The sequence below is a fragment of the Canis lupus genome, chromosome 3 (genome assembly GCF_011100685.1).
Source record: "Canis lupus familiaris isolate Mischka breed German Shepherd chromosome 3, alternate assembly UU_Cfam_GSD_1.0, whole genome shotgun sequence".
In the NCBI taxonomy this organism is placed as follows: Eukaryota; Metazoa; Chordata; class Mammalia; order Carnivora; family Canidae; genus Canis; species Canis lupus.
Genome location: NC_049224.1, coordinates 70,650,763 through 70,722,851, shown reverse-complemented (window position 1 = coordinate 70,722,851; position 72,089 = coordinate 70,650,763). Strand labels below are relative to the sequence as shown.

Sequence of the window (72,089 nt, the reverse complement as noted above, 5' to 3'; positions counted from 1 at the left end):
CGGGCGTGGGCAGAGCTGGTAGCAATTTTCCCACAATGTGTAAATTAGTCAATCTCCGAGTCTGTAAACGGGGGGCCTTTGAAGCGACCTTTAATGAAGCACTCCATTAGAGCTTAATGATGACTGCCTCCAGCATTACTGGACCGAGTGCCTTTTGATGTCTCGGGGCCACGGGTTGGAGGCTCGACTTATCTCCGTGCCCCGGCAGGCTTAAAAAAAAAAAAAAAAAGAATAAGAAAAAAAAAAAGGCAAAAGCCCCCTTAGAGAAGTTGAAAAATTTTTAATGAAAAAAGTTAGTCCTGGCCTCACTGATGTTGGCACTTCAAAGCCAGTGCACACTAAATTGCCTGTAGACTGCTTAATTCAAAAGTGCTCCCCGGCCGGTGACAGCCCAATGGTGACAAAATACAATTGGCAACAGGAGCCAGGCAAGATCAAAGGCTGGCTATTGTAACAGTTTTGTTCCATGAAGAATTGCTCATTGTCAGGAGTTTTTAAGCCTTTTTCTCTTCTCTTCTCTTTCTTTTCTTTTCTTTTTTTCTTTCTTTTCCTCCCCCTGGTTCCAGCATCATCTCAGGATCCTCTGGTGCAGAATCGGTGTGCACAAATGCTTGTAATCACACCCTCGGATGCTACATCTCAGCTCACAGGGGCCGTGGCTGCCTGTCCGTCCCTCTGGAGGCTCGAGGGCCCGTGCGCTCAGTGGCACTGTAAAACCGTTTCTGTGTTTTTGTTACAAAAGATCCTACAAGGCACCGGAGGGCAAAGCAGAGCTGGGACCCTCTCCTTGGCCTGGGAAACTACTTTAGGATTGATTTCGGATGAAACTGCTGCCCGCCTGAGCCCGGTGGGGTGCAGGGGTGATGGTGGCATCAGAGGACTCTGCCGTGATGTCCCTCTTGCTTACATCTAGCTTCTCCTAAGCTCAGTTTCCCCAAATGTGAGCCTGGGGTCTCCTTTTCTCACGCAAGTATTTATTGGGCTCTGACTTCGGAATGAATACCGCCTTGTAGGGCCATTGAAGCGACCAGAGACCGTGAGTCTAAGAGCACTTTGTATCTGGAAATGGCTCCCCTCCTGCCTGCTCTGCACCCCTCACCCCTACTTTTGGAGGCTCTGTTCTCAGACTCCCGGCTGCACCTGGCTCCTTAGGCCATGGTCACTCTCAAGAAACCAGAACCACGAATGAGATGGTCTGGTGAGTTATTTTTGAGTGACAGGTGGAGGGACAGCGTTTCTAGGCCTGGGTGTGGGTCCCCTGTCTCTTCTCAGCGGGATGACCCAACCCAACCACTTTACCCCCACCCCACCCTCAGACCCTTAATTTCTTTCTCTGTAAAAGAGGGATAATCCTCTCCACCCTGCCAAATCTCATGGTTTTGTTCTGACCTGACCCAAGACTCAGACAAGGAAAAGGATGCAAATTACTCTATAAATGGACAGAAGGCCATAAACATCCCCAGTTGGTCCATGCTATTTTCCAAAACAAGCTGGAGGGGGCTAGGACTGTTTTGAGCTGGGTCAAGGCCGGGAATGACTGGGGACGATTAGGAAGCAAGAATGCTCCGGTTCCTTTTATTGCTTCAAATATTAGCCACCAGGAAGCCGCCCCATGAAGCATACGAGCCTCGTATCATTTACTCGTCTTGAATTAATTAAGAAGACTGGTATGGGGACAATTAGAGAAACCTTAGGCTGATGACATCTCCTTGGGATGGAATTTGCTTCTGCATCCACTTTGCCTCTCTCACATTCCTCCAGATATTGGCAGGTTTGTTTTTCTCCAAACCAAGTACCTCGGATCCATGGCAGGACTGCACTGGTGACTCTGCAGACATTTGAGGGCACACATAGCCCGAGAGGGACAGGTTGAGGGTCATCTGTACTCGGACTGCATGTCTTGCTATTTTAATTTCCTTTTAATCACACTTCTCCTGCCCTCCTTCCCCACCCTGGCCAACGTCTCTGTCCGTCCTTTGTCCTTAAATTCCATTCGCACTGAGCGTTCTAAGTTCCCAAACATTTAAAGCAAACACTCTAGGGTGGCACCGTCCTAAGGTCAACGTTTGAAGGGGTTCCGCCCCAACTTTCTAAGGGTGCCATCCAAATGTCCACGAGCTTTGCAAGGTCCACAGTTGACTCCAAGACCAGCCTGTTCATCAGGAAGGGATGCACCACTAGCCACAGATCAGCCTGTTCACCATAATCACGCAGAAGTATGCATAAACCCAGCTGAGCAATTATGAATAATTAAATCAATTAGAGACAGTCTAGCACCAGGGATTATGGCTGCTCGGGTGTGGGCCTCTGTAATATTTTAACAGTAAATGCAAGAGCCCCCGAGAGCGCTGGCAGGGAGAGAACAAAAGCGCGTCCAAATGCCAAGCCATGTTGCTTGGTGACCCTTCCCCGCAGTATCGGCGGCCTTCCCAAGGAAAACAATGGTAATGAAATGCCAATAAAATATTTTGGGGGCAAGTATGAAAGCTTCAAAATGAGTTAATTAAAAACGGATAAAACATGAGTCTCTGAAAGTATGTTGAATAAATTTGGTGCCTGAAATTTGACAGAAGGAAAAGGTTTTCCAGCACGAAGCAGAACATTTTAAAGTGGCAGAGCCGGGCCCGTGGGTCTTTTCTTCTAAAACCAACCTCTCTCGGCTCACGCCATAGAATGAAGCTCGGGGGAGGGCTTAAGACAGGAACAGCTGTCCGTGTTTCCACACAACAGCCAGTGCACCTCTTTTCGGGTTGTTTTGGTGAGTGGGTGACTGAGAAGCCTGTGGGGGGCATGGGCAGCGAGCAAGGTAGTCAGGTTCCAGAAGGAAACTTTGCACCTTGAGACCATTGGCAGAGCAAAATCCTGACTCTTTTACTCTTGCTTAGCACCAAGTTAGCACCCCAGAAATTCCCAACAAGTGGGGGACTGAGAGAAAGAAAAAACTGTCAGGACTCAGGTCCGTAGAAGGGGGGTCAACGCATCCAGCCCGAAATTGATGGGGGCTTCCTTCCTTGCACATCTTCTCGTGGACAGAGATCCATCCTCTTGAGAGATACTCTCAGAGCTGCCAGTTTCCGCAGTTCCACTGTCCCAGTAGCCTGCCCATGGCGAGGATCTCACTGGTTAACTGTGGACAGGCTAGGGAATAATCAGGGATATGATGGATTAATGAAATCAATAGGAACATAATCTCTTTTCTGTTTTCTCAGTGTCTTGAGCCAGAAGCGTAAATATAGCCAACTCTGTTCCAGCAGAGAGATTTGAACTGAGCCCTTCCAGAGACAAAGGACAAGTACGCCTTTTGAGTGACAATTCATCCCGACTTGCCAACTAGAGCATAAACGTTACTCGAGGAAAGCATAGGCACGCCAAGTGTCATCTCCAACAGGCACTGCGCGTACAGGCATGAGACAGACGTCTTGCTTTCCATCCTCTGTTCTTCCAAAGTACTGGTTAACGTTTTGCACTTGTCACTCCTCTCTATGCCAAGTTTGATATTAGCATTCTTGTGTTGTACGTGAGGCTACTGACGCTCAGAGGTCAGGGGACTTGCTCAAGGCCCATGTAACAGGTGGGCCAAGATTCCATCCCCTGTTTTTCTGGCTTGTAACCCTATGCACATAGCTCCTACTCTATGCTACATCTTGGTGCATGCATGAAGAGTATCGTGCTAACATCCCAGAGGAAAAAGATACCAATGACATCCTTTCCCAAATGAGTTCAAAGTCCTCATCTGTAATCTTGCAGTATTGACCCCCATACATATCTAATTTTTCCCAAATCCCAATGATCTGGACATGCGATTTCCCATTCCTTAATACTCTGAGCGGCAGAGGATTGTCATTGTCATTAACCTTCAGATGGCCCTAGCTTCTCACCCCCATCTTGAGCTCCAGTAGTTCTCAAAGATTCCATCCCCCAGTGGCCTTGCAAGAGACCCCAGCGTTTTCAAGAATCTTCAGGGGATGTCGCAGGATCAAGTTCTCTTCCTCCAGGTGCTGCTAAAGCTCACCTCACCCACACTGGCTTCATGCCTCTGTGTCCACAGGTGGTTCTGGCTTGTCCCTTGAATATCCCTACGGAAGCCCTGGGTTCTCAAGGCCCCCACACAGAGGATGCTCCATGGAAAGAACTGGAGCAAGGGGGATGACATTCTCACTCCCCCTGCAGGCTACAATGTTAGGATTCCCTTGTGGTTCTGTCCCTGTCTTCTCTCAGGACTGGCATGTGGGCTGTTGAGGGGACACATTTGAGTGAAGCTGCTAAGTCCTGGTCACTCTCTTCTAGATATTTTCTGCCATCTGCTACCCATGAATAAGCAGATAATGGCTCCTCGTTCTTCCGCAGCGGGCTCCTTAGCTGCCCAGACACCAGTCTTAGTACGCTCCTCAACCGCAAACCAGACATGCCCGGAGAGGCTTGCCCATCATCAGCTGTCACCTCGTGGGCCCATGCCAAGATCTTTTCTGCACACACATGACACCTGACAGACAGAATGTCCCCAGTTCATGTGAAGCATGAGATTAAAACCTGCTTATTGCTATAAAAAAAGAACAGAGGCTTGTTGACTGTGAGTTTGAACTCTGGGGTGTGATGAGCAAGGCTGCCCTCCTCCAGCTGAACCCCTGAGGACAGGAAGGCAGATCAAAGCACCTTAGGGGGCCTGGGGATGAAGCAAGTCCACTGTACCCATTTAATTTGGCGGGTCCTTGGGAAAGTCCCGGCAGAGGGGGCTCCGAGCGGCTCTCCGGCCACAAAGCAGAGGGAGGACCCTCTTCCACATTCTCATGGCAACCAGGGGAATGAAGAGTGGGGAAGGAGACCCCGGGTTGGCAAGCCTCCCCAAGCGGACTCTGGCCCTGCTGCAGGAGGGAGCGGGCCATCTTCCCTCAGGGCAGTACCATCCCACCTAAGCCTTGCTAAACCCAGTGAGTTACGTGACAGGCGTCGCTATTTTATCAAGAATACCGGGGAATCAGAGAAGTTAAGGTGCTATATCTTTACTGGGTTTGCCTGACATGATAGCGAGGAGTGAGCAAATCCCAAGTCCATATTCCTGCAAATATAGTCATTCCCAGCTGCGCTTTGCAGAACTGAGGGTGGGGACAACACTTTGGGGCCGCTTGTGGGGGGAAGGGGGGACATGGCCTGAGAGGACAGATCTTGGGTCCACCAGCTCAGCTCTGTGCCTTTCGTTCAACCCAGCTTTATCAATTGTGAGATTTGGGTCCAGGAAGGTTCTAGTCTTTGGCGGAGAGGTCTGAAAGTCACAGCACGACAGCACACAGTGCCACTGGCAGACTTGAGGAGGACAGAGCCCCATAAATAACCCCAGGCAGGGCAACAGATGAAGAAGCCAAGCTCTTTGCTGAATAAAAAGGAAAAAAACAAATCCCATTTTCCCAGGGTATGACAATGCCACACTGGCCTCCTGGGATTCCCAAGAGAGCAACAGCTCCGGGAACAGGAATGCTCCTTGCATCTGATTTGCTCAAATCCCCCTGAGCCCTCAGCTCTCCTGGCTCCAATCAGCCTGGGTGACCTTGATCAAGTCAAGGGCCTCGGTTTCCCCCATCTGCCTCATGACGGGGTGGACCACATGGTTGCCGTGCTCCCTGTAAGCTCGGCCATCCTAACCCTCGTTCACCAAGGTCCGCTTCCTGCCAGCCCCTGGTCACCCTCTCCGGGCCGTGGCTCTGTCTGCAGATGCCTCCAGCACCCCCACCTCCGGCCAAAGCCCCTACAAATCCAGACTTCCCGTCCTCCCCCGCCATTTCCCTATAAGGCCACCGCAGAAAGCGGCAGTGTGGACAGAAAGCAAGGATGTTTTAATTTACTCGATTAAATCGCCATGTGGACAGAGGCTCGCAAAGGAATCTGCTCTACAGAACTTTTCGTTTAATAGAATTAGTTGAAACCAGATCAGCCGAGCCCCTGTTCCTGCAGGCCATCTGCCCAGACGGGGAAACGGCTTCCCTAAATAGAACCCCATGCTGCCGGGAGCCTCCTCTAAACGGCCGGCAGGGAGCTGCCCCCTGCACCCTCCTGTCTGTTCAAATGGGTTCAAAGTCCTTCCCTTTGGGGCCAGCCGGGCCGGCACAGCTCACGTCCACTTTCAGCTAAGGCTTGGGAACTATAATCAGACTCACGTTCAGCTCCACCTGCAGAGGACTCCTGCCAAAATCGGGGACTGCACAAAGGCGATGCCAGCACAGCGCGCTTCTAATCCAGAAAAGAGGTCTGTCAAGTTCCTCGCCTGAGCTCTTTAAGAAAATTAGATAAACTAACATTTACTCAGCATTTTCGGGTCTCCCAGGAAGTTTCCCACATGTTTTATTTAATCCTTGTGACAAGCCTGCCGTAAGGCCCTGCGCTGTCCTTCTGCAGATGAGGGTCTGAGGGGTTGAGAGATCCGCCCAGGGCCACACAGCTGGGAGCAGGGGCCCAGGCAGCTCTAAGATAGCAGTCAGAGCACGTGCCACCCAGGCTGCCATCGAGGCGCCTGGCGCACGGAAACCACTACCTTTCTGCCCTCCTGTCCCCTTGAGCTCGGAGCTGCCGGTTCGAATCCCGCCCCTGCCCATACTAGTTAAGTGACTTTGGGGAACCCACTGGACTTCTCTCAGCTTTCTCATCCATGGAACGAAAAAGGGAAATGACCTCTCTCTCGCTCTCTTTCTCTCTCTCGCTCTCTCGGGGTCAAGGGAGCTGCAGTGTGGGACACGGTCTGGCACGCCCGTGCTGGGAATCCCCGGTACCCCCATCAGTCCCACAGCAAGCTGTCAGCGCCCAAGACACTCAAAGAGGAGGCCGCGCCATTTAGAGCCGGTGTTAGCTGACTCCGGCCCGCAGCCCAAATCTGGCCCATCTGCTTTTCTAAATAAAGTTTTATTGGAACACCGCCATACCCATTAGTTTACATATTGTCTATGCCTGTTGTAACAGAAACCACACGGCCCACAAAGCCTAAAATATTTACTCTGTAGCCCCTTACAGAAAGCGTTTGCCAAGCCCTGCAGTAGAGTAAGACGGTTGCACAGCGGCACCCACGCCCCACCCCCAAAGAGGCTGTGCAAAGGTGAGGGGAGGAGAGAGGAAGTTGCTTAGGGAACATTTTATCCTAATTGTTAATGAGCTTGCTTAACCTCCCAGGGCCCCACTCCCTGATCCTCGAGAATGGTTTGGGTCTTACGTGTTTTGATGTGGCATTCCTGTTTAAAAAAGAAATGATTCATGTGCCCTGATTAGTCTGTCTTGAGGAGTTTAAAAGAAGGGAGGTGAAGGGGGATAAATTGTTCTGTTATCAACGGCCACTTTATAAGTCTGGGACTTCCACCGCAGGGAGTGGCTGCTGTATGGAATTGATACACATGGAGATTTATAAGGTCAAGTTTTATGAGCCTACAGATTCTCGTGGTGTATTACCACATCCTTATTACAAGCTCATGCTGCTGTCCAGTTAAACCAACGGAGCTAATATATTACTCCTGCCTGCCCGAGCCTCAGACTTGAAGGAAACAGTACAAATAAAATACTGCCTTTGGGAATCGACCGCGTCCTGGTTTTTTTCTGCACAAGTGACTTTGGTTGTTTCTTGCCTCTTCCTAACCCACAAGCCGAACCACCCCTTGGGGGTGGCCCTGGTGGGACACCTCTCCAATAGGAGGGGACAGCTTTAGGGACCTTTTGCAGATATTGCCCAGAAGGGATGTCTCTTCACTGCTGTGGCGCTAACAGGATCATAAATTAAGGCTGGGTTGTTTGTCTTTGGGCCAAAGCTGTGTTAATGGAAAGGAGGAAGACAGCCTGAACCAGGACGGCCTAGGCTGGTTTAGTGTCTATTCCCTCTGCTCCTGGCCAGGAGTGGAGCTCTGGGGAACAGAGGCAACGGCACTTCACGGCCTGTCCAAGCCAGGCAGCAGGACCTCACGGTCTGGTGGGAGAGTAGGAGGGGTCCGGGCCCCACCTCCACGACCAGAGCAATACATGCAAGTGATTTCCAGTCCCTATCAGATATAGCTAACACTGGGATGATCCCTTGCCCAAATATGCTTACTTGCTCTCCTTTTGAATGAAAGAATCCACACACACTCAAACACACACACTGCTTCTGAAGCCAAGGCAGATGCTGACAGCCAACTGGCTGAGATGATGCCCAAGAGTCTATAGTCCCCAGAGTGTGAGATCCTGGCATCTCCTCCATCCTCCCTTGGCCACCCTGAAGCCACCGTGGTGCTGTCAGAACCCAGATGCAACAAAATCCTAGCTCCACTCCATGCCAGTGGCCAACAGCAGACCAGCACTAGCCAAAATGTCAGCATCACCAGGTTCTTGCCCACTCTGTTCCCACCGTTCTGTGACCATGGGAAGGTCACAGCCCCTCCCTGGGCCTCATTTCTGCATCCCTAAAATGAGGGTTCACCTCTAGAAAGCAATTCGACTCTCTGTACAAAGAGTCTTAGATAATGTTGATTGTGGAATTCTACTCCTAGGAACCTATCTTATGGAAATAACTGGATATTTGGACAAAGATTAGAAATAAAAGTGTCCATTGTGATGTTATTTATATTAGAGGCTTACAGGCAACATTAATGTCCAACCATGGGGACTAGTTAAACAAACTTAGGGTCATCTAGTGAATGGAATGCTAAGCAGTCATTAAATATTTATCTTCGTAATGAATTTGTAATGACATGATAAAAGCATGCTATCGCGCTCATGGATAGAGCAGACTGAGGGCTGTCTCAACACCGACCTCACAAAGCTGGGGCCCAGTTACCAGAAATCAAGTCCCCCTCCATCCTATTGTCCCAGCAGGGCTACGAGGGTGGTGGCTGGTCCACCCAGACACTGGGTCCTCATTGTGTTAGTCAAGAGATAAGTGAAGTGGAGCTTGGAAACTTCCTTGGACAAGGGGAGGCAGGTGTGCTGTACAGCTTGAGGAAGAACCCTTATCCAACCAAATGCTAAAGCAACCATGGGGACGTGGACCCTTTTTGCCTGGGCCTCCAGCAGGAGTGGTTGTTGGGGGAGGCAGATGCAGCATGGAGCACAGTGGCTCCCACCAGCTATGACCCCACTGGTTAGTGAGGAGGGCAACAGGCCTCACCCCACCTGTCTCCATGACACCCTAGAGGGGGCTTTACTTTCACATTCATCGGGGTTCAGCCAGGAAGCAGAACTGCAGGAGTACTGGGGGGAGAAGAGATTGAACACAGGGACTGGACCATACACAAGCGAGGACAGGAAGGGGAGGGAGTCTGGAAGGGGATCAGAGAGACTGTGAGTACTAGCGTGGCTGCACAGTGGCAGCCAGCAGAAAGATCCAAGAGGCCCTGTGCCTTTGGCTGCTCAGCAGGACGCGGAAAGGGAAGAGGGCTGGGAGCCTGCCTCCTCCAGGGCACCTGCTGTCCCTGTAGAACAGGCTGGCAGCACACCTGGTGGTGGGCTTGGGGCCACTGTTGGCCAGCAAGGCCATCAGATGGGAAGATGAGCTGGATGTGGAATGCAGAGCAACAGGGACAGGCTGGGATTCACCATATACCTCTGAGCCTCTCACCATGATCTTTTGGTATCCAACACGTCTACTTTGCTCCTGCCTTCCACATCCCCCAAGAGCTTCTCTCCTGGGCAACTCAAACCCAGTAGTACATAAGGGAGGGGTCTCTGGGAAATGTAGTTTCCACCCACAGATGGGCACAATAGGGCCAAGCTGACAGCACACATTTCAGTAAAGCCATAATTCCGCAGATAACAGAGACACAGATTGGTGATGCGACTTGCCCAAGGTCACACAGCAAGTCTGTACTGCCTGGACTGGACCCCAGGCAGGTCCATCCTACAGAGTCTGAGGCCCATGCACAGCAAGGTCTTGCTCCTCTGGGAATGGCTGGGCATCTAACATAGAACATTTACGGGGGCAGGCCATATTTATTGTTGATCTTTGATTCAATCCCTCAGTGAAGGATGACATTAAAGGCTGGAGAAGGGAGGTGTCAGGGTGGAGGCAGGGAAGCAACAGCTTTGCAGACTTCAGGTGTGTCAGGCACTGCACTAGACACTGCACGGGGAATAGAAGGAACAGGTGCCGGGTGTTTCCCATCTAGGAGGACGCTAAACCCTCACAGCACTTCCACCCAGCAGCTACTATTATGATCCCCATTTATAGGTAGAGAAACTGAGGGCACATTCGTTGCCCCAGGCATAGACTAGGAGTTGGCAGGGCTGAGATCCAAACCAAGGTGGCCAGGCTCCAGAGCCCGCTGTCACGTTCCCACTTAGTCCCACAACGGGGAGTGGGCTGAGATTTTCCCTCGCTCTGCCTCGGTCCCCATGGGATTGGCTATAGTAAGAGACCAAGCCCCGAGTCCAGGCAGCCCTTCCACGCAGGGGCTTGGGGACTCAGTCGGCTGCCAGCGGGTGTCTCTGCGGGAGGAGTGGGGAGGCTACACCTGTTTCAACCCGCGGGCAGGGGCATGGCTCGGGCGTGGCCTTTTCCACTCCTGCCCTATTGGCCATCATCAGACACATGGCCACATGCCCCGAGGCCCAGGAGGGGCTGGAAAGAGGGGTCCCTGTACTCACCGAGGAGAGGGAATGGGGTGTTGGTGAGGATTTCCACGGTCCACCTTTTCTGGACACCAGGTGTTCTATAAATGGCTCATCTCAAACTGAGAGCAAAGTCTCCTTTCTCGGCAAGGGAGAGCACCCCAAAACCCACCGGCCCCACCATGTCTTTCTGTCCGGGGTCACGGAGCTCCCATGCCTTCCGCCAGAGATCCAGCATCTCCCCTGACCTGCTCCCTTCTCCCTGGCGGTGCCCAGACAGGCTTGACTCAGAAAGTTGCCCAACTTTGAAAAATGGGCTGGACGCCAAGGTCAAGCCAGGGTGACCCCCCAGACTGGGCTGGCTCCGCATCTGGGTAGTTGATGACGCACAGTGCCTCTCCTGGCTCCCTGGTGCTCCAGGCCTTCCTCCTCCTACTTCAGCCCTCCGCATGCAAAGGAAAGAGAGGCCTGATCTCCCAGCCCCTCTCAGCTGAGCTGGGGAGGCTTCCCTTTTTGCAAACCTAAGGGAAATGCCTTCTCACATCTCTACCAGGAACAGCTGAGCTTTCCCTGAGAAATGTCCATGTCTTATAGACTCTATGAACCTGGCCCCTGATCACATTTACCCCTTTGCTTCTGCAGGAGGAAGCACAGTCATCCTGGATGATCAGCTGTGGCAAGTACACATCACCTATGGCATATCCAACCTAGCTTGGATCCATCTGTTTTTCCTCCTGTACCCAAATGCCCTCGTTTCTGCCTTCTTTTCTTAATGCATCAAGTATATCTTAGTACAATGTATCAGATCCTCCTCAGTGTGAGGCAGAAGTCTAAAAATAAATATAATATAAATAAGTCAATTAAACCCTCCTGCCCTAACATTCTGCTTCCTGCACCCTCCTCCACCCCATTCCCAAAGTGGCTCCAACAAATTTCCTAATGAGACATATTAGTTGGTTAAGCATTCAACATTAAGCCAGACACATGGAGGGACAGAGAATGCAGAGAACCATATTGCCTGGCCACAGCGATCACCAGAGCCCACAGGGTCACCCAGAGGGACCGCTTCACTTTTCATTTTACTTAGACATAAACATACACTAAGTGCCCTGGAGGAAGCACTCTTGCCCTTCCATTGTGTTATGGCCTTATTAAGAGAAGATCATGTCTGGTACTAAAAATGTCCCCATCAGAGTGTTTCCCACGGCTCCGTGAGCCCTGCCCTCCTCTGGCCAGGGACTGGTGGCAGAAGCATGGCATGGTGCCCTTGGGTGGCTCATCCACAGCTCAGCCAGGGCTCCTGACCACATAACCATTATCACAGGGATGAGGAAACAGGGCTCAGAGGAGTAGGCATTCTCCTCATTGACCAGTTTGGGGGGATTTGAGAAACCTGCCTTGGACATGCCCGGTTGCCCGGTGCTTCCTTCTCACTGACACTCATGGGATTATTACAAGTTAGAGTAGGAGATGAACACAAAACCGGGCCAATTTCCACTAGAGGTGTGGCCTTAGGACCAAGAATACAAAATCCCCTAGGAACCCGGGTCATAGAACAAGCGTTGAGATCTGAAGCAAAGGCTCCCAGTGGTCTCACTGCGTTGCAGGCTGGGATGCTGGAGGGTGTGGGACGACCATATAGGATGGGAAGACCCTTGACACTCCCTTCTGGAGATAGGAAGTGTGTGATGAATTCACTATGCACAAGGGTGGACACTGTCAGAGAGCAAGAGCCCCAGACTGAGGAGGTGGAGCCCCAAGACTGATGAGGTGGAGCCCCACTTCATCTAAGGTATGGCAACCCCAGCCATCATCTCAGGCTCCACAGGCGAGCAGCTCTCAGCAGGCTTGTGTTGTGAAAGGGCAGCTAAGGGGTACTTAACCTGTAAAGTGTGGAGAGAAGAGCAAAAGCTCCTTCCCCATGATCCCCAAGACCCTGCAAGGAGTAGCTGAACTTCCCTCCTTCCATGAGTCAAGGCAGGAACACCAGAAGAGAAATATGGTGCAAGATTGCACCAATGGTCCTAAATTTCCTCTCCTCCCCATCTTCTTTGCCACATGACTTCACAGTCCCTCTCCCTACCCCTGAGTTCATCCACGTGACATGCGTTAGCCCGAGGGATGTGCCTGGATGTGATGCATGCAGAAGCTTGATAAAGTGCGGGTGTGTTTCCCTCCTGTGTTCCTCCCTCTGCCTTTGCTGGGAAAGCACACCGGGCTACCCTGGGGCAGGATGAGACGCCACCAACAGAGACCAGAAGAAGCACCCGGCTGAGCCCTGCTTGATCCCCAAGCCACTTATGACGGAAAGAAATGCTGACGCGTGTTGGAATGGCGGGTTATTCTGCCCAATTATGGCAATAAATAACTAGTCCCTTGACCAGGAGCTTGTCCGAGTGGGGAAGGACCCTAGTAAAATCTCACCCCATGATTTTTAAAGTGTTTTTTTAAGGAATGTTTCAGATGCATGTTTCATATTCCAATGCTTTAATACAGTTGTTAACTATTATGGAAATGTAATAAAAAAAAAAAACACAGACTCAAATAAGATGGAGAACCAGATTTTAGCACTCTGGAGGCCACCACGAATGTGTTATAACTTGGACGGCCAGTTAACTAGCTTTTGTTCAGACTTAAGAAAATTAAAGGGGGAGTTAGGCGTGGAGGGTGCTCTCTCTCCTTCCTCCTTCGGCTGATGAATGATGGGAGAACAGAGGCCAGCAGAAGAGGCCTTTGAGAAGCATTGCCACTGCAACTAGTCTGTGAGTGAGGATTACTTTCATTACTGTGAATCCAAGTGGGCTTCAGAAATCAGAAATAAATCAGCTTTGGAGGCAAACAGAGCAAGCGTCAGGTAGAACTTATTTGAAACCACTTCCTCGTCCTCACTGTGTGGCCTCATGAGTAAATGTTACTGTGGACTAATGAGCTGCCCATGACACCATGTCGTTCTGTCCTGTTTACCATCGCTCTGTATCTGAAGCACTGGGCAGGAATGGCCGGCTCTTGTCCCCCCGGCCCCGGGCCCTGCTGCCCTGATGTGTGTTCACTGCCTGGAGTCGGGGACCATGGCTGTGAGGGAAGCTGGGCAGATCCTAAAGGTGATAGCACCCCAAAGCCTCATCCAACTCACCCCTCACAGCCAGGTCCCTTCCATTGGAGTGGATGCCCCCAGAGCGGCCTGAACTTTGGGGCATGATTCCATTCAGAGAGAAAGTCCCTTTGCTGTCTCCGGGGGGTAGTAATCAGGAGCCTGAAGTCCAAAAATCAATCAGAACAAAGCAGGAGAGGAAATTCGGTCTAGAATGTCAGTGCTGTTAAGGAACTGAAGGTCTTCATTCATTCATGCTCATTCACGCATCAGCCAACATTTACAGATGGCCTATGCTGTGCCAGGCGCTACTCTAGTGCCAGGGATTCAAAGTCTGGCCTGATCCTCATGGAGCCCTCATTTTAGAGGGACAGAAGATGGGGGGTGCACCTGGAACAGAATGTGTTCTATTACTATTTCCATTACTGATCCCCACTACCAATCTATAAGGCAAGATTGTCACCATCCCAATGATTATAAGGTTGGGACTATTACCATTCCCATTTTACAGATGAAGAGACTGAGGCACAGAGAGGTTAAATTACTTGCCCAAGGCCATGCAGCCCATTAGTGGCAGAGGCAGCCTTCAGACTCATGCGATCTGGTGCAAATCCCTCCTAAATACTCCTCACACTGTCTCACAAGGCTGTTGAGCACTAAGGTGGGAATCCTTCCAAAACAGCTTCCTTCAGTCCCCTGTCATTTGTTATTACCAACTGCAATTTCTCTCCCATTTCAGGGATGAGAAACTTGGAGGTGCAAGAAAGCAATGTGACCCACCTGTGACTGCAGGGCTGTGACTTCTCAGCCCACATGGGTGTGGTCCCTGAAGGCTGTGACCCCCTGCACTGCCCATTCTCCTGTGGGCTCCTTATTTGTCCAACACAAGCTGGACGGCAGCTTCTGCTCCTGCTGACATGCCAGGCCTGGGACCCAGAACCAGCTCTGTAGCTGCAGCTGCTAGAATCTGCTTTGTATTTAGTGCAGTGAGCTATGCCAAGTACACCAACCCAGAGCCATTTAAAATTCCCCGGAGGCCCTGAGGACAGCGCTTGGGAAAAATGTTTGCCTTGCCATTTCCCTGGTATGGTCCTTCAAGACCCTGATGTGTCCAGAGCAGACCCATTCCCTGGGGGAAGGCCTGAGGAGCCTGGGGACTACAAGGCAATGCTGTCCTCTTCCTCCTCACTCTGTCCCTTCTTTATTCCCTAAAGACTTAGGGTGTAGTTTAGGCCATAACACAAACTCGAGATTTGGCTTTGGTCTAACCCACTTGCAGCCAAGAAGTAAAGCTCCCCACTTTTCACATAAAGTATTCTACATAGGCCTGCACTCTTGGTCCTCAATGATAAATTCATGCTCCAAACCATCAAAGATGGTATCCAGGGAGTGCGACCTCCCAACAGGTTCTGAGGCTGTGGATGGAGCAGGTTCCTGAAGCTCTAAGTCTTCTCTGAGGACAGGAACCCTGGGGCCATGAGGTACGAATTCGTGAAGAATGCCCATAGACTCAGCTAAGAGAGTTACAGACTCAAGGCCCCTAGGGGTTATGTCAGAAATATAAGTGAGCCAAGTGGGGTCTGCATAAGACAGTAGGGAGTGGTGGGGACTGGAGTGGAGTGGAGCGCCCAAGCCTGCCTCCAAGGCAACCATTCTCAGCTCTGCCTCAGTGCTGTTAGGCAGAAATGCAGGCTTCATATGCCCAGAGGTTTTAATCTGTCAAGGGAAGCTGAAAGTCCAGACCTTTCAGTAAAACTTCAATTTTTTCTAGACTTTTTCCTTGAATTATTCCATTTTTCAATGACGGCGATTAATTCAGATTTTTCAGAAAACACTGTGTAGTTTGACAAAACACGTGTCCAGGCTCTTTTACAGGCCTTGGGCCACCACTCTGAAGTCAAGTGAGGGGTGTTGATTCCACTGCTTCTCCTTACCCTCAATTTCTCAGGAGCAAGTGATCCTTGGTGAACTCACAAACTCAACATTGCGCCCTTTCTCTCGGTCTTGGGTGTGTTCCAGTATCTTCTCTTCTTGTCTGTAATCCCTTACTGACTTCATTCCTTCTCATGCTTTAACTACCAGCAGATGCTCCCCAAACTGGTATCTTCAGGTGTGTACTCTCCTCTGAGGTTCAGGCTACTTGATGCCTTTATTTGGCTGTCTAATACCTCTCTCAAACTTAACAAGTACTTACCCCAACCACCAAGGCTTCCCTTCCCCTCAAATCTGTTATTTCTATTGTCTTCCCCATCTCACTAAATGCCAACAGTATCCTAGAACATCCAGCAGAGCCCAGCCCTGTTCAACCAGCCTCCAGTCACCCTGCAGGTGCATGACAGCTATTTGTCACCAGCAACTTGTAGGCAATTTATTACACAGCTATAGCTGGCTGATACACTTCCTGCATGACAGCATTTTTTCTTCTACCATCATCACTTTTCTTGCCACCATTTGCAACTTTTGAGGGTCCATATTGTTCAACTCTAGTCAAAAACAAGGACATGATCCTAGCAGCACTGCAGGCAAGCACACAATGATATAGAATGGCTCACCATGAGAAGAATCTAGAAGGCCTCTTTTAGCTTCAGGATTATTTGAAATATACTCTCTTTTTGTTGATATGTACGTGTGATTCTGACATGCTGTGGATTTTATTGGGATGTAATTGGAAACTTTTCCACTCATCATTTTATTTAGGAAAAATGTAATGTTATTTGAATTGTAAATATATTTTTTTCTTCTATAAACACCAGACCAAAAAAAAAAAAAAAAAGGGAAGTATTGTGAGACATAGATAGTCTATGAAATTTGGGTTTTAAAAAAACATGAAGCATCTTTCTGGGGAAACACTAATTGGGTGGTGTTCTGGGGGAGGGGGAATCTGTGTTTCGTCAATTCAAAGACAACATCAATGATTAAAGGCATCATTGATTTAGGAACAACTTTCCTGGGGAGTGAAGAAGCAGAACATTCCATGGAGGCTGAGATTTTGGCATCCCAGATGCAGGAGAGTTTAACAGGCACAAGAGGATGCCAGAGTTGAGGATACACATACGTGCCCACAGACACATGTGTGCACAGAGATGTGGCAGCTGTTCCCATTGAAATTCCCAGCTGATGCTGACAGCAGTCTGGCCAGACCAAGTATGTCCTTCCAAAGCACCTTGGATCCCTTTAACTGAGCCGACAAAGCATGGTGCGGCCACATCACTTTGATCTGTGTTGGACTCTAAATGGAAACACGTCTGAGCTTCGTGCCAAATACTCCCCTGAACCTCAGACTGGGGGCTGGATTCGGTTCCCATGTACAGTCTCATGGGTCCTGGATGGAGAAACACAGCTGTCTTTGCGATGAACTTGGAGAGACTTCCAGAAGGCTATCGTGTCCTCCACATACCTCCCTCACTGCCTGTTCCCATGTCTGAAATTCTACTATCAAACTCATGATTTTTTTCTTAATCTGGAAGAAGCCTTAGAAATTGTTTGTCAAGTTTTAACAGAAAAGTAGAAGTCACTTTCAGACTTGACAAGGGAGTGAATGTGTGAGGTAGCCCAGAGATTACCAACAGCAGGAGCTGCTGGCATCCCTAGGTTGGAGGACAAAGTGAGGGTGCTAATGGAGTGGGGGTAGGAGCAGGAATACCCAATGGGGCCAGGGCCACAGTGGGCTGGAGCCAATCACATGGTGGAAACTGAGTCATGCAGGAGGCAAGGCTGCTTTTAGAGATGCAAGAGGCAGAGAGGGAAGAAAAGATACTCTGCATCAACCTCCCTCTCCACATCTGCCCTCAAGACTCCCTCCAGAGACTTCCACTCATGAACCCAGCCAGAATCCAGCTGATGGGGGCCCTGGGAATTGCTTCCCGTGGAATCATCCCATGGTGATGCAGACCAGAGCAGGGATGGGTGAGGAATGAGTCTGAATGAAAACAGACCCCCAAGGGGCATGTATCCGATCTGAAGCCACGATGGCCTATCATTTAGGATTACTAACTTGTGGCTACTGTGGGCTCCAGAGGGGCAAGAGACGGAGTGTCGTTCATCCTTGTATCCCAGGACCCTACCCTAGTGCCTGGGACATAGAATGTGTGAAATAAATATTGACAGGGGGAGAAGAGAAGGACAGGGAGGCTGGATGAGGGAACAAACAGAAGGATAGGTGTGGGATGAAGTCACTTTCTATCTCTGGCTTCAGTTACCACTTCAGGAAAAATATTAATGAGAATTGACATTCACTGTGCTAGGTTTGTCTTTATTGTGGTAAAATTGACATGTAATAAGCTGCACAGATTTCGAGTGTACAATGTGATTTTGACATATTCTTATACCTGCGAAATTATCCCCATAATCAAGGGAGTAAACATATCCAAGACCCTCCAGATTTCCTTGTACCCCTCCTGTTCTCTCCACCCCCAACTCAGACAACTGCTTTTTGTCACTATAGGTTAGAGTGCATTTTCTGGGATTCCATATCAATGAAATCATATGTGTACTCCTTTTAGGCAGACTTTTAGTTCAGTTAAATGCTTTTGAGATTCATCTACGTTGCTGAATTCATCAATAGTGCATTCCTTCTTATAGCTGACTACATTCCACTGTATGGATATACCACAATCTGTTTATGCTTTCACCTGTTGATGGATATTTACGTTGTTTCCAGTTTCCAGCCGTTACAAGTAAGGCTGCTATGAACAATTGTATACAAGTGTTTATGTGGAAATATGCCCTCATCTCTCTTGGGTAAATATCTAGGAGTAGAATGGGCAAGTAATATGCCAGGTGTGTGTCTAACTTTTTAAGAAATTGCTGAATTGTTTTCCGAGCAGTTGTCCCCCTTCACAGTCCTACCCACTAGTGTGTGAAGTGCCAGCTGCTTTCCATCCTTGCCAGCACTTGGTGTGGTTCATCTTTTCAGTGGGCATGTGGTCATGTATCATTGTGGTTGTAATTTTGTGTTTCTTTAATGATTAATCATGAGGCTCATTTTTTAAAGATTTTATTTATTTATTAATGAGAGACACAGAGAGAGAGAGAGAGAGAGAGAGGCAGAGACACAGGCAGAGGGAGAAGCAGGCTCCATACAGGGAACCCGACGTGGGACTTGATCCTGAGTCTCCAGGATTACATCCTGGGCTGAAGGCGGCCCTAAACTGCTGAGCCACCCAGGGTGGTCGGGGCTCATTTTTTAATACATTTACTTTCCATATATTTTCTTTAAGTGTCTGTTCAACCATTCTACCTAATTTTTAAGTTATTTTCTCACCAATCTTTGAGCATTCTTCATATATTCTAAATACAAGATCCTTACCAATATGTGGTTTACAAATATTTTCTTTCACTCTGTGGCTTGCCCTTTTAATCTATTAACAACATTGTTTTAAAACCAGAGTTGTCGGGGCAGCCCAGGTGGCTCAGCGGTTGAGCGCTGCCTTCAGTCCAGGGTGTGGTCCTGGGGACCCGGGATTGAGCCCCACGTCAGGCTCCCTGCATGGAATGGAGCCTGCTTCTCCCTCTGCCTCTGTCTATGTCTCTTATGAATAACTAAATAAAATCTTTTAAAAAAAATAAAATAAAATAAAACCAGAGTTGTCAATTTTAATGTAGTACAATTCATTAATTGTTCTTATATATACTGTGCTTTTGGTGTTATAGTTAGGAAATCTTTGCCTAGGTCAAGGCCACAAAGATTTTCCATGATGTTTTGCTCTAGAAGTTTCGGAGTTTTAGGTTTTACATTTAGGTCTATGAGTTAAATTTCTATGTGGTGCAACTCAGGATTGAAGCTCAGGTTTTTGCATCTGGATATTCCATTGTCCCAGCCTTATTTGGTGAAACTGAATTACTTTTTTACTCTTTTGTTAAAATTCATCTGTGTATATGGGTAGTATGGTGAGTCTATTTCTGGACTTCAGATTCTATTGTTGGCTTTTTCAAAATCTACTTGTCTATTTTTATGCCAATAGTACATACTTGTTAATGTAGCTTTATAATAATTCTGAAAATCAAGTACTATAGGTCCTCCAACTTCCTTTTGAAAGTTTTTTGGGCTAGTTGAGGTCCTTAGCAATTCCATATGAATTTTTGAATCAACTTGTCAACTTCTACCAAAAAAGTCTCCTGTGGTTTTGCCTGGGATTACACTGGATCTATAGGTTAATCTGGCAAGAACTAACATCTTAGCAATATTGAGCCGCCAATCCAGACACAGTATAGCTCCCTATGTATTCATATGTTTCTAAATTTCTCTTAACAATGTTTTGTGATTTTTAAATGTATAGGTCTTGCATATCTTTTGTCGGTTGTATCCCTAGGAATTTTTATATCTGTTATCCTATTGTATATGGCAAGGGTTGACCAATGGGCTAAATCTCATCCACTGCCTATTTTGTCATGACTTTTATTGGAACACAGCCATGCCCGTTCATGTACATATTGTCCCTGGTTGCTTTTGCCCTGTAACAGCAGCTGTATGTAGCTACAAACTTAAAAATGCTATTATCTAACCCTTTACAGAGAAAGTTTTCTGATTCATGTACTCTTTTTAAATTTCAATTTCTGGGGCAGCCCAGGTGGCTCAGTGGTTTAGCGCCGCCTTCAGCCCAGGGTCTGATCCTGGAGACCTGGGATCGAGTCCCATGTCGGGCTCCCTGCATGGAGCCTGCTTCTCTCTCTGCCTGTGTCTCTGACTCGTGTGTGTGTGTGTGTGTGTGTGTGTGTGTCTCATGAATAAACAAAATCTTTTTAAAAAAATAAATTTCAATTTCTGATTGTCCATTGCTACTATATAGAGATACAATGTGTTGATATGAATTGATCTTGTAACATAAAATCTTGTGAAACTCACTTATTAGCTGTAGTAGCTTTTCTGTAGATTCCATAGGGTTTTCTGCATAGATGATGCTATTGTCTGAAAATAAAGACAATTTTACTGTGGCACCTGGCTGACTGAGTTGGTGGAGCCCATGACTCTTGATCTAAGTTGTGAGTTCAAGCCTCACACTGGGTATAGAAATAAAAATAAAATAAAACTATTAAACTCGTGAATTTTTTCTTAGTCTGGAAAAAGCCTTAGAAATTGTTTGTCAGGTTTTAACAGGAAAATAGAAGTCACTTTCAGACTTGACAAGGGAGTGAATGTGTGAGATAGCCCAGAGATTACCAACATCTCATTATTCATAAGAAACACAGAGAGAGAGAGGCAGAGACACAGGCAGAGGGAGAAGCAGGCTCCCCGTGAGGAGCCTGATGCAGGACTCAATCCCAGGACCCCAGGACCATGACCTGAGCCAAAGGCAGATGCCCAACTACTGAGCCAGCCACCCAGGTGCCCCACAAATAAAATATTAAAAAAAAAAGATGATTTTATTCCTTCCTTTCTAATCTGAATGCCTTTCATTTCTCTTTCTTGCTTTATTGCAGTAGCTAAAATCTATCATACGATGATGAATAGAAGCTGTAACAATGGTCATCCTTGTCTTTTTCCTGATCTTAGAGGAAAAGCATTTGTTATTTCTCCATTAAGTATGATGTTAGCTATAAGCTTTTCATTGATGCACTTTATCAGCCTGAGGACAGTCCAATCTATCTTCCTAGTTTACTTAGATATTCTAAAAGTTTCTCATGTATTAAATTACCCAGTCCTACCAACCTTATGTGGTAGGTACCACTATTACCAACATCATACAGATAAGGAAACAGGCAAATATAAGAAACTTGCCCAAGGTGCCATATGAATTAAGGGGGTACCAGAAATTGTAATCCAGAAACAAGATGGACATGATGAGCTTCTTTCCTACACTGAAATTCTGGCAGTTTGGATCAGTTATAAATGTGTTGGGCTCCAAGTAATAGAACATCTATATTGGGTTAAGCAATAGGGACCTTTAATAGTCTCCCATAATATTAAGTCTGAAGGCAACAGTTTTGGATTGATACAGCAACTCAAGGTAGTTATCAAGAATCTAGGTTCTCTCAACCTTTCTTTACTGCTATTCTCAGCTTATTGACTTTTCATCCTCTTGCTCGTCATCTCAGAGCTGCAAGCTGGCAGCTACCTGCAGTTGTGAGGTACAGACATTTCAACTGTGGTTGAAGATTGGAAGTACAGCATGCGTATATGGATATGTAGAGGTATGAAGAGGAGAGGGAGACATTTGACTCATGCCACACTTGTTTGCTTTCAAGGAGCAAAAATATTTTTATTGTTTCCCCAAGCAGATATCTCCGTCTGTCCCATTGGCTAGCCCTACTAAATGAATAAGTAAATAGGTAAATAAATAAATATATATATGCTAGTAGAAAAATAAGTAAATAAATATATTTATATAAATAAATAAATACTATATAAAAATATATAAAAATAAATATATATATTTATTTATATATAAATAAATATATATATATGCTAGTAGAAAAAAATATTTGGGAGCAGTATCAGGTTTGAATCCAAGGTAAATATGAATCCCCTTGAGCCAATTACTTAACAACCTGGAGTTTTATCACCTGTAAAATGGAGGGTATAGTACTTGCCCCAGGAGGCTCTTGCAAGGGCCAGATTTAGGAAATCACTGTGAAAGTACTTCGAATCAAAAGCCCCTGATGAATGTGTGAACATTGGTTGTGATGGTTCATCTTTCCGTGTTAATCTCCATTCGTGGAGGATAGGGTCATTGTTTAACGTTTTCACCCCTGTACCCTGAACCCCAGAAGTGTCTGGATCCTACGGAAGCATAAATAATCGTCAGACAGATGAATGAATGAATGTTTACATACAGACCCACCATGTGCTTAACTAATTAAGTGAATTGTCGGTTGGTTTGCTTTTTCCCTTACCAACCTATAAGCTTCCCCAGAGGGAACAGTAGGTCCCTTCTAATTTAGGACCATTCATGCCCTGTCCTAGTCTCTGCGGTGAATTAGAGACCTTTGGTGGTTAAGACAGAAGACGAGGGGCCGAGGGGGCGGGGAGGGAACTGACCGAGGAGCTACCCCGCTGCTTGGTCCCCCAAGCCTCTCCTGTAAAAAAAGTCAGTAAATCCATGCTGCTCTCCCCGGAGCATATGCACGAAGAGGCCCCCTCAGGTCCCAGCCCGCCTGCCGCACCCAGGGGCACCCGGCACCCAGAGCATCCTAGGCAGAGCACGGAGCTGACTGCACGCCCACCCTCGTGTGGGCTGGAAGCTGCCCCAAGGCTTTGCCGGGGCGTAGGAGGGACATTTTATTAAAGAGATTAAGGGGCACTCTTTGCATCAGAAGCAGCAGACACCCATGAACCTTTTTTTTTTTTTAAGATTTTATTCATTTATTCATGAGAGAGAGAGAGAGAGGGAGAGAGAGAGACAGGCATAGGGAGAAGCAGGCTCCATGCAAGGTGCCTGACGTGGGACTCGATCCTGGGTCTCGAGGATCATGCCCTGGGCTGAAGGCAGGCACCAAACAGCTGAGCCACCCAGGGATCCCCATGAACCATTTTTAACGAAAAGCCTGGAAATTAAAAAAAAAAAAAAAAAGAAAAAAAAAAGAAAAAAGAACAAAAGAACTGTGCTGACTCGTAAAAGCCAACAGAAACACTGTCAACCTCCACGGGCAGTGCAACCAGGGCTGGGAGCGTCCTGCAAGCTCCGACCCTCTCCTCTAGGCCCTCGCAAAAGCTCCCACTGGAGACCGGAAGTGCCTCTGACGCCTTCCGCGTTTTGCCTCTTGAAATAGAAACCACAGGCAACAGCGGCCACGTGTCGTTCAAGAAAGCCCGATTTCAGCAGCTGATTGGCTGAGCCTGGTCACGGGACAGGTGTGGACCAATCAACAACCAACCGGCTGGGTGGGGGGAGGAGTCATGAGGGAAAATGGCTGCCTCCAGAAAGCCCTCTCGAGGGGCCTGGAGCGTTTTCCGGAAGTAGAGGGCCGATGCCGTCCGCGCCTGCGCACATCGTGTGTGCCGTCAGGGGCGCTTGGACGTCGTAGCTCCTCGTGTATGGGTTGTCGGTTCCTTTGCCATGTGCTGCCTTGCGGAGCCGGCCTCACGGGACCTGCACCAAGTGATGTTTGACTCATTTTCCAGGGGAGGGAACTGAGCAGAGAGGCGGCACCTCGCGCGGGGCGCGCTCTCCCGGTCCCCGTGCACGGCACCGAAATAGAAAAGCTTTTCTTGTCCTTCCAGGCTCGCTCTCGGCTGGCCGTAGTGGTTTTTTGTTGTTGTTATTGTTGTTGTTGTTTTAATTTTCTGTTTATGACATTCTAAGTTTAAAAAAAAAAAGGATTTAAAGAATTGTATGTTATTAGCGGAAGTTGTGCCCTTCATCTTCAAGGTGTGCAATGTCAGTTTTAAATGCAGATAGAAGCACTTCACTGCTAGATGAAATTGCGGGAGCCACACACTCGTGTATCTCATAGCTCATGCACGTGTATTCCACTCTTATCAGGGCAGTGGGAGCATTGCACAGAATTAGTCGGCTGTTTCCAATTTCTTTAAAAGATTTTGTTTATTGATTCGTGAGAGACACACACACACACAGAGGCAGAGACACAGGCAGAGGGAGAAGCAGGCTCCATGCAGGGAGCCCGATGCGGGACTCGATCCCGGGATCCCGGGTCATGCCCTGGGCCGAAGGCAGGTGCTCAACTCCTGAGCCCCCCGGGCTGCCCCAACTCGGCTGTTTTTACTTCACTTCCTGACACACACGTTCTGCTGCCACTTTCTGACTTCCGCTTGCTCACCAATAAAGAAGGAGTAGTACATGGATAAAGAACCATGGGTTGGCCTGGCTTTCCTTTTTTTTTTTTTTTTTTTTAATTTTTTTTTATTTATTTATGATAGGCACACAGTGAGAGAGAGAGAGGCAGAGACACAGGCAGAGGGAGAAGCAGGCTCCATGCACCGGGAGCCCGATGTGGGATTCGATCCCGAGTCTCCAGGATCGCGCCCTGGGCCAAAGGCAGGCGCCAAACTGCTGCGCCACCCAGGGATCCCTGGCCTGGCTTTCCTTTTCCTTCAATGCCATCGCTTCCAGCAGCAGCAGCATTTGGCCAATCTGGGGAAGCGACATGAGTAGGAAAGGATGTCGCAAGTTGTTTGTATTTCTCAGAATGCCAGTGTCTTCTTTCTGCATTTGAAGCAAGTTCTGGGGGCCCCTGGGTGACTCAATGGTTGAGTATCTGCCTTCCCTTCCGCCCAGGGATCCTGGGGTCGAGTCCCACGTCGGGCTCCCTGCATGGAGCCTGCTTCTCCCTCTGCCTGTGTCTCTGCCTCTCTCCGTGTGTCTCTCATGAATAAATAAATTCTTTAAAAAAATTATTTTTAAAACGAAGCAAGTTCTGGTTGGGAAAAAAAAAAGTGGCTCCTTGGAGCTATCAGTACTCCCCCTAAGTCTGTCCGTAGATGTGATAAGCTTACCTTGTCCTTGCTTTGAGTCGTCACAGACCTTGCACGCAGGTGCGTCCATCAGAATTCTGGACTACTGCAATGTGGGGGTGCTATATGCAAAGGGGGCAGCAAAGAACAGCAGGAAACACTTATTGTACATGTCGGTTCCTGCGCATGCTCCATTCTCCCATCAGACTTCACTGGCAAAACACACGTTCAAAATAAAATCAGGACTTCACATAGCCCAGCCTCAGTGACAGGCAGAGCTGCTTGGGGTTCCCCTGCCTGCTCCGCTCCCCGAAACTTCCACTGCCTCAGCCTCACCAAACTCTGCTCAGCTTCCCAAACACACAGCTAAGCCTCCACCCCTTTGCCCGGGCCATTCCCTCTGCCTGGAATGCCCTCTCCTCCCCTCTGTTGGGTGAATTCATCTGCCAACGCATGGGTGCCATACCACTACCTCCTGGGAGCCTTCCCTGACCTCTTCAAGCTGAGTTGACCCTTCTTTCTTCTGTGCCTTCTCCTCCTTCTGTGCTTCTCGCTAAGACAGCTGTGTGCAGCGATGAGGGCTGGGTTCTGGAATCTATGAGGTTCAGCCTCCCACTTACTAGAGGGTATTGGTCAATGACTTAGCTTCTCAGAACCTCAACTAACTTGTCTGTAAAATGAGGCCAATTCCACTACTGAAGAGGGTTGGGTGCCAATGAGATGGGAACCCACTGTGGGATGCTCTCATCCAGCCCCCGTGACCGGGAATGAATTAATTCCATTCTGCATCTGCACTTGCTCCCCCAGATTGGTGTCCATCCCTGCCCTTCCTCAGCCCAGCCTGGGTGCTTCTCCACACCGAGTGTGGACTCTCCCCTCCTCTTGGGAGTGACATCTCCAGCAGGAGACTTTCTCCCCCACACTCTGGACTTTCCCACCCCCACCCCCACCCCCATCCCGGACCCCTGAAGCCAATCTGCCTGCAGAATTCAAAGCAGATTCCGACCTCCTTCTTCATTTTCCACCCACCCCAGCTAGAATTCCCTTCCTGCCCATCCCTCAAGTCTCTGTCCTGGGCTGATTTGCTGTTTATGCTCCTGGTTCTCTGTTTACATTTGCCCCCCCTCCCAGGACTCCAGCCGCATTGTTCGGTGCCCAGGCCGGCTCCAGCCCCCACTTGCTCAGCCCCCTTAGGGCAAGCGCCAGTTTACTTTCACAAACCTTAAGAAGAAGAAGAAGAAAAAAAAAAGCGGCCACAAATGCCAAAACCTTCCGCAAAGCCCAGACACCACACCATAATCATCTGGGGCTCCTCTACATAATCACGGGTCTTGCCAAGTCTCTGGTTTAAGGGGGAAAAAAATACAATGTAAATATACAATATATTAGACTATTAGGAATTTTTAGTGTAGATTCCAAGTTATTTGCAGCCCTAAAAAGAGGCAGACAACCGTGAGCTGACATCCCTTCTCTCCATGCACTTCCTGTCAAGCTCTGGGGGTGGGGGTCAGGGGTGTCACTGCGAGCCTCCATCTTCTCATCTGTGAAATGGGTGCCTCTGAAGGAGCCCCGCAAGGACCAAATGATTGAAGGCTGGAATCCCGCACCTAGGACCAGGTAAGCACCAAGTACATATTCGTCGTCTCCTCTCTTGAACAGAATTGCAAAAAAGAGGGGGAAAATGAGCAAGAGTTTACAAGCAGCCACGGGGGCGCCAGTAAAACCCAAAGGACGATTATTTCAAGCAGGAGCATAGATGCTACTGGAAGGTCTACGGGGTTAGGTGAAGCCAGCTTCTGAGAATCTAAGCAGCTCGGAGGGGGAAAAAATAAATTAAATAAATGGTTTCTCTAATATGGGGCCATCTGGCGATTTGATAAAAGTATTGGGTTTCTCAAGGCAGTCCGCGAGTGCTCCCTGGGCGCCACCGTTTATGGCTTAAATATGACTCGCATGTGGAACCAGCATTACAAATGGGAAACAGCAGCTCCTGAGCTTGTTCCGTAATGGGGGCCTTTCATCACCCAGTTACCCTTAAGCGTCTCCCTTCCCATTGTAATTGGCCCTAAATGAAAAGCATTAGTCCCGTCAATAAAAACTAATGGTTCTACTTACTAAAAAGAAGGGGGTGGGGACAAGAAGAGAGGTCTCTTTAAAAGACAGGAAGGGACTGGCGTCACCGCCCTTCCGGAGTTTTGGGGTTTGATATTGGGGTGCAGAGGGCCACAGTGGAGGAAGTGCCCCTCCAAGAACTGGATGCTGGGTCCCCATTCTGGCTGTGCTGTGCCTTGCTGTGTGACCATGTCCCGGTAGCTCTCCTTCTCTGGGCCTCCTTGATCCTTGTTAAAGTGGATATAATGAGGCCACTCTGCCCAGCTCACAGTAGGGCTGGTTTCCAGGATCAAAGGAGAAGCTGAATGGGGGGGGGGGGGGGGAAGGCTTTGAAACTGTAAAGGGCTTGAGCCCTGGAGGAGTCGTGGCAACTTTATCCTTCCTGGAGATGGGAGCTGTCCCTCAGGCGTTTCAAACCATCTTCTGCCAGGATCCAAAGGGAAGCCTGTTTGGGGTCCCTGTGCCCCACATGGCCTCAGGCTCCAGGCCCACAAAGAGGGGCTGTTTGAAATTAAACTGAGAAGACATTCTCCATCGAGTGGCTTGGGGGAAATATTTATTTGTTTGCTTAAGACTTTTCAGAAATAGTCTAATCCTTTCTTGGCCACCAGCCATCCCTCTGCTGTGCCCCCTCAACCTCTGTGCACGTAAGTGGGAAAGGTGTGTTCTCCAGGGAGCACGATTATAAGGGCCTAGAGGTGACATGTCCAGGAGCCACCCAGCATTCCAAACAACACTCATTTCAGACTTGTCAGGTTGAGGTTCTGTTTTGCTATCCAGCCTTGGAGAAGAAAAAGTATGGTGCAACTTGATGGGATGAGCACTGCATGTTATTCTGTATGTTGACAAATTGAACAACAAAAAATACATTCATTAAAAAAAAAAAAAGTATGGTGCAAGCCTGCTGGAAGGCACGGGCCCTCGGGGCCAAGAGGTAGGAAGCATACCCTGGCAACACTTGCTGTGGCCCAGACCCCTGCCAGGAGCTGAGCCGCCGTGGCGTGTGATCCTGCCAGCAGCCCTGCAGGTGTGGCTTGCTCTCCCAGGAAGGTCATCCTGGTAAAGTGACCTAAGTGAATTCACAGAGTGACAAAAGAGGAAGTAGATTCAGATTGGGTGCAAAGCAGGTGCTTCCTTAGGACAGTGGGGAACCCAGGGGGATCCCATTTGGACTGTGAGGCAGACACCACAGCCGCCACATCTACATCCGGGAGCCATTACCATCCTGGAGCACCCCATCCTGTTTCCCAACACCTGCACTCTTCTTTCCTTGCCTTAGGGCTTTCTCTGGCTGCCACAAGCACTGGGGTTCATGCCTCCTCAGGCCAGCAGGAGTAGGCAGCAGTGCCTCAGGGAAGCTGGGGTGTAAATACCCCAGCTCTCTCTCCCTTGGATGGGGTAGCTCTGCATTGCCTATGCTCTGTCCCAGAGTTTCCAGGGGGCATGAGCCCTAACCCATTTTATAACGTTTTCCTCATTGACAGGATTTCCCTCCAGTGTCTCAGGCTCTGCCTCCAGGAGAATCCAAATGAACGTGTGCAGGTGGGGGCTGGGTGAGCTGACCGGACAACCAGGTCACCCAGGGCCAGGCGGATGGGAGCCCAGACCAAGGCTAAGACACAGCCTTTTATTCATTCATTCAACACATACTGACTGATGCTGTGATGGGCACAAAACAGAGCCGGTCCCTGACCTCATGGGAATCACAGAGGTGACTAAGCAGGGTTCCATCAATAAGCAGTAAACAACCAAACTGAAAGAAGTGCCCGAGTACCGTGCAGAGTGAGGCTGGGTCTCCATCCTCGGGAGACACCTAAGGGGGAGACCTAAAGCGTGGTGAGGCCCTGTGGAGAGAAGGAGCACCCCCGGGGCAAAGGACAGAGCTTCACATGTCGCGGAAGCCCTGAGTTTTTTGAGGGCTTGTATTTGCAATGATGTTGATGTGTTTGGACTTACAGGGCATTTGAACTGCACAAGTGACCAAAACCCCAGTTCAACCTGCCTTAAGAATAAAAGGGGAAATACTGCCCAAGGTAGTGGATGCAGTTTGGGGGACAGCTGGAATCGGGGATCAGTTGGTGCTCTTACCCCCTCTTGGTTGGGACCCCCATGTTGACTATATTCATAGACCAGCTCTCCCTTGCAGCTGGGGAACATTTGCTAGATCCGTCCAAATTCCCAGCAAAAAGGCTAGAAACTCATAGGGTTCCACCTAAGAGGCTCATCCCAAATCAGTTAGCACCAGGGCAAAAATGATGTGTTGATGGGCTTAGCCCCGGGCTTAGTTGGCCAGAGCTGGTGAATGGAGGCTGCCACGGGAGCACCATGCTTTCCCCGACAAAGGGGAAGTAATTGCTGAAATGGAGAAAACACCACAAAAATGGCTGAAATTAAAAAGACTGACAACACCAAACATTGGCAAACACGCGGAGCAGCTCTCACATGCTGCCGATGGAAGGCTGGGGGTGGTACAACCGCTTAGGGAAAGTGCTCGGCATCTTCTACCAAAGCAAACTATGTGCTGGCAGCCACACGCCCCAGTGCATATGCCCAGCAGAAGCAAGTGCTTCTGTCCCCCAAAGGACACGTCCAAGAGTGTCGGTGGCAGCTATCTGCATGACAGTCAAAGAGTGGAAATGACCCAGTTATCCATCACCAGCAGAACGGATGAGTACATCCCGGTATATCCCTGTGAGGAAATAGCACACAGCTGTGAAGAGGGACACCTGACAGTCCCATGTCCCAGTGCAGCTGAATCTCACAGATATTTTAGCTGGAGAAATTGGCCAGCCCCAAACAAGGAAGCCCACCAGGATGCTGAAGCTGCAAGTTCCCCATCTTGATCTGGGTGCTGGTACCTGGGTAGGTCCACAAGCAAAAGCTCATCAAGCCAAGCTGTACACCCAAGATATTTATTTATTTATTTATTTATTTATTTATTTATTTATTTATTTAAAGATTTTATTTATTTATTCATGAGAGACAGAGAGAGAGAAAGAGAGGCAGAGACACAGGTAGAGGGAGAAGCAGGCTCCATGCAGGGAGCCTGATGTGGGACTCGATCCCGGGACTCCAAGATCACGCCCTGGGCCAAAGGCAGGCGCCAAACCACTGAACCACCCAGGGATCTCCACACCCAAGATTTTTAAACTTAATATATGGAAAAATATTGAAAAATAAAATGTAACCCTTTTTTAATGCCCCCTAGGGTATCATATGCTTCTCTGTGTTATCTTTTCTCTGGCTTCACTCTGTTGTCCTGCCTCTATTGTTCTTTCTCCCTGATTTCTTCATCTGTTTATCTTTATCCTACCATATTGTGTCCCTGAAACGATTTCCAACCCTTTTCTTAAGGGGAGACGTTAAAAACTGAAGAAGAAAAAAAGCTCGAAAAAGAAAAAAAGTTGTCTGCTTTTTTGCTCTAATGAAAGTGATTCTCTTTTTATTGCTTTAGCTTCATTGCTTTTTGTCCTAAATCAAGATCTTTCTCCGTCTGCCAATTTGCAAATGGACCAATTTCTACCAATTGGCCTTAACATATACAAATCAGTTTCATAAATAAAAACAAAAGTTTTCCAGCCGACACAGCTTTGGTTTTCCATCCGCAGGCCCCTGCCCCACGGGGTTCTCCTGGCAGTAAAACAAGAACACTATCATTCTCTTCGACACAGCATAAATTGCCATCTTTCCCTGGGTAAGTCTCACATGCCGACTGCCAAAATCAGGCCTCTGATTCATTCCACCGAGATTCCAGAGTAATCTGCCTCGCGGCCTGCAACCAGAGATGCCTTCAGCGGACCCTATTATAAATTAACATTTAATCCTGGCCCAGGGAATGCTGGGGCTGGAACAGGCCATGGGGGCGGCCGAGCCCACCCCTGGGAAGCCAAGGAAGGGGCCTCATCCTAGCTCTGCGCCTCATGGACCCCCCACAGTCTGGGGAGAGATGTGATCTCCAGCTTGGCTGGATGCAGGGCTCCACTGATGACATCATGTGATCTCGGCGTGGGGTTGGGGGGTGCGTGGATCACAGCCTCCGCAAGCCTTAGTTTCTTCCTCTCTCTGCTCCCATTACTCGGGGTACCCAGTGTGCTTTATGGACTCAGCAGGCTTCTCTGTGTCTCGACCCCCCAGGGGAGACCATGCAGTACCCCCCAGTGCCCAGGACGGTGCTCTGCACATGGCAGAAACTCAGTCAACAGACATCGAACGATTGAGTGAGGACTGACCCGAGAGATGCTGTTGACCAGTTGGATATAGAGTGTCAGGGAGGACAGAGGGTCAGACAGGACAGCCGGACAAGGGCTCAGAGAACTGGTCCAGCGGTGGTGCCATTCAGGAGAAAGCAGCAGCACCCACTCAGCCAAAGGCCGACACCCATCCTCTGGCGGCTGGGCTCAGGCTGAAGCAAAAGGGAACTCAAGGGTGAGACTCCTGCTGTGGCACGAATCCTGTTTCCAGAGAGAGGGGTGGAGTTTCACACTGAGAGGCTTGGAGAAGGAACCAGATTTGGGGCCAGAGGAGAGGCAGTGGGGCAGGGATGGGGCAGGGGCAGGGGCTCCCGTTCCAGGAAGACCCAAGTCCTGAGCAACATAAGGGAAAACCCAAGTCAGACCAAATATCTGAGTGTTGTCCCTGCCAGGACAAGGGGGAATGCTGACCCCACTGGGGCCAGAATGCCCCAGAAGACAGCCCTGCCAGTCCACAGAGAGCCCTGGCCAAGCCTGTGGGCCATGTGAGGGGGGATGGGGGGTCTCCAGGGATCCAGGGAGCAGGGGAGGCGCTGGGTTCTGTTGCCCTGCCTTCCAGCTGTCACACAGAGGGCGACCTGGCCCTGCCATGGACACTGAGCAGGGGCTGTGGAGGGATCGAGTGACAGCAGAGCTCTGAGCCATGCCGTGGAGGGAGCACCGCCAGAGCAGCCTGTGCAAAATCCGCTGGCTCAGCGTTTACGATGTGCCAGGATCTGCACCTCATGCTTTGCTGACCGAAGCTCTTAATCCTCACAACAACCCGTGGGGACCAGTCCGTCCTCACCGTGGCCAGCCTCATTTTCCTATGGCCCGGGCACCCAGAGATAAACATCCACTGCCCCAAGTCACACAGCTGGCAAATGGCAGGGTTGGGCTCAGGCCCCAGGAAGGTGGGCTCGGGAGACCACGTGTGAACCCCTTCTTGTGGCCCGCCTTCTGACCACACAGGATTTTGGAACGCTGCCCCAGGGTGGAGTGGGGATGGGGGTCAGGAGCCTGGGGCACCCCCAACGGAAACAGGTGCTCAGCGCAAGCCAGTGCCTTCAGCATTGACTCCGATTGTCCTTTATCCGGGAATTCTGCGTGCCCACAGGCCGTGAAGTTTGTGACCTACTCAGCCAGTTCCTGGAAGGGCAAGCATTCCTTTATATGTCCTAAGACACATATGCTGTAACCATGAAAAAAATAACGATATTCCACGTGAGTTCAGCTCTTCACAATGTCACCCCCATGAATGCGATCGACCCCCACAGCGACTGAGTGCAGACAGTGTCAGGGGCCCCTTCCAGGGCTGAGGAGGAAACAGAGGCTCAGCTCAGAGAGGTTAAGCGACCTGCCCAGTATTGCACAGTGCGAGTGTCAGCCTTCCATCTCAGGAATCTCTAAATCCAAAGCCTGTGTAAGCATTACTTTGTGAAGAATAAGACTTTTATTTGAAGGAAGAAATATCTTTAAAATAATATTTTATGATGGGTAAGAAGCAGTTGAGTGCTCTTAATACAAGGAACCTACCCAAAATTGTACGGTATTTCCTTTCCCAAACAGACTAAGCGGTTTTGCTGTTTTTGTGTGATTCTGTGTGAGGAGGCCCTCTGGTATATTCCACTGGGCGGGTCTGTGGCCCTGAGGTGGAGACGGGTAAAGCCCACTCTTGCTGCTAAGCCTGGTCCTCAGAGAGATGCCCAGGATATGCTCCAAGTCACCACAGAGTAAGAGGAGACTTTCCCACCATCTTGTAATTGCAGATTGCCGGGTAACTGAGCCATGAAAAACGATCGTACCCATGTTCCTCCACTGGCCTCAGAGAAAAAATCCTGAAAGCAATTTGTTGTGGTGGAAAAAAGACTGTCTGCGTGCCAGGGAGTTCTGGGGGTGCGGGAGAGGGAGCATTCTCGTGCTTCCTAAGAAAGTCTGTGCAGAATCCGTCTGTCTCTGGGAGTGTGGGTGAGGGACACCATCTCCTTTCCTGGCTTCTGCAACCTGTGGGCTTGGGACCACAGGTAAGTTACTGTCTGTGCCTCAGTTTCCCCAGACATAACATAGGGGCATTGAATGCCCCACCCCAAATGCCAGGGAAGTTTGAGGAGATAAGACATGCCAGAGGTAAAGCACCCCCACCCCTTGACAAGTGTCATTGTCCTACCCACCCCCCCGGGAAGCATACCCCCTCCACACACTCAGGGGATACCTACCTTCCACTCCAGTGCAAGAGTGCTCCCATGCTTCTGAACATGTGGGCACTTGCTCGAGGATGTGAAATAAGACTCAGAGTGAAGCTGCCTCATGGAAAATGCCAGAAGGGAAACCGTGAGAAACTGCAGGTCAGCTAAAGTGTGGGAACACGTGTGGGGCTCCCCAAACCTGTGTGTGTCGGCAGTAAGGCACAAGGCAGCCATTCACTCATCTGACAAGGCGGCCTGCATGCTCTGCTTCAGCAGCTCGGGGCGGGTAGCCCACCCTCTGCTTTTCCAGCGAATCACCGAGGAATTCTGTGCTCGGTAGCAGAAACTGCATGTCTCGGTCTTGAGAACCCCTTCAGGCACCCCTGAACCTACCCCGCTCACCACCCCACAACCGTTTGGATCCTGGGGAGGCATCTTCAGTCTGGGATGGGTCACTGCTGCCTCTGAGGTTTCTTTGGAGGAGCAGAGTCCATCTATCCACCACTGTCATTGCTCCTCGTGGCCACAAGATGTCACTGTTGAAGCCAGGCTTGGTGCAGCTTGGGTAAGGACCCTTACCCCTGCCGCTGGCAAGCTCCCCCTGGTCGGGGCTTTCACATGCCCCACTGTCAGCACCAACAATACAGGTCTTGTGATTCATGTTCCCACATTCCCAAGCTCAGCCATTGCTCCCCCGGACATAACTGCAAGGGTGACTGGGTCTAGAAGGATTTTCAGAATAGGTCCTGACTTCTGCCCAAACCAGCTCTCTTCTCTCTCCAGCTAACCTTAACCATCTGTACTGGCTAACTTTATGTGTCAACTTAGCTGGGCTGTAGTGCTGATATTTGGTTAAACGTTGTTCTGGATGTTTCTGTGAGAGTGTTTTTGGATGAGATGAACATTTAACAGGGTGGGACTTTGCATAAGGAGGATTATCCTCCAAAACTTGGGTGGGCCTCCTCCAATAGTTGAAGGCCTGGGTAGAACAAAAGACTGACCTCCCCCAAGCAAGAGAGGGAATTGTGTCAGCAGACAGCTTTTGGACTCAAACTGCAACATCAGCTCTTCCCTAGGTCTTAGCCTGACATTCCACCCTGCAGATTATGGGGCTTGTCAGCCCCATAATCATGTGAAAAAATTCTTGAAAATAAATCCTCTTCCATATATACATGTATCCAATTTGTTCTGCTTTTATGGAGAACCATGACTAATACATCCTCCATCCCCATGTTGACCAGGCCATCAGGCCCAACTCCCCTGACTGCCATCAAGTTCTCTATTCCTTTTCCTACTTGAGGATCTTGATTGGAGTGATCTCCATCTTTCCAATACCATTCTTCAGTGTGGACTCTCAGAGAACAGCCACAAGGATCTGGGTACCCAGGCTGTGCAAGCAAACCAGTACCCTCCTCCCTGTTGTCTGAGCAATGCAGGTCCCTCCTCCTTAGAGTTACAAACTCACAGAGGCCCCTCAAAGACTCTCTGCCCCATCTCCCAGAGGCTGAGAATCCACACTAGCTTCTGGCAACCCAAGGCAATCATAGCCAGGACATCTGCAGGCCTCCCGAGCACACTTTCCACACCGCTTCCTCAGCTACCCAGATTCTCTCCTAATTCTGGAAGGTGGGTGTTGTGCATTTTACACTGAGCAGGAGGCTTTAATGCAACGAGTCATTTCTCCAAGGTCACACTACTGGTCAGCAGCAAAACTAATATGCCCCTTAGAGTCCATAATGTTTTAATAAAAATATTATTTTTAATAGAAAAGTAAAATTGGATTTGTGCCTTAATCTCCAGCCTACTTTAGCCATCTTGGGTCCAGACTACACTCCAAGCTTTTAAAACCATTTTTGGGTTGATTAGCCAAGAGAACAAAACAGCTTCTCGGGAGTGTGCTAAGCAATGCCAAGCTGTTAACTTCCAGCAAAAGTTAACCATGATACTGATGAAAATTTGATAATATCTTTTATTTATCATATTGTTCCCCCATCATCCCTTTATGAAGAATGGATGGAGGCCCAGAAATCCTAATTGCCATGCTTCTTCCAGATGGGAGAAATAATAATTTTCTCTGTCCTGCTGTTTCTGTAGTTGAATAAAGTTTATAGAGAAGTCAAGATTTATTCTATCTGGTTGTTATAGAAAAGCAGGAAGTTCTGACTGTGTCCCAAATCTCTGGGATTGGTCTGCCATGAGCTAGACATCTGATGTTGTGAAGTCACTTCATCTTTCGGGATTACAGTAAAAACCAGAGACGTAACTGGAGTACTCTAAAGTCTCTTCCAGGTCCTGCAGTCCACCAGGCTTTGTCCTGCAACACCCCTCGGGGGCTCCCCATCTCGGAGGCAGAAGGCTGCTTTGGAGACACCAATGTCCTGAGGTCTGCTGCTGCTGATACTGCTAACGCCTTCATCATCAGAGCATTTATGAGGCCCAGATGCTACTCCTGGCTCTAACACCATTGGTTATGAAAATCTTGGACAACTCATTTAAATCTTGGCATTTCCTTATCTGCATTTTCCACATTGGTAAGGTAGAGGTGATGACGCCAGGCCAAAGCCTACCATCAAAATAGGAAACAGCTTCTTTTAAAGCGTTACAGAGCTACAAGGTGGAGCAGTCCACCCTTTGAATACAAGGTTTGGCTGCCCCCTTGTCACTCCCCCACCCTCCAAGGCCATCACAAGGTTTCTGTGCAAACACTGCCCTCTGAGTAAGCCAACCCCAGCCTGTAGGGGGAGGATTCTCTGATTAGGATCCTTAGCATCCTGGGGGACTGCACCAACCCTTGTGTCACTAAGGGAGAGAAGGATTGTTTGATCAGCCAGAGAAGGACACTATCTCATGAAGTTCCAAATGTTTGCTCTCCAGGAGTATGGGGAGTTCCTTCTAAGAGATTCAGGAAAGACTAGAGCTGGCAAAATTTGTTAAGATTGGTCCCTCAGGGGCACCTGGGTGGTCTGTGGTTGAACGTCTGCCTTTGGCTCAAGTCATGATCCTGGGATCAAGTCCTACATCAGGCCCCCCACAGGGAGCCTGCTTCTCCCTCTGCCTATGTCTCTGCCTCTCTCTGTGTGTCTCTCATGAATAAATAAATAAAATCTTTAAAAAAATCAGTCTTTCAGATCCATTTGTATTCTCTAAACTCACATACCTTCCAAGCTCCCAGAAAAAAAAGGAAAAGCCACATGTTCAATGATGTTAGGTCTAGGACAGCTGTGTCCAGGAGAGCACGGGGCCTGGTTTTATGACTAGCAGTGGCTCCAGCAGAGAAGTGAGGATGCCAACAGAACGCATATGCCCACTTGCCAAGGGCAGGACTTTGTCTGAGCGCTGGAAAATGGAACTTGTTTCAAAAAGAGGAGAGATCTGCTCTAAAGTTGGGACAAGGGGTTGCAATAGTCACCTAAAGATTCATCTCCTTCCATCCCAGATGCCTTCTCCCCAGGTATGACCCAGGTGAGCACTAGTCAATCATGCATCTCAAATATCTCACAAGGAGGTCACACAAGACATGGATGTTTGTGTAAACAGGTTTACAAAAAGGTTAGTCCGAACATGTGGCTGTCTCTCCTGTTTCGTGCACTGATCCTCAGTGAAAATCTTTACTGAGGGACACCTGGGTGGCTCAGTGGCTGAATGTCTGCCTTTGGCTCAGGGCGTGATTCTGAGGTTCTGGGATCAAATCCCACATCAGGCTCCCTATGGGGGCCTGCTTCTCCCTCTGCATATGTCTCTGCCTCTCTCTTTCTGTGTCTTTCATGAATAAATAAGTGAAATATTTTAAAAAAGAAAATTTTAAAAAGAGAATCTTTACTGAATAGCCCACAGATTTTGCACTAATGAAAGGGAAAGAATGAACACCAACACAGGTGGGAACCCAAGGGCTGACTCCTAAATCTGTCTCCTGGCTTCTGGCTTCACCCCTGGCACATGGGAGAAGAATTTGAAAGGAAGGTAAGAATCCAGAATTGATGGAGAACTGGCCCCAGAGAGACTGTTTTAAACCAGCAGTGACTTAGTCACCTTGAAATTGCTAAGAAAACATCACCACCAACCGTGGAGCTGGGAGATTCATCTGACAAGCCAACCTCTGTATGAGATACTCTGCCCTTGAGCCCATCTTTACGGGAGAAACAGAGAGAGGCAAGAGGGTCCAGAAAGTCACCAAATATTGCCACTAAAATGGAGGTAAAAATGTCTCCCTTTCTCACCCCATAGAAGAATACAGTGACAAAATGGCACCTTGACACTCAAACTTTGAAGGCACTTTGCAAACTCAAACATACATCATCATCATCCCCCCCCCCCCAATTAGTGAAATATTGTCATTGTTTAGAGCACGTGTTTTACTTTGGAGTAGGAGCTTCTAGACCCTCATTGAAAGATGTTCAGCTATAAGTTCATCTTTAGGGCAGGAGTCTCCAAATTGAGGGATCTGGTGCGCGTTTAGTAAAAACAGATCTGCACTATGAATATACATTGATTAATTTCCTTGTAAACCCAATACGCATCCTACTATTATTAGCTGATAGTCAAAGACATTATAAATAGCTTAGGGCAAAAATAAAAACCATGAAAACAGTCAAAAAAAAAAGAAAAAGAAAAAATCAATGTTTGCCAGAGGTTTGGAGGGAGAAGGGAGAAATGGGCACAGAGAGGTGCAGAAGAAAACAGGCCAGCAAAACTACTTCTTCTGATGCCGTGTCAGTGGATACATGACTGTATACATTTGTCAAAACCTTTAGGATGTACACTTGACCCTTGAACACTGAATGGTTAAAAATTTGTGTATAACTTTCAACTCCCAAGAAACTTAACCCCTAGTAGTCTACTGTTGATGGGAAGCCTTACCAACAACATAAACCATCGGCTAACACATGTTTGTATGTTATACATATTATATGCAGTGTTCTTATAATAAAGTAAGCTAGAGGAAAGAAAATCATAAGGAAGAAAAAAATACCTTTACAGGATTGTACTGTAAAAAATCAGCATGTTAAGGGGCACTTGGGTGGCTCAGTTGGTTGGTTAAGTGCTTCAGCTCAAGTCATGATCCCAGAGTCCTGGGATAGAGCCCCTCACCCCTCATCGTAAGGCTCCCTGCTCAGTGGGGAGTCAGCCTCTCCCTCTGCCTCTGCCCCCAGCTGTGTGCACGCTCTCTCTCTCTCTCAAATAAATAAATAAAATCTTTAAAAAAAATCTGCACATAAGTAGACCCATGTAGCCCAAACCTGAGTTGCTCAAAGGTCACCTGTACAACACAAATAATAAACCCTGCTGTAAATTACGGAGCTTAAGTATCACTAGCCCAATAATATTGATCTCATCCGTTGTAGCAAACGTCGCACGTCCATGCAGATGTTATATTAGGGGCACCTGCGGTGTGTGTGTAGGAGGGGTGTATGGGAACTGTCCCCATTCTGTCATTCTGTAAAACTGCTCTAAAAAAATAAGTCTATTAACTGAACAAAATATTTTGCTGACAAGTAATTTCATTCAAGAACTTTGCATTGTTTGGAACCATTTAAATTTCCTCCTAAAAAGTTTTTTTTTTTTTTCCTCAAAGTCTGGTGAAATGCATTTGACCGTCTGTATTCATCCTAAAGCAAAGCAGGCTGGTCTAATCCTTGTGAAAATCCATAGGCCAACCCCATTCTGACATTGTGAAAATCCATTTCTTAGAATCCTTTCTATCCCAAAGTGAATTCGATCTGCTTTCCTTTCATCGACCGCAGGGAGTTATTCTAAGGGGGTGGTCTCCTGGTTCTTTTTGTTATTTCTGGAGTTTAAAATAAGCTCCGTGTTGTTATGGAGGAGAGGAGGTACATGAAAAGCTTAACGGGTTCCATTTCATGTTCCAGAATTCAAATATTTCAAAATCAATTATTCAGCTCTTTGCTAGAGTCTTCAAAATGCATCCTGTAAGTCATAACAGAGCTGCCTGCAGGGCAGGAGGCCTCGAATGGCCTCTTTGTTGTCATTCCGAAGGCTGCTTACATGTTCCGGGCTTCTCCATCTGCCAGAGTCCAAGTCAGCTTTTCGCCTCCCGACTTGTGTTATCTATGCTCTGTCTCTGTTTTTCTCTTCCAGCTAGCCCCAAGTGCTGTGAGTGTACTCATCTCTGCACCCAGATGGCAGCCCCCACCCCTCCCTAGACAGTTCTGTTCTCAGGGACACCCAGTGCACAGATGCATGCAGTTGATAGCCATGGGAAGAGCTACTGGGGCTCACCAAAGCGACTGCAATGTGCCTGACACTATTGTGAGTGTTTCACATATTTTGAAACAATAAAAAAGAAAGAAGAAGAAGAAGAAGAAGAAGAAGAAGAAGAAGAAGAAGAAGAAGAAGAAGAAGCAAACAAGAAGAGGAAGAAGAAGAAAAGAAACCTAAGACGAAAGAAAGACGCATAAAAAGAACCCATAACGACCCCTCACAACAAAGACACCACCACTCCCTCCCGCCAACACCCACCGCCACCCGCCACTCCTCCCTCACACCGCCCTCCCGCCCCCTCCCCATCCCTACCGACTACAGAAAGCCAGAAGAAAGAAGAAAGGAAAGAAAGAATCTCAAGAGATGGATATTATGATTGCCTGATTTCCAGATGCAGAAACTGAGGCCAGAGGTACTAAGGAAAAACTGAGGGACTTTGAAAAAATGAGGGACAAGACTCCATCATGGGCCCACATTAAGCTCTGCTGTGCTGCTGAAGCTCTGGGGCAGGCAGCTGGGGGCCCCAAACCCTGGCCTTAGCCAGGGACAACAGCCATGGTCACTCTTCGGTTGTCTCTTAGCCAATCATTGATGCCATTTTCCTGAGAGCCTGTCATGCGCTTGGAGCTGTTTGAGAGGATTGGGATGTGTCCACGAGAGAGAGAGAGACAGAGAGAGAGAGAGAGAGAGAGCACTGCCTTCGAGGAGTTTCTGTTCTTGTGGAACAGACAAGACACAATGGGAAAGAAGTCCTTAACTATATCAGAGGGTATGAAGTGCTCAGGACAGGGCTCACAGGTGTGTGGCCTGCACACTCACACAGACCCCTGGGCTTAGAAGGGTCCCAGGCAAGGGGCACCTGGGTGGCTCAGTTGGCACAGCATCTGACTCTTGGTTTCAGCTCAGAGTCTCAGCTCTTGGTTTATGATCTCAGAGTTGTGGGATGGAGCCCCATATCAAGGGATCAAGTGCAGAGTCTGCTTGGGATTCTCTCTCTCTCCCTCTCCCTCTGCCCCTCCTACTTGTGCTCACTCTCTCTCTCTCTATCAAATAAGTAAATAAATCTTAAAAAAAAAAGAAGGGCCCCAAGCTTAGTTCAGTACTCTACTGTCACTATCTTGAAGTCCTAGATAATTTTTTTATTACTTTCAGAGATAGAATTTAGTGATTTATCAGTCTTATATAACACCCAGTGCTCATGACATCACATGTCTTCCTTCATGCCCATTACCCAATTATCCCTTTGCCCCATCCCCTCCCCTCGGGTAACCCTCACTTTGTTCCCTATATTTAGGAGTCTTATGGTTTGTCTCCCTCTCTGCTTTCCTCTTATTTTATTTTTCCTTCCCTTCCCCTATGTTCACCTGTTTTGTTTTGTAAATCCCACATATGAGTGAAATCATGTATTTGTCTTTCTCTGACTTATTTCATTTAGCGTAATACCCTCTATTTCCATCAATGTCATTACAAATGGCAAGATTTCATTCTATTTGATGGCTAAGTAATATTTCATTGTATATACACTATAATTTCTTTATCCATTCATCTGGGCTCTTTCCACAGTTTGGCTATCGTGGACATGACTGCTATAAACATTGGGGTGCAGGTCAATGCAACCTTTAGGTCACTACTTTTGTATCTTTGGGGTAAATACCTAGAAGTGCAATTGCTGGGTCATAGGGTAGCTCTATATTAACTTTTTGAGGAACCTCCATACTATTTCCACAGTCGCTGTACCAGCTTGCATTCCCACCAACAGTGTAAGAAGGTTCCCCTTTCTCTGCATCTTCACTACCACCTGTTGTTTCCTGACTTGTTCATTTTAGCCATTCCGACTGATGTGAGGTGGTATTTCATTGTGGTTTTGATTTGTATTTCCCTGATGCCCAGTGATGTTGAGCATTTTCTCATGCATCTGTTGGCTATTTGTGGGTCATCTTTGGAGAAATGTCTATCCATGTCTTCTGCCCATTTCTTGACTGGATTCTTTGGTTTTTGAGTGTGGAGTTTGATAAGTTCTTTATAGATCTTGGATACTAGCCTTTTATCTGATATGTCATTTGCAAATATTTTCTCCCATTCTGTAGATTGCCTTTTAGTTTTGTCGACTATTTCCTTTGCTGTGCAGAAGCTTTATATCCTAATGATGTCCCAAGAGTTCATTTTGTTTTTTTTTTTTAATTTTTTTTTTCAATTTTCATTTATTTATGATAGAGAGAGAGAGAGAGAGAGAGAGGCAGAGACATAGGCAGAGGGAGAAGCAGGCTCCATGCACCGGGATGCCCGATGTGGGATTCGATCCCAGGTCTCCAGGATCGCGCCCTGGGCCAAAGGCAGGCGCCAAACTGCTGCGCCACCCAGGGATCCCCCCAAGAGTTCATTTTGGCTTTTGTTTCTCTTATCTTTGGAGACGCATCTAATAAGAAGTTGCTAAGGCCAAGGTCAAAGAGGTTGCTGCCTGTATTCTCCTCCAGGATTGTGATGGATTCCTGTCTCACATTTAGGTCTTCCATTCATTTTGAGTTTATTTTTGTGTATGGTGTAAGAAAGTGGTTCACTTTCATTCTTCTGCATGTGTCTATCCATTTTTCCCAACACCATTTGTTGAAGTCCTAAATAACTTTTGAACAAAAAAACCCCATAGTTTTATTCTACATTGGGCCCCACCAATTAGGGAGCCAGTCCTGGCTCCAAAAGCTGAGAGAAATTACCAGTAGATACAGGGGACAGAAAGGGGCTGGAAGGGGAGTGGGGTAGCCTGCAGCATTGACTAGGTGTTCTGCATGGACCTCCCTGAAAAGGTATTGAAGAGGTGGGGTATATTCATTTTCAAGGGCTGCCATAACAAATTACCAAACTTGGTAGCTTCAAACAAGAGAAATTATTATCTCATTATTCTGGAAGCTAGAAGTCCAAAATCAAAGTGTGGACAGAGTTGGTTCCTTCTGGAGACTGAGTGAGAACTCCCTGTCCTTCTGTTCCATGTCCCTCTGCAGCTTCTCATGGCTGCCGACAGTCCTTGGCATTCCCTGGCTTGTAGACACATCACTCTAGTCTCTGTCTCTTTCTCCAATGACCCCAATCACTGGATTTAGGACCCAGTCTAATCCAATATGACCTCATCGTAAGTAACAACATCTGCAAAGATCTTATTTCCAAATAAGGTCACATTCACAGGCACTGGGGATTAGGACTTCAAAAGATCTTTTGTGGGGGGACACAATTCAACCTACAACAGGAAGTGAATCCAAGTATATTGAGAGAAGGGTGTTCTAAGCAGAAAGAATAGACAGTACAAAGGCCCTATGGCAGGAATGTGTCTTATTTGTTTGAGAATTTTATCCATTGCTGGACGCTTAGGTGCTCCAGAGGGAGACCTGCTGGACCCTTAGGCATTCCAGTGGGAGACTTGCTGGACTCTTAGGTGCTCCAGAGGGAGACCATAACCAACACTAGCCTCTTGTGGTAGCATTATGGGAGGCCACAAAGCTATCAGACAGTAACCAGTAAATAGATGCCTGGGTTTACATGCAAAGGGGTCACGTGCTCATGCTCAGGAAGAGCAGTATGAGAGAGAGTTCTGTATCTCATACTGAGAGACTCAGTATGTAGATACAGAACAAGTATGTATGTGATTAGGAGGGTGGCTTGGTTTGGGGTCCTCTGGCAGCAGACCCTGAGGTAGGTGCAAATGTCTTTGGGTGCAAATGGGTTTATTTGGGAGTGGTCCAGGTAAGCTAGGTGAAGGAGGAGACAGTGAGGCAGGGAAAGAGGAAAGTCACAGCAAGGGAGTTAATGAGGGGGTCATCTCTGTGGGCAACTGGGGTCAGTCCTGGTGGCAGACCCCTGAGGAATCAGGAGGAACCCACATCAGAACTGGTCCAAGTAATGAGGCTGCTGGGCTATTTTTCCACCAACTCCCATCTTTCCTCAGGAGGCATCAAGTCTCCAGTAGAGAAGTAGAGCTCAGGGATTGAGGCTGCTGGGCTCAGGGATTGAGGCTGCTGGGCTATTTTTCCACCAACTCCCATCTTTCCTCAGGAGGCATCAAGTCTCCAGTAGAGAAGTAGACCTCAGGGATTGAGGTGGGCAAGGGCAACTGGAAGCTTCTGGAAATGTCCACCATGGCAGTAGGTGGGCTCATAGGGGCCCAGGGATGGGCCTTGGGCACCAATGGCCAGCCACCCATGGCTTGTGGAAAACCTGTGCTGAATGAGGACAAGAGCAGAGTCACTACTTGAGTTGTCCCCAATGAGCGGGCACCCACCTATCCCACAGTTGGTGCAGAGGAGGAGGGGTAGTCCACACAATTCTATGAAAATGGCCACTTTCTGGTGACCATACACACGGGAAGCCAATTCCATAGCTCAACTCATTAACCATGCATGTGACCCGATCAGTCTATACTTCCTAAACACCTCATGGTTGTCAGGCCTGGCTCTGAGCAGCAGAAAATGGGCAGATCCTGTGCTCCCAGAGTGTGACAGAGAAATGAAGAGATGGTTCAGAGAAGTACATGTCATGACAGAGGAAGGCGAAGGTGAAGGCTGTGCCAGATGGAGGCCAGGCCCTACCCACTGTGCATGCATGGAAGAAGCAGGCCAGAAGGAGAAGACAGGGGAAGGGTGCACCCAGTGGAGGAACCAGTCTGTGCATTGTCAACGCCTCCAAGTAAAGTGACTTCACTGCATTGTCTTTGCCAGACTGCATTGGAGTTACAGCTGTGAATGTTTATTTCTGTGTCCCTACCTGGAGCTCCTTGTGGCAGGTCCAGAGCTAGTGTACATCTCTGTCCCCAGCATCTAAAACAAGGCCGGGGAGGGGGGGGGGGGACATCTGCATGGCTCAGTGGTTGGGCACCTGCCTTTGGCTCAGGTTGTGATCCCGGGATCCAGGATTGAGTGCCACTTCAGGCTCGCTGCAAGAAGCCTGCTTCTCCCTCTGCCTATGTCTCTGCCTCTCTCTCTTAGTCTGTATCTCTCAAGAATAAATAAATAAATCTTTAAAAATATATAAAAAATAAAATAAAACAAGGCCAGGCCATGCTGAAAACTCCCTGGATTCTTGGCCCTGAGAGATAAGGTTGGGGATCCATCCAGAGGAGGAACATAAATGCCCCAGGAGGCCAGCCCCTATCCCAAGCTGAGGACAGTGGATGGCCTTAGAACACCTTCTTGATAAGGCCGATCCATCCGTGCCTGTGCTTCCACACCAACTGTAGGCACTGGACTCCCCATATATCCTTTGGTCTGTAGGAGAGGAGTGAACATCACCCTCAGAGCTCATCTCATAGAGCTGATGCCCCATTATGTGTAAGAAGAGTGCTCAGCACAGCCCTCAACAGAATCTTTGCACAAAATCAGCCAATCTAGAGAGAGAATGCACAGTAGACCTGCCCACAGGAGCCATGGACAGAGAGTGTAACCTGGGATCCTAAATTCTTTGTGTGTCACAGGGCCTTTGACATCTGGGCCAGGCCTTGGCATTCTTCTTGGAAAAAGGGGGAAAAATATATATATGTATAAAATGCAGAGGATTACTGAGGATTATATTATTATCTAAATTTAAAACCACACTTGTGAAGCGGTAATATATGTGCTGCTTTATTAACACATTAAAAGACATGATCTAGGGCAGCCCGGGTGGCTCAGTGGTTTAGTGCCGCCTTCAGCCCAGGGATCCTGGAGACCAGGGATCGAGATCCACGTCAGGCTCCCTGAATGGAGCCTGCTTCTCCCTCTGCTTGTGTCTCTGCCTCTCTCTCTCTTTCTCAAGAATAATAAATAAAATATTTTTTAAAAATAATAAAATAAAAGACATGATCTAGGGGTACCTAGTGGCTCAGTTGGTTGAGCGTCTGTCTGCCTTTGGCTTGGGTCATGATTCTAGGGCCCTGGGATTGAACTCTGAGTTGGGTTCCTTGCTCAGTGGGGACCCTACTTCTCCTCCCTCTGCCTTCATGCCCCCTACCTGTGATCCCTTTCTCTCTGTCAAATAAATAAATAGAATCTTCAAAATAGAAAAAAGCACAATCTAGTTTCTGACTAGTAAGACCCTAATTTCTTAGCAATACCATTTCTGGGTATGTATCCAAGGAAATGAAATCACCATCTCAAAGAGATATTTCTTACAGCATTATTTACAATAGCCAAGGCATAGAAACAACCTATATGTCCACTGCATATGAATGGATAAAGGAAAAATTGTATTTATCAAATGTGTCATATATATATATATATATATATATGGAATATATATATATATATGGAATATATATATATATATGGAATATATATATATACAATGGATATATCTATAAAATGTCATTTATATATATAATGGAATATTACTTAGCAATTAAAAAAGAAGGAAATCCTGCCATCTTCTAAAACATAGATAAAACTTGAAAGCATTACACTAAGTGAAAAAAGCCAAACAGATAAAGACAAATACTATGCAATGTCACTTATATGTGGAATCTAAAAAGGGCAAACTCAAAGAAACTGCAAATCGAATGGTGGTGGTCAAGGGCCAGGGGATAGAAGAAATGGGGAGGAGCTGGTCAGAGGGTACAAACTTCCGGTAATAAAACAAAGATGTTCTGGAGGTGTGGGGTATAGCATGGTGATCACAGCTAATAGCACTTTATTATCTACTTGAAAGTTGCTGAGAGCAGATCATAAATATTCTTACCAAACACACATACAAAAGGCAATGTGTGACAATGTGAGGTGATGGGGTGTTAACTAGTCTTATTGTGGTCATTGTTTTATGAGATATGTGTTATACCAAATCATCAGGCTGTGCACCTAGAACTTACACAATGTAAGATGCCAATTATACCTCCATAGAGCTGGGTAGGGGAGGTCCTAACTTCTTAATAGTGAATACTTAGTGGTAAAAGTCGTGTGATGTGAACTATCTCTGACTTCTGTGACAAATTCAAAGGTACTGCTAACACTACTGTGGTTTGATGTCTAGATTCATAAGTGAAGGAAATACTAAAATTTCAATTCGAGGTTAGTAAAACTCAAGACATAACTTTCTCTCCTGCAGATCCTGTCCTGAGAACAGGTATTTCTCTGCCTGGATATTTCCGTGAAAACACCCCCTCCCCCGCTGTCATTCCAATAACACCCCTTTGATCCTTGAAGGAGCCTGCAAGGTCTCTGTTACTTGCAACTAGAAGAAAACAAGTAAAAAGTTCAATCTACACATCTGGCCCTTGCGAGGATATTGGCACTTGTAGAACATCGGGTTCTTTCCCCCTCCACATCATGACCATCAGAAAGATCTCTTTCTGTGCTGGTCCGTGAGTGCCTATGAAGGCAGGAAGAGAGCCAGGCATTTGTGAAGCCCTCCTGTGGGCCAGACATTCGGTTGGAGGCCTCATGGTAGCCCTGCAAGCCAAGTGGTCCATTTTGCAGATGAGGAAACCAAGACTCAGAATGGCCCAAGACTTGTCTGAGGTCCCATAAGAAAAAGGAATGAAGCCAGGATTCCGTCTCAGGTCTGACTCAAGTCTACATACTCTCCTTGCATTTTATCAATGGAACAAAAGGATTTTACACTGTGTATGGTTTTTACGTTCAAGCATGTGATTCCATTTAGAAAACTTGAACCCCATCATCTTGTAATAATTGTATTGTTTTGAGGGAAAAATGATACATACCCAGCTATTTTCTTTGAATCTGAGAACCTCAGCAGATTGTTACAGATGAACTATTTCAGTGGTCTGCAAAAGCCTCCAACTATAAAACATGAGACTATGCAGTTGGAGCCATTCTACTCTCCAAATTCCCTTCTGATGCTGTGTAATGCCACACTCTTCCTGCCCTCCCCAGATTTGCTAAGCAAATTTGCAATGTCAGGCTTGACTCAGCTATAATCCAACAGGCTGTGAACCCTCTGGTGGGCTGGATGGTGAGCTCTGCCCACCCCCGCCCCCACCACCACCACCAAAAAAAAAAAAATATTTCCACATCCTAATCCCTGGAATCTCTGAATATTACCTCATTTAGTTAAAAAAATGAATATTACTTTACATGTCAAAATATGTGATTACATTAAGGGTTTGAGAGATGTTCACATAGATTGTCTAGGTGGGCTCTAAGCCCAACGACAAGTGTCCTTAAGAAGAGCGAGGCAGAGGGAGATTTGACACATTGGAGAAGGGCAAGTGGACCTGAGGGAAGATTAGAGCCATGTGCCTGCAAGCTCAGCGGCACCACAGAGGGTAAAATCCATCAGGCTGTCATGAGGATTCAATGAAATACCACAGAAAATTTGTGCAACAACACCCAGCACATAGTGAAAACTCATTATGTATGTTATTTTCATCAATAATTACAAAAAAAAGGAAATGAGCAGTATTATTTATAGTAGAAGAAAATCTGGATTATATACCAGAAAAGCAAGTTTTCTATTCTTTTCTCTTTTTTTAGAGAGAGCAGAGTGAGGAGGGGGAGGGGGAGAGAGAATCTTAACTAGGCTCTTCATTGGGCATGGAACCCAACACAGGACTTGATCTCACAATCCTGAGATCATGACTTGAGCCAAAATCAAGAGTGAGTTGCCTAACTGACTGAGCCACCTCTGTGCCCCAGCACATTTATTTTCTATTTTAAAGTAATTCTTACTCTTACTTGTATTATTTCTTTCTTTCTACATTTTTTAAGCTTTCTGTGGGGGTCCTTTTTCTAACTTATGTAGTTGGCTATTGTTGTATAATGCGTTTCCTCCTAATAAACTCCAGGACAAGGACTTGTATATAGGAGGTATGGAGGGACAATTGAAGAATCAGCAGCTTTGAGGGAGCACAAAGGCAGTTTGGGCAGAGGAAAAGCTGACCTGCAGTGCACTCCCAGAAAGGGCTTTGCCGATCTCAAAGTCTCAACCACCTGAGCTGGGAGGAGGTCTAGGACAAGACGGGCTTCTGTGTTGGCAAGGGCAATTCCCCAAAGGAGACTCCACTGAGGACTGTCCCTACCACACTTCCCTACACCTGAGTCATTGAGTTCTTCTGTCCCAAGGGAGTCTCTGGACAGTACAGTGTCTGCTGCACGTACTTAGGTCTTCAACCTTTCTTATTTGCTAATATACACACTTAAGGCTAAAAATCTGCCTCAAAGTGTGTCTTTACCTGCATTTCACATGTTTTGATGTTTATTTGTGCTCTTTGGATTTTCTAAATTTCATTAATTTTTTTTTTTACTTTTGGATTATATGATGTAATTTCTTGAAAGCTGTGGATTTTCCAATTACCTTTCTGTTATTCTATTCTAGGTTAATTCTACTGAAGTCAGATAACACACTTTCATGTCAATCTTTTGAAATTTGTCAAAACTTTCTTATGGCCTAGCATATGATCAATTCTGTAAATTTCCCATGCACACTGGGAAAGTACTGATATTTTGCATTTGGGAGGTATAAGTGTCTTATATTTGTCAGGCAGGTTGAATTTTATAATTCTGTTATTCAACTTTTCTATCTCCTTATTGAATTTTTATCTGTATAGTCTATCAATCATTGAAAGAAGCTCAGTAAACTCTTCCACCATGACTGCAAATTTCTTTATTTCTCCTTCCAGTTCTTCCAACTTTTGCTTTACACGCTTTGAAGTTATGCTACTAAATATGCTTGTAGATATAGAATTGCTGTATATGACTAGTAAATTTACCTTTTCATGAAACATCTGTCTTTATTTTTAATAATGCTTCTTGCCTTGGAGCACCTGGGTAGCTCAGTCATTAAGCGTTTGACTGTTAATTTTGGCTCAGGTCAGGACCTCAGGGTTGTGAGATCGAGCCCTGCATCAGGGTCCAAGTTGGGCGTGGATCCTGCTGAAGATTCTCTCTCTTTCCCTCTGCCCCTCCCCACTTTCTCTTCTCTGTTTCTTTCCCTCTCTGAAAAAAATGCCTCTTGCCTTAAAGTTTACTTTGATATTATCTGATTTCAGAATCACAATCACACTAGCTTTCTTTTGATTAGTGCTGTGTGGTGGATCTTTATCCTTCTTTTACTTTCAATTTTTTTTGAATTTTTGTTTAATGTGTGACTCTTTAAAAAAAAAAAAAAAAGAACTTATTTGTTTATTTGACACAGAAAGAGAGCAAGCAACCAAAGCTGAGAGAGTGGCAGACGGAGAAGAAGAAGGCTCCCTACTGAGCAAAGAGCCCAATGTGGGGCTTTATCCCAGGACCCTGAGATCATGACCCCGGTCAAAGGTAGATGCTTAGCCAACTGAGCCACCCAGGTGCTCTGTAATGTGTGCCTCTCATAAGCTGTATATCATTTGGCACTATTTATTTTCTTGTCTGACAATCTAGTGTATAATTGGAATATTTAGCTCATTCATATTTAATGCCATTACTGATATGGTTTAAATCAAATATCTTAGTTTTCTCTTTTTATTCCAACTGTTCAAAGAACAGAAATTCTTTTTTCTTTCTTGCCTGCCTTTACATTAATCAAATATTTTATTATTCCATATACCCCTCTATGCATGTTTGTCATCCATTCTTTTGCTCTATTTTTAGTGTTTGTTCTAGACATTATCATATGCATTTTGTACTTATTAGAGTCTAATATAAATTTGTATTTTTACCACTTCCTGGATAATAAAAGGAGCTTGGAACACTTTTGCTCCATTAATATCCCAAACACACTTTTTGTGTTATTATGTTTTAATTCTGCATATATTCTGCACACCATGAAATATTGCAATTATGCATACATTCAACATTCATTTATACTTACATATTTACCCTATCCACTGCTCTCTATTCCTTCTGGGATTTCAGTTCCCATCTGAGACCATGATTTTTTTGCCTGATGAACTCCTTTTAAAATTTCCTTTTGGGGGCACCAGGGCGACTCAGTCAGTTAAACGCCTGCCTTTGGCTGGGGTCATGATCCCAGGATACTGGGATTGAGCTTGGCATCAGGCTCCCTGCTCAACAGGAAGCCTGTTTCTCCCTCTCCCTCTGCTGCTCCCCCTGCTTGTGCTCTCTCTCTCTTTGTGTGTCAAATAAATAAATTAAATATTTTAAAAATAAAATAAATGAAATGAAATAAAATAAAATTTCCTTTGGTTTAAGTGTGCTCAGCTTCACTTCTCACAATATTTTTTTTGGTCTAGAAATGTTTTTATTTTGTATTCATATTTTCCCTGAAATTATCAAGCTTAGTTTTGATCATTCAAATATGTTTAATGTTTATTTTCATAACATTTTTAAGACCCCCACAAGACTTATGGTACTACTATATTTTGATTGAATCATCTGTTTGATTTTGAGTTGAAAATATTTAATTATTATAGCTTTGAAATATAAACTTACATACAATAAAATTAACCTGTTTTATATGTACAGTTCAATAAACTTTGATCAGTGTATACAGTTGTGCAATAGCCACCACAATCAAGTTTAAGAGTGTGTTTATTATCCCTAAAAGTTCTCATTTGCCCCAGTATGGTCAATCCTTTCTATGTCCCCAGCCTGATGAAATTACTAATCTGCTCAGTCACTATAATTTTCCATTTTGTAGAATTTCTTATGAATGGAATCACATAGTATATATTATTTTGTGGCTGGTTTCTTACACATAGTTTTATGTTTGGGGGATTCAAGCACATTGCTATATGTATCAGTTCTTCTCTTTTTATCACTGACTGGTGGTATCCCATTGTATGAACATATTACATCTTGTTTGTTCACAGGTAGGGTGAATTTGGGTTGCTTCCAGTGTTGCTTTCATTTTTTAAGATTTTTGTCAGCTACAGAATTCAAAGTTGGCAGACATTTTCTTGCAATGCATTATTTTTTAATTCTTTCAGTTTTTACTTGCTTTTAAGTCTATCTCTCCTTCATTTTTGAGCAATTGTTCTCTGGGTTAACATGTTCTTTTTTTTTTTTTTTTCCCAACATTTTAAAGATGTTATTTAATTGTCTTCTGGCTCACATAGTTTCAGACAAGACATCTGCTGACATTCTTACCTTTGTTCCTCTGTGTGTAATGTGACTTTTTCTCTCGCTGCCATCAAGATTTCTCTTTTTTCCTAGTTTCCAGCAGAGTGAATATGGTGTCCCCAGGTGGTTTGTTTTAATTTTTCTCCTGCTTGGAGGGCTCTGGGTTCTGTGGGTTTCTGGTTTGTTGTCATTTATTACTTTTGGAAAATTATCAACCTTTATCTCTTCAAATATTCTTTTGCCCTGATCTGTTTCTTTTCCCCTTCTAGGGTTCCAATTACATGTATGATAAATCACTTGATATTGTTCCTCAGCTTTCCAATGCTCTGTTCTGGTTTTCCCCACTCTTTTTTTTCCCTCCATATTTCAGTCTGAGTAATTCCTATTGGCCTATATTTGTGTTTACAGATTCTTTCCTCATCGTGTCAAGTCTTCTGATAAGCCTCTAAGGAAGCAGTCTTCATCTATCTTACTAATATTTTTATTTCTAACATTTCCTTTGATTCACACTGTCAGTCTCCCTGCTGAAATACCCCATTTGCCCATGTATGCTGTCCATCTCCACTAACCCTTTTAATGTATTAATCATTGTTATTTTTAATTTTTCTTCTGATGGTTACAAAATATGGGTCCTCTTTTAGTCTGATTATGTTAATTGCATCATCTTTTGACAGTACATTTTTTCTCCTTGCTTTTTCATGTGTCTCACGTTTAAAAATTGGTTTCCAGACATCATGTGTAGAATTTAGACTGAAATAAATAGTATTTATGACTGCAAATAACCAGCCTGTTACTCTCAAGAGTATATTTAGTCTAGTCTAATTTTGAACCAGGTTTGGGTTTTGTTGCTTCTTCAGTTATCTTCAATACATCACCAGATTCAAATATCTCTGGTGTTACTTTTTGCTTAGGGTGGCAACCAGTTTGTCCCAAGATTTTCCCCAGTATTCCTGCTTCACCTTCATCCTCCTCTAGAGCCTAGCCTCAGTCTGGAATGCATTGATCAAGTTGGAAGTCATATGAGATGATTTCAAAAAGGAAAGCAAGGGGCCAGAATGTATAACGCTTAAAAAACATGGTGAAATGTGGGATTTTACTTTGAGTAGCATAGGAAACTACCAAAGAGTTTTGATCAGAGACATATTTTGAATATGTTTGAAAAGAATCACTCTGGCTGCTATATGAAGAATTAAACCAGAGGGGCAACAATAAAAAGATTAGTTGCGAGGCTTCATCATAAGCCAGGGGAGAGGCAACAGTGGCTTTGACAAGTGTGTTAGCAGCAGAGGAGGTGAGAAATATTTGTTTGGGGATGCAATTAGATGGAATTTTCTGCTGCATTGGATGTGGGTATGAGAGGAAGAGAATGTTTGCCTACTGCAACTTTTCTTATTCCTTTACTTTGTATCTCTTGTGTTATTATGTCTTCGGTTTATTTCTGGTAAATGGCATGGAGCTGGATTTTGTAAATCTTGTTTGAGAATCCCTGAAATTTAATAAAATTTAATCCTTTTTCATTTCTTGTAATTGCTATTCTGTTTGGACTTACTTGTACTATCATTATTTTTTTTTGCTTTTTATTTTATTTATGTTTTCTCCTCTCCTGACTTTTACTGGATTATTGTTAGTTTTTGCAAAGTAATTACTAGTTCTTTGGTTCTTTTCACTGGGCTGAAAGTTATATAATCTATTTCCATTATTTTAGGAGTTGTCCTTAATTTTTTCAATATGTATATTTGACTGAACAAAAGAGAAACTCAGCTTCTAACTCAAATATTTTCACTGAGTACCAGCGAAACCTTCAACACAATAATTTGTCTCATATTCTTTCAACGACTCTATGTAAGATTTCAGTGATGTGTGAGAAAAAGGCTAGGGATGAGTACACTTTCAAGTTATGACCTGTGCTTTCTATTTCTACTGTCAAAAACTCAGAGTGCTCATAGCATACTACTGGACAAAAGAAGCCAGACACAAAGGAGTGTATACTATGTAATTCCACTTATATAAAAATTAGAAGTAAAATTAATCACAATTAAATAGTGGTTCCTGGTGGTGATGGGGAGACAGATAATGACTGGAAGAAGCATAAGAAGGGCTCTAGGTACTGGTTTCACAGATGTTTCCAGTCTCTAACTCAACTGGTCTGTACATTTACAATATGTGTACTTTCTGTGGGTCTATTTCAGTAAAAAATATTTTTAAAATTATTTTCAAAGAAAAGTTGAATAGAATAAAACAAAGAAAATATAAGAGTCAGGATATCTGGGTGGCTCAGTGGTTGAGTGTCTGCTTTCAGCTCAGGGCATGATTCTGGGGTCCTGGGATCAAGTCCCATATCAGGCTCCCTGTGGGGAGCCTGCTTCTCCCTCTGCCTAAGTCTCTCCCTCTCTCTTTGTATCTCTCATTAATAAATAAAAAAAATCTTTAAAAAGAAATAAGAAAATATAAGAGTCTCAATTATCAGAAAACATCTCTGTTGGTTACTTTGAACTTGCCTAAGCAACCAGGAGAAGACCATTGCTGAGTCAGGCCTATGCCACAGGGCAGGTGTTCAGAGAAGAATTTAGCCTGGTTCCTATCTTCAAGAAGGTCTCTAACTAGTAGAAGGGACAGAATTGGTTTTTAATAATTCTTAATTTCATATGGCTGCAACTGCTATAATAGAAGTGTGTAGTTTCTTATGTGCTATAATAGAGGTTTTACAAGATGATGCAAGAGGGGACAAGGGAGGAACATCACGAAGGAGGCAGAAAAGGCTCTCAAAGGAGGTGATCTTTGGGCATTTTCATGAAAAAGATAACTACATGTCTCCAGGGAGGAAGAAGCATTCTGAGTAAAATGCAGGGACACATTCCATACTGGGAAGCTGAGGTGGTTTGCTATGTCCTGAGCATTGGTTTCAAAGGAGCAGATAAGGCTAAGGAGTGTGCAGGAAGGGCCATGAAGCTCCTGGTGGTCTGGTCACAAGATCCCAGTAGAGACCCAGATGGTGGAATCCAAGTACAATAGGAAGGGAACAGACACAGGTAGCAGGTACAAGAGTCCAGACAGTAAGGTTTTTGGCAGCTATTACCCTAACTTACTCTCCCACCTACCCTAGGGAAATGTGGTTGTCAGCTCACCAGAAGTCTAATTAACCAGACTGCTTCTCCCATGCATTCTGGATCATCATCACTTGGTTGCTGTAAAAAGGAACAGTAGCTATGAAGTTTAGAGGTCACTCATGCTGAATACCAGCATTCCTCTCTTCCCACCACAGACATGCCATGTGACTTTGGCATGTTCTTCAACATGTTCAAGGTCCCCAGTGCCTCCTGGAGAAAACAGGGAAACCAGCCTTGGGCTCCAGGGCAGGTATCTGAACACATAATTTCTCAAGGACCATTTCAAGTTCATGGCTTTCTAATGATAATCACTCTTGTAGACCAAACACTTCTTGGGCACCAGGCATTACTAATGGCCTTAAATGTACAAACTCAATCCTCTCACCAACATTATGGGGAAAATACTGTTATTAGCTTCAGTGTATGGGCCAGAAACCTGGAGCACAATGGGGTCAAGTATTTTTCCCAAGGCTGGCAGACAAGAACTAGCAAAGTTGGGATTTGAGCTCAAGAAATCTGTCGTTAGCATCTACATCTTTAGCCACTATGCTTTACCCTCTCTAGGCAAGCCAAAGATGTTGCAACTTATATATTTGTGTTTCTGGAGAAATTCATATAGTTGCTCAAAAATAGTCTTCCTTTTCATCCTGTTTCCCATGGAGTTTGCTCCAAAGTATAATTCCCTTCAGGCCCATTTAATTTAGCATCAAGTATTTTATTGGTCAAACATTCATTTTATTAACGTTTCATCTTATGAAAGTTCAGTATAATTGCACTGGTTACATTTTCTCACAAAACCATTTTCACAGGGAAAAGAAAACACAGCTTAGTAGAATCGCCGTGCTCAAAATCAGGAGGTAAAAATTGAAAAGACAGTGTCGCTTACAAAATATTCTTCACCTTTTCCCCTGGAGAAGACACCATTGAAAGCTTCCAAATAGGATCCTCATCACCATTCAATGTAGAGGCTTAGGGGAATATCAAGGAGAGTTCACTGCACTGTCATTTCAAAGCTCTAATTACATGGTAACTGTGAAGTCAGAAGCACCTTTTCAAGATGTCAGAACTGGTTTGAGAATCACTCATTTAACCATCATCACAAAATTGAGGACCCAAGGTATTATGTTCTGTCCAGCGTCATTCAGCCCCTTAGCATCAGGTCTGAACATGGGTTTTTTGGGTTTCGCTCAAGTCGTCTCCCACGAGTCAGTTCAAGGGAAAAGAAGCTGAAAAAATAAAATAAGGCAAAGTTTGAACTTGATTTTATCTTCAACAAAGATAAAGTGATGAGGGAAAAAAAGGTAAAGTGATGGGATTGAGTCATAAAATGTTTCATTTACCAAAAGTCCATTAAAATAAGAGTAAGATGTCAAAGGAGCATGTGTGGGGAAGAGGACTAACAATGCCATCCTAAAGTCACATCAAAGAAATACCCAAGCACCAGGATCTATCACTGGTCGACTTCTAGAAGACTCTAATTTCCAGAAAGGACAACCTGTAATAGTTGGTGTAACCTTCAGATCTGCATTGGCAAATACACAAATGCTTCAAAAAGGCAGTGTAACTGTTCATTAAGAAGTTCTAGACAGCCTGTAATCCTAGCTCATAGGAAATTAATGTTCTCTTAAACAATTCCAGGTTTCTTGGTCCAAGCCAGAGGTCTGCAATGCTTGGAGAGAGATTACTGGTTTATTAAAAATTATATGGAAAGAAGGCAGGAGGCCAAGCCTGATTGTCCTCAAAGACAGTAAGCAGCTCCCATTGGCCCTGGCACCAAAATATCCAAGGTTTTTCGCACGCTCATGAGCAAAGTATAAAATGCATACAACAGATCATTGTATGTACACAGAGGAGCTGGCACTTAGCAGAAAGACATGGAAGCTCATGGTCAATACATGTAGTAGTGCCATTTATCAGAGGATGGCCTTGAAAAAGCTTGTCACCCAGGTGAGGCACCCGACTCCATCAGAACACAGTGTTGTGGACAGAGACATGAATCTAGCCCTGCTTTGGTACTTACCCATTGTGTTATCTTGGGTTTTTCACTTCCCCATTCGAGCCTCCATTTCTTTACCTTACGATGGGCATAATGATGTGGGCATCATAGAGGTGTTAGAGTCTGTAATGTCTGTAAATGTTAAAGTCTTTACCATCCTTGATTGCTATTATTCCTAGTAGTCTTACTATTATTATTACCTGTTATTCCTAGTGGTATTGGTATTATTCTTACCTAATCTCTAACTCCAGTCACACAAAAATGTTCACATTACAAGGACAAGAGATGTGGTGCATAGCTTTGGTGGAATTAGTGTTTGGGAATGCTATAAATGGCAGAGTTTGGGTCTGATAAAGTAGGAAATAGGAAATCATTGAAGGCTTTTCACCAATGGAATAGCATGTTAAGTCAGCATTTAATAAAGGCTAATGCCAAATGGCCAAGAATATGAGAAAGACCAAATTTGGTGGGTTAGTTCAGAGATGATCATAGCACTACAGGTAAAAGGGGAAGAGAATGGGAAGCAATCACCAAATGTCTAAGGAATCCTCGTGGATGAAATGCAGAGATACAAATGGGGGGAGGGGGGGTAAAGTAACTTTGATAAAATAGACTATGGGAGAAAGAGTACATCCATGAAACAAGAACAGGCTGCTATATAAAAGGTATAGGCAGGAAACCAAAACAATAAAAATAATAATAAAATAAAAGGGGAGAACTAGCCATAGAACTAAAAAATATAACAGTAGAAATGTTGAAATTAAAGATTTTGAAGATAAATTTGAGAAAATCTGGGAATCCCTGGGTGGCTCAGTGGTTTAGTGCCTGCCTTTGGCCCAAGGTGTGATCCTAGAGTCCTGGGATCGAGTCCCATGTCGGGCTCCCTGCATGGAGCCTGCTTCTCCCTCTGCCTGTGTCTCTGCCTCTCTGTGTGTCTCTCATGAATAAATAAATAAAATCTTTTAAAATTTTTTGGAAAATCTCCCAAAACAGAGAGGAAAATGGCAAAGAAATAAATGGGAGGAAAGGGAAAGAAACATAAGAAAATTAGAGCCCTGCCCAGGAAGTTCAATCTGTGAATAACATTATCAAAAAAGAGAAAAAAAAATAGTAGATGGGGCACCTGGGTGGCTCAGTGGTTGAGTATCTGCTTTTGGCTCAGGGCATGATCCCAGGGTCCTGGAATTGAGTCCCGCATTGGGCTCCCCACAGGGAGCCTGCTTCTCCCTCTGCCTCTCTCTGTGTGTCTCTCATCAATAAATAAATAAAATCCTTAAAACGTAGTAGAAGAAACCTCCAAAAAAACCTTCAAGAATATTTTCCAGAACTAAGGCATTAGTTTTCAAACTGCAGAGGTCCCTCAAGGGTCCAGCACAATGGCCCCAAAGGGGTGCTCTACATGACACATGATTATGAAATTTCAGAACACTGTAGGGATCCCTGGGTGGTGCAGCGGTTTAGTGCCTGCCTTTGGCCCAGGGCGCGATCCTGGAGACCCGGGATCGAATCCCACGTCGGGCTCCCGGTGCATGGAGCCTGCTTCTCCCTCTGCCTATGTCTCTGCCTCTCTCTCTCTGTGTGTGTGACTATCATAAATAAGTAAATAAATAAATAAATACATACATACATACATAAATAAATAAATACATAAATAAATAGAAATTTCAAAACACTGTAGATAAAGGGAATATGACACAATCTTCTAGACAGAAGAAAAGCATATCCCACACAAAGGACCAAGAGTCATGACAGTGCCAAGAGTCCCATCATAGCAACCCCACATAAGGAAAGCACTGGTGTGATGCCATGATAACTCTGAAGGAAAGTAACCTTTAACCTAGAATTCTATACTGAGCCCAATTCTCTAGCCAGTGTCAGAATATCTTCAGACATGCAAATTCTTTGAATTTATTTCCCATAGGCTCCTTGGTGGCTGTTGGTTAAGCATCCAACTCTTGATTTTGGCTCAGGTCATGCATGATCTCAGGGGCGTGAGATTGAGCCCCTCGTTGGGCTCTGTGCTCAGAGAGGAGTCTACTTGAGATTCTCTCTCCCTCTGCCTTCCCCCTTGTGCATACTCTGTCTCTCAAAAAAAATTTCCCATATGCTTTTTCTCAGAAAGCTACTAGAACGTTTATGTTTTTTAAAAAAATAATAAACCAATTAAGGAAAAGATGTGGCATATAGGGAAATGGAATCCATGACAAAAGAGAGGCCATGGGATCCCCAGGATGATGATGAAGAGAGACTCCAGAGTATAACTCCACATTGAGCCTAGACAGGCTCAAGTCAGAAATCTCCAGGAGAGACTTCTAAAGGAATAAAGTGTTCAGAATATTCAATATGTCTGAATACACTTACACAGTCATGATAAGGTTGAAGCAAACATACACCTAAGAAAATTAAGATTAAAATGCACTGGCAAGATGAAAGAATTCAAAGTTTGAGAGGAAAGAAAGGGGCAGGAAAGGAGAATGAAGAAAAATCAGTCCAATCTTCCACAGAGGGAAGGTGAAACAGAAAAGCTAAGAAATAGCAACAGAAACACATCAGTCCATGAAATGAAGGTAATTACAAAACCAAAATGGGCAAAAGAGTTGAAAGTTGCAACCTATAGGAAAGAGAAGGTAGGACAGATGGGTCACTGCTGTTGCCATGGCAAGCACTGGAAAATCCTTTGACCCTTTCAGTTGGATACATGGACATTTTTAGAAAAGAAGGAAGAAATAGGTTACATGTTGCAAACTTGGAGAAATCAAACAAATCTCATCCTCAGCTCAGGATCAGGAAGATGGCTCTTGTTGTCCTGGCAAAGGGCCCTTAGGGAGATAATATCACAAATCTGAAAACTCCTCCCAGCCCCACATGAATTCGCTAGGTGATTCAGGGAAAGTCCCATGAATTTCTCTTTGCTTCTGCTCCCTTCTTGGAGCAAGGCACTAATTGAACTAGAATCACAGAGGTCCCGTCTAGAATCTACATTCTGTGCCCAACACTGTTGGATTAAGAGACTATTCCTTTGCCAGGTGAGGTCAGGGGAAAGTCACCCAAAGTCGAATGGCAGTGATACAGAGGACAGACAGCTCATTAGGCCCTGTGGCTCATTCCCTTCTCTGGGAGCCCAGCCAGGTTAGCAGACCTGCCTTTTTTCTGAGGGATGGAAAGGCAGATGGCCATAAGATCAAGAATCCCCTCTCCAATGAGGCTGACTGCTGCCTGGAGGTCTCCTGCTCTCTCCTTCTTGGTCTGTGCAGAATCCCTAGGGCAGGGTCGCTCTTCAGAAGCCCTTTCCATGAGGCGTCCAGTCTAGGTGGTGTGCTGGTTGCTCAGTCAGTGATCCTGCACATTGCTACTTCTCTGCTTGAAGTTTTCCTCAATGAGTCCAGTGTTGACTGTGCTGGAGGTACATGGTGTTAGTGCTTGTGTTCCACAGGCCTCTGCCCGACAGACACACCCGGTGGGTCTGAAGACCCTCATCAAGCAAAGCGAGTGCTCCTAACACAACAGCCAGCTCAGAAAAATCTGCTCTTGGAGGCTGAGATCCTCTCAGTTCAGTGTAATAAAAACAGGCTGGAACTCTTTGTGACAAATCAAAACAAAACACCATGCTTTGGCTGTGGGTTATTTATTGAGAATCACAACATTTTAAGAGCAGAGGAGTACATAAGTGCCTGTGGCCTTTGGACAATCCTCCAAGAATTTATATTCGAGACAATCACACTGCCATGCAGGAAGGAAGCCATGAGCGAGAACTGTTTAGCAAAGCACCCGTTTTTCTAAACAGGGAACCAGAAGAGACTTTGGCTTGTTATAAATTATGAACCCACATCATATTCTCTGGAAGAAATAAAAAAACTTTCACTGAGTGAAGAAATCCTGTGTCTACTTGAGTCTTCTGGAAGCAGTATTGGCCTTCTGCATGTGGCAAAAGTGGCCCCCATCCCAGAATACTACCCCCGCCTGCCCCCACCTTACTCTTTCAAAATATCTCTGTACAATCCAATAAAATAAATGAAAACTAAAGAAGACTGAGTTTAATATTCAGGGGATATAATTCAAGCGTAGCCAATTGGACAACTTCCCTGTTAATCAAAAGAATAACAAAGTTTTTCTCCTTCTTTTCTTTGCAGAACATTAAGTTAATACCCTATTTAGGAAGGCCACATGGATGTGTGGAAGGAGAATGGGATGGAGAATCGAAGCCTGGCTTGCCTTGGACTCATCTCCCAGGAAAAGGCTCAAGACCAGATCCTCCTCACCCTGATTGGATGTTGAGAGCCTTCTTAAGAATTCAGATTCCAGGCCACCAGTGTGGCTCAGCAGTTGAGTGCCTGCCTTTGGCTCAGGGTGTGATCCTGGGGTCTAGATGAGTCTTGCATTGGGCTCCCTGCAGGGAGCCTGCTTCTCCCTCTGCCTCTGTGCCTCTCATAAATAAATAAATAATATAAAATAAAAAAAGAATTCAGATTCCCAGTCCCTCTGAATCTCAGCCTCCTGATATAAATCCCCATTTTCTCTGTCGCATACCGAGCTCCAGGATCTCTCTTCTGGCTAGCTGCTCACCTCTCTCCTCTCCCCACTAAGTGATTAGGGCTCCTGGAAAACAAAACCCAGTGACTCAAAACTTTTCAAGGTGATGGCTCACTATCTTGATTGTAGTGATGGTTTCACAGGCGTGCACTTTAAATACATGCTATTTATCATGTGTCAGTTACAGTTCAACAAAGTTGTTTTAGAAAGGAGTTAATCAGGTCATCTGAGTACAACCTCTGCCTTTGCGCCTGGAGCACAACCGTCTCCAAAGGCAACAAAAGGCAAACACATACACATGTTAGGGTATGTAGGCCAAGCTGATATAGTCCAAAGGTCCTAAAACACAGCAGCTCAGATAAGACAAAAAGTTCTTCCTTTGTCTCATGACAGCCCAGAACATAGCAGGAGACCAGCAGGGACTAGGTCTTTGCTCCACAAAGTCACTCAGGGACCAACTTTCCTTCCACCTCATTGTTCTACACCCACATAATGCAAGCTGATCATCTGTGGTGATTGATGACCACATTCCAGGCTGCAAGAAGGGGGAAAAGAGAAACAGGAATACAAGCAATGTCCTCCTAGGGCAGGGCTGCAGAAGGTGGCACACAGGCATCCACTCACACTCCAGTGGTGGGAATATGGTCACGTGGCCACACCCACCTGCAAGGGAGGCTGGGAAATGTAGTCCCTGGCTATTGAACTGAGGGAGGAGGTTTCTTTTGTTCAAAGGAGGGAGAACAGTTAGCCATTTATGTCCTAGTTTTTTGGAACATGGAGAAAAACGTATGGGGAGAACAAAACACAAGTCCCAATAGGTTGTATCGCCACACAGAGTAGATCCTCAAGAGCTACAATTTCCTTTATTATAGTAAGTGGAGCTCTGGAGGCTGGAAATCCAAGATCAAGGTGTGGCAAGGGTGGCTCTTTCTGAAGACTCTGAGGGAAAATCTGTACCATGTCCCTGTCCTAGCTTCTAGATGCATCAGGCATCCCTTGGCTTGTAGATGATGTTCTCTGTCTTCACATCATCTTCCTTCTGCATGTGTCTCTGACTCTTCATATGGATTTTTTTTTTTTAAATAAGGGCACCAGTCATGTTGGATCAGGGCCCCCTCCTGCTCCAGTACAACTTCACCTTGACGAATTTATATCAGCAGAGACCTTATTTCCAAGGAAGGGCACACTCCAAAGTACTAGAGGTTAGGACTTCAACTTACGAATTTGAGGGACACAATTCAACCCATAAAACATGAGAATAGAATTAAATTTGAAGTCCGGAGATTCCAGGTCACATCCCAGCCCTGCCATGGTCCGACTGTGTGATCGGAGACAATCTCACGAGGTCTGGTCTCATTGCTGTCATTTGTCAACAATGAAGTAACCACACCCGCCCCACAGGGCTCTGTGAGGGACAGATGAACGAAGTCTGCGAAAGCCCTGAGCTAACTCTAAGGGGCCAGAGTGGCTCTCGCTGGCTTGTCTTCCACTTTTCTCTGACTAAAAGGTCAGCTCCAGGGGAAGACAAAACTTCTCGCACCAGCCCGCCTCCTTCCCCCTCTTTCTTGAATTAAACCTTGTGGCAGATCCTCCAACTGCTCCAGTTGGAAGGGGCCTCTTAGAGAGAAACTCTACCGCGGGCAAAATACCTTCAATTCCCTTAAAGAAAAAAAAATCCCTTTTGGTCCACAGATGGGTAATTGTATTCACTATTTCCAAATGTCAAAATGCCAGCCTGGGCCAGCTTTCCACTGAGATCAAACAGGCTCCCTGGGCCTCCCTTCTACTGATGTGGGTGTGCGTTTAGCCACGGTGTAAAAAGCTGATTTCTGAGCAGAGTGAGCTGGGCAGACTGTGCCGTTTGCACAGAGATAGGGCGTCAACCCTCCTCCTGCAGCAGACACCAAGGAATCATGCCATTCCAGGGGCCACTCTTCAAGCTCCCCAAAACACACAGCCTATCTTGTCCAACACTAAGAAACAAAAAACAGGAACACCAAAAAAAAAAAAAAGCGAGAAGCTCTCTTAGCTAAGGCTGCTTGTGGCAATCAGATTGCAACATAGAAATGTATCGAATCAGCACCTTGTTCATCTTAACCTTACACAGTGTTACAGATAAATTATTATCTCAATTACAAAATGAACTGGAACATCTCCCAAAGATAATAAGCCAGGCAAGGCTTTCTGGTCTAGGTTTTTAATTTTGTGATTAAAGGCCAAACTAAGCCTTATCATGAATTGATATTTGTTGGTGCTCTTAGAAATTGAGTTAGTGACCCAGCATTGACAAGTGTAGAGGCAGGTGTGCCCTGGTGCACTTCCCTGGAGCATGTGGAAATTGAAATTCCCTCTTCCCATAGCAATCTGGGAATGGGCCACCAAAGCTAAACAGTGAATTTATCCTAAGAAAGAATCGGACAAGTTTACAAAGTCAAAGATGGTCCTTGCAGCATTATTTGCAATAGCAAAGAATGCAAACAACTTAAATACTCAGTGATCACCTGCATCCTGCCCTCCTGGACCACTCAGAGTCTCATCTCCACTGCTAGCTCATCTGGGAAGCCTCCTACGTCCCCCAGGACTCCTCACCTGGCCTCACCACACCTCTTGCACACCTCTGCTATAGCAACTGCTTGCACTGTGGTCCTTTGTTTGGCATGTTTTTCTCTTTCTCTTTTTAAGTAATCTCTCTGCCCAACATGGGGCTCGAACTCACGACCGGGAGATCAAGAGTCTCATGTTCTATAGACTGAGACAGCCGGGGGCCCTGGAATGTTTCTCTTTTAATGATGCCAAAGCTCAGCAAATCACAGTAGGCCAGCCCAGCACCTGTTTTTGTAAATAATATGTGTGGGGACACAGCCACCCAGTTGTTTACATATTGTCTCTGGTAGCTTTTGCAAAGAAGACCAGATGACCCCAAAACCTAAAATATTTACTCTGTCCCTTTATTTACTTTCTGCCCCAGAAAGAGCTTGCGAACTCCTGAACTATGCTATGAGCCCTTTGAAGAATGAGAACATCTTATTTATTTCCGTATCCTGTAAAGCCTGTGCAGTGCAGGTACTCTGTAGGTGTGGCATACATGTTTGCTGAGTCAATCAATGAACCCGAACTGCCAAACAGGCAGTGGTTCTCACAAGTGTATGTGCATCATATCTACCCTGGGCATTTGTTAAAATGTATGTTCCCCGCCAAATTTCTACTAATCTGATTTGATCAATGTGGGAATGAAACTAGGGAATACACATTTATTCATTACACATTCCCGAGGTGACTCTGATTCAAAAAAACTTTAAACTAGCCCTGTCAAAAGACGCTGATGGTAATCAGGCAGGTTTCTTGCAACATGGTAGACTAGATAACCTGAACCGTCTGCTACTTGCTGGAAAGAAGCCTACAGAACTTCCCTGAAATGCAGAGCCAATTCATAAAAACCAATAAGGGAAATGTCCAGGGCACACACACACACAAACAAAAAGGCAGGAACTGACAACCAGAGCAATTGCACAGGTGCCCCGTGGCCACCCTGAGTGGACGAGGTGCAGAGTCTGGGCAATTAGAGTCTTGGGTGTTAGTAGGTAGCTGGGTCAGGAGAAAGGTTAGCCCCATGGGTGACAGCAAATGAGAATTGAAGGCCCCACCAGAAAGCAAGGACCCTTGACAGACTAAACTCCAGTGAAGGATCAGAAAAGCCCTCCCACCAGCACAGAGGAGCTGACTGACCTGCTGGTCTCTCTCATATCATCCTTTAAGAACTCATGCCCGTAGCTTGTCTGCACTCATACTCACTGCTAGCAGTTATGCTCCCCACGAGCTTGGAAAACCTGAAGTGGGCAAATTAACCAAAAAGGCCAGGCTAGCTATGATTATGAGTCGGTATTTGTTGGTTGTTTTAGAAATTAAGTTGGTAGCCTAGTGTTAGTGGGGGTGGGTGTCTGGGGAACCTGGAAGCATCACACAAAGAATCCGCTTGGAAGGCATCCCTCAAGCCTGGTTGCAAATCTTGTCCACTGAAAATGAGCTCACTCTCCACAATTACAAACCCACGAAAGTCACTCAGCAGACACAACCAAGTGCAAATAATAGGAGCACCAAATTCTGCTGTTTTTCATCACCTTCCCCACCCCACCAGTTCCCAACCCCCATCCCCTGCTGCTTTGACCCCGTCCTCACTGCAATATGTTGCCAACCCTGGCAATCAGGGTGAGCTTGTTAAAACATAATCTGATCATGTCTTTCCTCTGCTCAAAATCCTCCAGAGCTTCTTTCTCCATTTCATGCCAAATTAAAAGATGAGGCTTAACATTTCTAGTCCTTGCTGCTGTTTTTTGTTTTGTTTTGTTTTGTTTTGTTTTGGTATTTTTTTATTCATGAGAGACACAGAGAGAGAGAGAGGCAGAGGGAGAAGCAGGCTCCATGCAGAGAGCCCAATGTGGGACTCGATCCCAGGACTCCAGGATCACGCCCCGGCGGACAGCAGGCACTAAACCCCTGAGTCACCCAGGATTCCCCCGCCCTTGCTACCTTTTAGACTTCTGCTCCTCCCCCTCACTCCGGGCCCAAAGGCATTGTGAGTTCCTCAAACACACCCCCTAAATACTATGTATTTTACTTCTTCAACTTGTCTGTTGTATCTCTTCCTTGCTATACCGTAAGCATTAGACAGAGGTTTGTCTGTTTGGTTCCTATGTTCCTGGTGCCTAAAATAGTGCCTGGCCCATACTAGTTACTCAGTATGTTTTGAATGAATGAATGAATACAATAGAAAAAACTGTTGAATTTTAATAAAAGGAGTAATTTGATCATATTAATGTTTAGAAAAATCATTCTTCACATGAAAACCATGATTATCATTCCCCACCTATCATCCATGTGTATTGATTTAGAGGCCATGGTTTCTTCCCCTTGTGAGGTCAAGGGAAAGGGAACCATTGTTATCACTACTTTGTAGATGAGTAGACTGAGGTCTGGAGACCTTATTGTCTTTCCCAGCTTCACACAACCAGCAGCCCCCACTGGACCCAGGCTTCAAGATACCTCAGTCGCCTTTCTTACCTGCCAGTCTTTTCCTAGTTTCAAGTTCCGGTGTGAAATCTCTCTTGACACATGAGGGATTTTAGAGCTAAAAACCCAAAATCAAGAGTTCCTTAAAGAATAGTCCCAGAGATGAAATGTCATTTAATAAGGGGGTCTCATGGCAGGATTATTTGTGTAGACATTTGATCCAGGAAGGGTATGAAGTGGCTCTAAGTTATTAGTCAGAGGGAGAAGAGTTTCAACTGACTGCGCCAGTCAGGTGCCTCTACCCATCCATGCTAATGTGGTTCAGTTGAGGTAGAAAGTCCACCAGACAGGATCAAGAAATCCTAGACTCCAGCCCCACCTCACCCCTAACCTCACCCCCCATTCGCTGACCATTCTGGGCATGTTTCCTCATCAACAAAGAAGCAGAAGTTCAGACTGAAGAGACACTGTGTCCACTCCAGCTCCACAATCCTATATGTAAGGAGTTGATGGTTGAGCTTGAGAGACCCAAGGGCTGGCTCACTTTATCTAGTGGACACTCTTCTGACCATATCCGTCTCTGTAGCATGAACCCAAACACAGCTCTTGGCCTCCTTGGTGATCCTGGTAACTCCCAGAAGCCAAAGCCTGCTGTCACTGGAAGATGTGCTAAGTTAATACCTTAGGAATGACTTGCCATTTACTGGCCTAGCATAAAGGGCCTGCTTAAAGCTCAATGTCTAAGGTCTGAGTTTGAATCTTGGCTCTACTTCTCACTGGCTGGGCAACCTTCCACAGGTCAGCCTTCTACCTCTACTCTCTCATCTGCAGTCACAACCAGGTAGTGGCACAAAGGGGGCTCAGTGAGACCAGCACCAAAAAGCACCAGGGACCCAGAGAGGGCAAAGTCTCTCTATGAAACGAGCATCATTGAGATTATCTAGGGACTCACAGGGTCTTCAAAGAGAAAGACCTTCACTGGCTCACCCTCTGTTGTGTCCTTGCTCACAGTCTTTGCCACCTGGCCAGAGCCCACCAGGACCACAACACATCTGTGCTTTTGGCACAAGGTATCACAACACAGACTGCAGAGAAATGAAAGGACAATTTGCAAACACCCACATCCAAAGTCCCAAGGGGATTTTGCCAGCCACACCGATCAGAATAAACAGTTTTGGGTTTTATTGGGGAAATGTGGTTTATAAACAGAGACCTATCCTGAGAATGCTTCCTAAGGTCTGTCATGCAGCACAAAGGCCCTGCCCACCTGCCCTGCTCTCCCTCAGCCCCTGCTCCCTGTCACCCATCTCTTGGGGCCTGGCACAGTCTGACCACCCTCTGCTGGGTACCTCTACCCTGTCAGGGCCAAACTCCCCTCAACATCCAGGTCGGTCTCTGCTTAAATATGACTTTCTTGGGGTACCTGGGTGGCTCAGTTAAGCATCCACCTCTTGATCTCAGCTCAGCTCTTGATCTCAGGGTCATGAATTCCATCCCCATATTGGGCTCCATACTAGGCATAGAGCCTACTTTTAAAAAAAACAACTGACCTTCTTAAGGAAGCCCTCCCCCAGAGGATTTCCTCATAAGGCAAGTTCCTCAGGTTTGCTTTCTCAGTCCCCTAATAGTACTTATCATACTGGCAACTACTAAATAATTAGTGTAATTTATTTTTTTAAGATTTATTTATTCATTTGAAGGGGGAGGGTCAGAAGGAGAGGGAGAGGGAGAGTTTCAAGTAGACTCCCCACTGAGTGTGGAGTGTGACTTGGGGCTTGCTCTCACGACCCTGAGATCATGACCAGAGCCAAAACCAAGAGTTGGACACTTATCTGACTATACCAGTCAGGCACTCCCTAAATTATTAGTTTATTTTAGTTTCTGTCTTTCCAACTCACTGCTCAGCTGCCAGGCCTGGCATCTAGCAAGTTCCAAACTCTTGAATGAATGAATGAACAAATGAATGAGTGAGAAAGAGGGGAACCAACATTTTCTGAGCTCCTACTATGTGCCATCCTCTCATCTCCTGCTTCTTACTCTTGGGGGTGGGGTTGCAGATGAGAAAGCATAGACAGGAAAACTGCACAGGGTCTCCTGAACGAAGGAGTGGGGGCCACAGCCCCAAACCCAAGGCTCCTCTGTGACCTCTTGCTGCTCCATCCCCTGGGGTCCCAGCAGAGCCCCTGAAGTCTCTAGGGTCACCCTGAAGGGGGTCCCCACATGGCAGCCAAAGGATAAACTCTGGTGGGAATAAAGTTGTTGGCACATGGGGACATTTATGGAACATGAGTTCCCTTTCTGTCTTGACTCTGTGTGGCTTAAGTGTTCAACACACTTACCAGTGTCTTGGAGGTTGTGGGGTGCAGGGTGGGGAACCTCATTCCGCTTCGCCAGACCTGGAGTGAGGCTGGAGGAGGCCAATAGGGGCAAGGCATGTCTGGCCAGGCCTGAGCACAGAGGTGATTTGCGGGGCTCTCATGCGAGCAGACAGGGCTTAGGCATGTGAGGGCCCCCGCCTGGTGCAGGGAATTTGATGGAGTTACTAGGCTTCAGTATGAGCACAATGGCGTCCCGGGAAGCCAGCTGAAGGGAAAACAAGATTACACAAATCCTGCCGGCTCATGGACTCATCGGGTTAATGAGGCTTGATGCCTGCCACTCTGCAGTAAAAGAAATTAACTGTGGTCCCAGTGCCCACCTCACATGACAGGAGATGGAGCCTCAGACTGCACATTTGTGGACCAGCTCTTAACACACTGGCCTTGACTGTGGCCTTGAGGGGGAGCCCTCCTCCTTCCTTCTGTCCATCCCTCCATCAAATACTGAGCAGTTAGTCCTCTCCTTAAAATTGACCTAGGACCTGTCTGGCCTTGACAGGTAGTATATGATAGGTAAACTGATAGTTGAGTGCTTTATGTGTCACTCACTTGTTTTACACCAGATAACACCCATACAGTCTTCAAGATGGGGACTATTATTCCTTTTCATAGAAGAGGGCAGGAGGGTGCAGAGCCAGGATCTGAACCCAGTGTGAGGCTCTCTGTGCAGGGCCCAGGAGGGCAGAGGCCAGCTCTGTGAGAAGGCACTTGGACAGATATCGCAGAGGAGGCTCTGGGATAGCTCTTCACCTCTCTGAGCTTCAGTCGTCTGCCCAGTTAACAAGTATATGAAGCCCTGCCTCACAAGAGTGAATAAGGATGAGAAGTGGAAATGCATGTGGGATAGGGACCCCAGCACATGACAAAGAGCAGAGCAGAAGAATGGTGTGAACCCACAGCCATTGTCTGAGGGCCCAGGAAGGCAGAAAGGACCACAAGGTCAAGTTACAGTGAGACTAGTGACTCTGAGAATCAGATAGCCCTGGGATTGGAAATCTGGCCCACTGACCAACTGTGGGAAGTTGGACCCAACTATAAACTTCTCAATAGTAGGGCCATGGCTATAGGCCCCTTCATCTGTTTAGTAATGCCCAGCCAGGGCCTGCATATAGGATGTTGGATGGAGGGTGGATGGATGAGTGGATAGATGACAGATGGATAGTGGATGGGTGGGTGGATGGATGATGGATGAATGAATGAGTGGGTGAATGGATTAATGGATGCACACATGCATGAGTGGGTAGATGGATGGGTGGATGAATGGATATGTGGATGGATGGATGATGGCTGGATGCACAGGTGGTTGGATGCTGGATGGATGGGTGGATGGACAGATGATGGATGAATGGATAGATGAATGATGGATGGTTGATGGGTGAATGAATGGATGGATGGATGGATGGAGAGATGACGGATGGATGGACGGATGGATGACAAATGGATGGATGATGGCTGGATGGACAGGTGGATCAATGGATGCTGGATGAAAGGGGAGTGGGCAGATGGGAAGCATGGACACAGGATAGATAGATAGGATTGGGTGGATGGGAGATGTCTGGGTCGGTTCTTACATAGACATGGATAGAAGGATAGGTGGGTGGATGAAAGGGTGGATGGACAGAATTTCAGAACTAAGAGGGACTGATCAGCTCAATGCACCTTTTCTTCTTCAAGTGAACAAAGCCCTGAAGTGAGGAGACGACTTGCTCAAGTTAATTAAGCCCTCAGTGTTTCCATCCTGCTCCTCCTCTCTTCAAGTTTCCTGGGGTTGTTTATCACTGACTTAACTTGTAGCAGAGAATGTGGATCATACCACCCATGGTCCCTGGCCTGTGCCATCATGGTCCTGTCTTGTTTAGCCTTCGTGGGTATATTCTCACCAACTCTGAAGGCCACACTCTCCCATCTCCTCTGGGACAGCCACCCCACCTGGGGGACCAGGAAGCCAGTTCCAGGTTTAATACTGCTATGGGCAAGAATAATCATCATTATTATCAGTATTGAGCCTCTACTTGATGTCACGGATAACTGAAACTTCATGGAGATGACAAATAACAATGATGACAATGTCTGTAATGGCCACAGCTAACATTTACCTAGGACTTAGGTGGCTCAGACATTGTGTTTAGCATCAACTCAGTGGGGTGACCATCATTCTTTTACAGATGAGGAAACTGAGGCAACAATGGCTAAGTAACTTACCTAATGCCATGCAGCTTGAAATTCCAGAAACTTGGATTGGAACCCTTCCGACGGCAGGCTTGTACACCTCGCCTTTCTCACACTGGCTCCCACTGGCTCCCAGATTCCACAGACAAATAAAGCCCCTGATCACAGTCAGCTGCACCTCTGTGGGAGATTTCACAGCATTTTCTACTCAACTCCTCATGAATCCTCACAAAGGTGGGAGAGTGGGTGCAAGTGAGTCCTGCCCTCCCCTGGACCCTAAAGCTCTCTCACACCCCTTGGTCCTGGAGGACTTGAAGTCAGCAAGCTTGGGTTCTCCTCCCCCGAGTTCTTCAACTAACTACGCAACATAAGGAAAGACACTGAGTTTCTCCGAGCCTCCTAAATAACAGGTAAGGCTCACTCTGTCTTTTAAGGTTATGTTGCTGGGGAGAGAGCCAAATCCCAGGGCCAAGGTTTTTCAAAGTCACCCTGGGGGCTCGGGTGCCTTAACACCTAAGTGTCAAGGAAAGGCCATTTTAAAAGGAGCCACCTGCATAAAAAGGAGGAGAGTGGGGAAGCTTGAAGTCTGCTGGAAGATTCCTCACCTACAAAGCTTCTGCAGGCGCTGAGAGGAACTTTACAGGCAGCTCCGGATGCTGGGCGGCCCATCCTCCGGCCACAGAAGAGGAGGTGAAGCAGAGATGCAATCCCGCTGAGGCTCTTATTCAAACAGCAGAAGAAACTGTCTAAACATTGGCCCGGCTGCCAAGGCCGCCAGGGCCTCCTGCAAGCTTGTCATTCCAGGAGCTGCGAGGAGAGAGCCACCCAGCCCCACAATAGCAGGGAGCTCTGCCAGCCAGGGCACTTCAAAGACGCTGACGTGTCCTTGTCTGGGGGCCACTGTGACTCCTACAGCCTGCGCAGAACAGATGTTGCACCCTGAAAGAGCCGCTGGGGACAAGGAAGTGCACGCAGTGCAGCAGGAGCCGGGAACTGGGGGAAGCCCCCAGGCCAAGGTCAGGGTCCCACTGCAGGAAAATCAGTGAAGCAGCAGAACCCACCACCCTGGCCTGTCGGACTCAGAGCCGGTGAGCTCTTTCCTTAGCTCTGCTGTTTCTGCTGCTGGCTGCTCAGTGCCCCTCACTGCTCACCAGACGGGGCGGGTAGGTAGGTTACCACAGGCTGCTTGCACCAAAGG

The 72,089-nt window shown here is 46.3% G+C and overlaps 1 long non-coding RNA gene across 1 annotated transcript; it reads right to left on the bottom strand.

The window, feature by feature from the left end:
- Window positions 1–55,523: 55,523 nt before the first annotated feature.
- LOC119876145 lies at window positions 55,524–71,812 on the bottom strand. The gene is made up of 3 exons (XR_005357260.1): window positions 71,497–71,812; window positions 70,925–71,071; window positions 55,524–56,037 (listed from the first exon to the last, which is right to left on the bottom strand). It is a non-coding gene; the product is annotated as an uncharacterized LOC119876145 (long non-coding RNA).
- Window positions 71,813–72,089: the final 277 nt, after the last annotated feature.